General features: G+C 44.8%; 7 protein-coding genes and 1 long non-coding RNA gene across 11 annotated transcripts; 2 read left to right on the plus strand and 6 right to left on the minus strand.

Moving 5' to 3' along the window:
- Positions 1-13,126: 13,126 nt before the first annotated feature.
- emx2 (empty spiracles homeobox 2) lies at positions 13,127-17,825 on the minus strand. Its single transcript, XM_040177791.2, has 3 exons — positions 16,900-17,825; positions 15,631-15,815; positions 13,127-14,328 (listed from the first exon to the last, which is right to left on the minus strand). Exons 1-3 carry the CDS (start codon positions 17,288-17,290, stop codon positions 14,161-14,163), a joined length of 744 nt encoding a protein of 247 aa, XP_040033725.1. The 5' UTR covers positions 17,291-17,825; the 3' UTR covers positions 13,127-14,160.
- Positions 17,826-19,627: 1,802 nt separating this feature from the next.
- Positions 19,628-29,323, minus strand: eif3s10 (eukaryotic translation initiation factor 3, subunit 10 (theta)). The gene is made up of 22 exons (XM_040177760.2): positions 29,067-29,323; positions 28,336-28,526; positions 28,111-28,247; positions 27,501-27,664; positions 27,104-27,303; positions 26,661-26,869; positions 26,402-26,573; positions 26,188-26,292; positions 25,960-26,058; positions 25,741-25,857; positions 25,431-25,616; positions 24,896-25,243; positions 24,692-24,796; positions 24,501-24,614; positions 24,287-24,409; positions 23,835-23,988; positions 23,432-23,613; positions 22,964-23,058; positions 22,470-22,885; positions 22,227-22,362; positions 21,813-22,132; positions 19,628-20,388 (listed from the first exon to the last, which is right to left on the minus strand). Exons 1-22 carry the CDS (start codon positions 29,113-29,115, stop codon positions 20,219-20,221), a joined length of 3,792 nt encoding a protein of 1,263 aa, XP_040033694.2. The 5' UTR covers positions 29,116-29,323; the 3' UTR covers positions 19,628-20,218.
- A 954-nt stretch (positions 29,324-30,277) lies between these two features.
- On the plus strand, positions 30,278-33,573 carry dennd10 (DENN domain containing 10). 2 transcript variants are annotated; one of them, XM_040177784.2, is made up of 10 exons: positions 30,278-30,464; positions 30,549-30,608; positions 30,800-30,996; positions 31,111-31,190; positions 31,277-31,425; positions 31,711-31,822; positions 31,898-31,998; positions 32,124-32,231; positions 32,321-32,415; positions 32,513-33,573. In XM_040177784.2, exons 2-10 carry the CDS (start codon positions 30,563-30,565, stop codon positions 32,678-32,680), a joined length of 1,056 nt encoding a protein of 351 aa, XP_040033718.2. In that variant the 5' UTR covers positions 30,278-30,464; positions 30,549-30,562; the 3' UTR covers positions 32,681-33,573. The 2 variants fall into 2 exon arrangements, with proteins under 2 accessions (XP_040033718.2, XP_077960665.1); XM_078104539.1 differs by lacking the exons at positions 30,278-30,464; positions 30,549-30,608 and having other exon boundaries at positions 30,615-30,996.
- On the minus strand, positions 33,185-36,516 carry sfxn4 (sideroflexin 4). Of its 3 annotated transcripts, XM_040177787.2 has the most exons (14): positions 36,142-36,516; positions 35,912-35,977; positions 35,789-35,845; positions 35,676-35,702; positions 35,344-35,398; positions 35,212-35,237; positions 35,084-35,137; positions 34,944-35,006; positions 34,764-34,832; positions 34,558-34,648; positions 34,240-34,355; positions 34,079-34,164; positions 33,885-34,002; positions 33,185-33,808 (listed from the first exon to the last, which is right to left on the minus strand). In XM_040177787.2, the coding sequence occupies exons 1-14, from the start codon at positions 36,178-36,180 to the stop codon at positions 33,731-33,733; spliced, it is 945 nt and encodes a 314-aa protein (XP_040033721.2). In that variant the 5' UTR covers positions 36,181-36,516; the 3' UTR covers positions 33,185-33,730. The 3 variants fall into 3 exon arrangements, with proteins under 3 accessions (XP_040033721.2, XP_077960667.1, XP_077960668.1); XM_078104541.1 differs by lacking the exon at positions 35,212-35,237 and having other exon boundaries at positions 36,142-36,340; XM_078104542.1 differs by lacking the exon at positions 35,212-35,237 and having other exon boundaries at positions 36,147-36,331.
- A 29-nt stretch (positions 36,517-36,545) lies between these two features.
- Positions 36,546-39,878, plus strand: prdx3 (peroxiredoxin 3). Its single transcript, XM_040177788.2, has 7 exons — positions 36,546-36,753; positions 37,734-37,845; positions 38,330-38,471; positions 38,683-38,818; positions 39,012-39,115; positions 39,457-39,622; positions 39,734-39,878. The coding sequence occupies exons 1-7, from the start codon at positions 36,718-36,720 to the stop codon at positions 39,782-39,784; spliced, it is 747 nt and encodes a 248-aa protein (XP_040033722.2). The 5' UTR covers positions 36,546-36,717; the 3' UTR covers positions 39,785-39,878.
- Positions 39,879-40,985: 1,107 nt separating this feature from the next.
- tm9sf3 (transmembrane 9 superfamily member 3) lies at positions 40,986-51,189 on the minus strand. Its single transcript, XM_040177773.2, has 15 exons — positions 50,831-51,189; positions 49,661-49,856; positions 49,393-49,515; positions 47,650-47,810; positions 47,452-47,529; positions 47,128-47,259; positions 46,808-46,974; positions 46,368-46,462; positions 46,118-46,248; positions 44,964-45,103; positions 44,212-44,280; positions 43,985-44,131; positions 43,421-43,504; positions 43,225-43,301; positions 40,986-42,588 (listed from the first exon to the last, which is right to left on the minus strand). The coding sequence occupies exons 1-15, from the start codon at positions 50,921-50,923 to the stop codon at positions 42,521-42,523; spliced, it is 1,761 nt and encodes a 586-aa protein (XP_040033707.1). The 5' UTR covers positions 50,924-51,189; the 3' UTR covers positions 40,986-42,520.
- A 6,267-nt stretch (positions 51,190-57,456) lies between these two features.
- Positions 57,457-58,151, minus strand: LOC144409477 (uncharacterized). The gene is made up of 2 exons (XR_013467933.1): positions 57,883-58,151; positions 57,457-57,726 (listed from the first exon to the last, which is right to left on the minus strand). It is a non-coding gene; the product is annotated as an uncharacterized LOC144409477 (long non-coding RNA).
- Positions 58,152-58,235: 84 nt separating this feature from the next.
- LOC144409476 (uncharacterized) lies at positions 58,236-60,646 on the minus strand. The gene has a single exon (XM_078104543.1). It carries the CDS (start codon positions 60,389-60,391, stop codon positions 58,955-58,957), a length of 1,437 nt encoding a protein of 478 aa, XP_077960669.1. The 5' UTR covers positions 60,392-60,646; the 3' UTR covers positions 58,236-58,954.
- Between the last annotated feature and the right edge of the window lie 302 nt (positions 60,647-60,948).

Consider the following 60,948-nt stretch of genomic DNA (forward strand, 5'->3'; position numbering starts at 1 on the left):
TGTGTGTGTGTGTGTGTGTGTGTGTGTGTGTGTGTGTGTGTGTGTGTGTCGCTGTTGGCCACACGCTGCTAACCCGCGGGCCGATGAGCGCTCATACTTCTACGCTTTTCTCTGTAAAGGGTCGAGACGGATCCAGCTCTGAACTTTGGTCATGTTCTGAAGCTGTTGACGTACAGCGAGTTGACACCAGGCGGCCATTATTCGGTGGATAGTCGCTGACCTGTCAGTTGTGCTGAGAGTTCTGTCCGGGGTCGTCACTCCCATCTTTTCAACAAGAGCCCCCGGCCACGGCTATACCAGCGGTTTTAGCTTTGTTTATTTAAGGGACAATTCCCCCCGTCTATAGTAGAACGGTCTCATTAGAATAGTTGAGAGAAGGAACTTGAATTTCCGGTTTTGCTCGGAGTCCTCCAGGATCCACATGTGAGCGTGATGGTTTTGGAGCACTTTGCAGCATCGCAGATCCTAGATGCTAATGTGTTTAGCAGAAACACCTGAGTGAGTTTCACCTGCACAAAATCTCCGGCGGTTGGCGAGAAGTGCACGACTACTCCTCGTTTGAAATTCACGCGCCATGTGGGAGCTCGCCTCGCTGTCGGCCTCGTTCCCCAATGTCGGGATAATAATTTACAGATTTGCTGTCTCACAGAGTGCGCTTATTCTTTGACTTGATGATATTCTCGGTGGTACTCCGGCATGCACAGCAGAGACTAAATCTTTATGATTCTTCGCTCCACCATATGTTTTTGTTTATGAGCGGTTGCCTCTCCCCTGGGAAATCACCCTGTCATGTTGGGACACAGAGGGCATATTCTTCATAGTTGAAAGGATATGCCCATACATGTAGTACTGCCCTCCTGCCCAACACACACAAGCTCTCCGTCTATATACACACACACACACACACACTGTCCCTCCCTCAGCCTCCGATCCAGATGTGCTGTGCTCCCGGCGCAGTCTGAGCTGCCAGCTGAGGCGAGAGCTTCGCCTGGCAGAGAGCAAAAAAGGCCAGATGAAATAGACAGAGGGGGATTAATGCTCTCCTCCCGTCCTCATGGAGAACCGCTCGCCACATATAGCGTGACCAACGCATAATGCACTTCACAATATGCCTATTTGCTGAATTTAATAAAGAAACTAACACGACAAAGTGCCACATGAACAATCTCTTTTTACACAATTATTGATTTACAATTTTTTGCCTCATTTCAATATATGAAATCCTCCTCGCAGGAGGGAATTATATTTTGTGTATAAGTGTTTATTATATCGTGGTTTGCGGTGACAGAGCAGACGGCTCTGTACCTCTGTGAAACAAAGTGGCAGCTTTGATCATTCTGACTACATAAGTTCATTGAAAACTCTCCACGGCACAGATGAATCTGAAAGCGCAGGAATGAGTGCAAACCTGCTTTCTATTTCTCTACACGATTATTGTGGATTTTTTACACCGACACCTCTCGAAAACCAAAAGTGCTATTACAATATGGCCTGGTGGTGAAATAATGATGTTTGCTGGGCTTTGTTACATTCATTTTGTTGTGATGGTGTAATTAAAAGGGGAATTCACAGCTGCGTTACAGACAGATGTGATAAAACCGTGCGGTTCATTTGCATTTGGAAAAGATTTACGGATGAAGAAGACAAATCAATGTAATCTGCGAGTGCACAAGATGAGCCACCAGGACAGTGAGAGAAGCCCTCAACTCCATTGCCCCCATCATCCTTGACAAATGGAGCAGCATAGAAAGGCCCCTCTGAGTGAGTTGTAACTTTCGGCAGCCCCTCGCAGGTGTGGGTGATCTTTCATCCTCCCAACCCTCCTCCTCCTCCTCCTATCTCTGGCCTCCATCAGTAGTGAACGTGCTGCCCCAGGTTCAGATTAACTCCACTCTGACAGGCCAAAGGCCTCCCCTCCTCCTGCCCCTTTCCACCTCAACTCACACATCTCCTACAACAGGGGAAATTAGGGCTAGTTTAGCAGATCTTACACCGCCCCAGATCGCTCACTGATTGCCTGGCTCGATCCATTGTCCCCCCCCCCCACTCCACTCCTCTTAGCTTATCTTTGCCTTTGGCCAAAAGCAGCTCCTCTGCTCCCAACCACCTCCCCTAACACACACACACACACACACACACACAATCCTCCCTCCAGCGTGTCCAGAGGAAATATGTAACTAACTTATTTGTGAAGTCTCACAGCAGGGTCAATAGATAATATCAGTTGTGTTTGCTTTGTGATGTTGCAGAAACACGCACAAAGTTAATGTTTTTTTTAACTGCAGATTAAACAGATGGCTTGCTGCGTTTATGATAAACTGTATGAGCAGTTTTAAAGTCTCATTGCCCAGTTTTATTGGCCGGCGTAACAGATTTACCTGCACCAGAATTGCTCTGGACAGAGTAGTTAAACTGGGGAAAACGCTCTGTTTTCATATTAAATCTTAGAAGGCGTCTATCAGACATTTTCTTCTTTTTTAAGTAGTACCCTTAGAGCAATTACGGATGATCAACCTTTGTGGCAAAACGCTCGGGTGAGACCTATCATTTGTCTCTGTTGTCAGTTTCCTGTTTTCCTGAGCGACTCCCCTGACCTGGATGGCAGGCCCGCCTGCCCCGAAGAGCACTTTCCCTTTCCTCATTCTGCATTGGGCCATTGGGGAGGAAGGGAGAGAGGGAGAGTTGGAGGTGGGGGGGGGTTGCTCTAACTTAATCTGACCCATTGCTCAGGTCAGTGAGCTGCTTACCGGGTCTATCCAAACATAGGGGCTTGTTTTGCTAAAGCTGTGGAAAGAAGAAGTGCCCTCTTAAATCAATGCTTTACTCAGAGCTGTGCACATGCAAGGTTGTTATGCGTGAAACCGCAGGAGGCAGAGCTGGCACACAACCAGCAGCGTGCTCCTCCACTTCACACTCCCCTCGCCTTGGAGGAAAGAAAGAAAAGAAAACGCTCTTCTGTACACGTCCAAAATACTTTTTTCGGCATCACAAGCCGTATCCCTCCAATTCCCGACGTGCACTCGAACACAGCCGCATTTGGGCCTTACGTAGCGTTGGCTCTTCCTATGACAAAAGGGAATTGCACTCTAAAATGCATCCAGCTGTGTGTGCTGGACTTTTTTTTCTTTTTTTTTACAAAACGTCCGGCCCTGATCTAATCGTGACGCAGGCGGAGCAGCTCGCGCTCGTGTTTGTTGTGCAAGGACTGCAGCGGTTTCAGTTTGTATGAACCCCCGACATTCAGGTATCATATGATCTGAAGAGGAATGCCGAAATCCGCCCAATTTATTGCTCCTGTGTGAGTGTGCGTTCGCAAAGGCAAAGAGAGAAGTGTTTCCTCTGGCTGCAGGAGGCGTTTAAGGCATCTTTGAAGTAGCTGCAGGACTTCGCAGGGGCACTACGCCTTGTTACGTAGAGGACCAGATGCATTGCACATTACAGAGGTGAATTGTCATTTAGATTGATTTTTTTATGGCCACCCAAAGGCTCTTCTCTCAAGCAGGCCGGAGGTTCTTTGTTTCCAGCGAGGTAGGGTACTGAGACGCCGCCCCGTTGACGCTGGAAAGGAAGGAATTCACTTCATCTTGCGTCTCCTCTGCAACTAAAACACCTGTGCGAGTTATGCTGCCCGACTATAGTAACACATGTGTCTAAACGCAGTAAACCCAGGCTGTGGGACCCGCGACAAACATGGCCACTGGTAAAAGGCTGTTGTTGTGACTATAAACAAAGGCTGTAATTCACCATAATGGTACTGTGGGTCCAATGCTCTGGGAGATGCAATGGCCAGTCTCAGTGGCTTAATTATCTTTCTAATTTGTATTAGCACTGGCTATCCTCTCAGGGATAATTATGTATCTTGTATGTGAGCGCGCTTAATGAGGTTAACTTAAGTCTTTACATGGAAAAAGGGTTCAGTCACCTCGCAGAGAGGAAAAAAAGGAAAAACTCCACCGCTGCTGATTGCCGTGTTTTTCTCCTATATGGATGATGACCACGAGGCCTCGCAAATCCCATTGGACTGCAGAGCTGCAGAGGAACTTATTCTCAGCGGCACCAGCCAGGAGAGAGGGAGTTGTTTTGTAGTTCTGGTTGGAAGAGGTCGAGTGCAGCGCTCCACAATAGCTAAACCTTGTCCGTGGTGACATGTGGTAGATAAAAATCAAAGAATGCTGCAGATCAATAAAGCCATCGTTCACTGCTTGTACCCCACCTGCACCACAACCCGTCCAGTGACATTTTCGAGAAATCTGAGCACTCCCGCCAACCGACAGTCACCGTGCACCAAAGTGAGTCGTGTTTAGCAGGTATCGATACGGCGGATAAGAGCTCCACCTTGAATCTGAATTGCTGAAGTCCTATGATCATGGGCCGTTCCCCCTCTCAGTTTATAGACGATGTAGTGACACCGCCAGCACAAAAGACTACATATTTTCCCCTCATGACTGAGTGTAATCCACGGCTAAAGAGCCCTTATTTATTTGCTGCACCCCTCCCATTTTCGCTTGCTCAATACTCAGCTGCTCTGGGAAGGAAAACCATCTTATCTGTGACTGGGGGGATTTATTAGTGCAAAAAAGATAATTGCTATTCATAGGCCACTAGGGGCTGATTTACAACCACTAATATTTAGGATTCCTGGAGCCGTTATTCAGCCTGGTTTTTTTCTTATTTTTATCTCCAGCCCTGCCTGCAGTGCAGAGGGGAGAGAGGTCAGATTGGACTGTGAGGGATGGGCCGAGCAAAGCCTCCACGCGGGTGGAGACTAATATGTGAGGAAGTAGCCGACATGAAAAGGCCTCGTCCACGTAGGTCTGCCTGAAACTGACAAACACCTGTTCTACTTAACCTGTAATGAGCCGGCAGCTCAGATCTGTCTTGTGTCTGTGGGAGGAAATGTGAAATGGCAATAAAGGGAAAACACTGTTCAGAACAAACTCACTCACAAAATATATCAAAAGTCTAAAATGGGCACGTCAAATGCTATTGCGTTGCTAAAAGTGTTTATTTGCTTCCGGTAGTTTTCTTTGTAAGTTTGGACTTGTCATCACACAGGTCATACCTTGGTTATGTTGATATTACCTGAAACACAGGTAGAGTTTTTTTTGTATTTTGGGAAGGGTTGGTTGCAGGCGAAACAGGAAATGAAGACTTTTGGGCCTGTCTGTCCACGCTGATCCTCCAGCTGACCGGGAGGCAGCGGGGGGGCTTCAGCGGGACCGCTCAGATGTGAGGTCATGGGTTCAAAGCCCAGGTGTTGTGCCTCGCAGCGGGACACTTCCCAGTCTGAACAGTGTGAATGATTTGGAGAATGTCTAGGTCAACCGGGGATCACAGAGACCCCCCCCTCTGAAGAACAGGTTTGTTCTACTGTATCTTTCTAAGACATGGTTTGTAAACACATTATCTGCTGCGATCTGTGCTGCACGCTCTCATTTGGCGTTCTCATGCAAATCCAAAGGAAATGGCACCACTATTCCACTGTGTTTTGGTGAACAAATTCTCGTTATTATTACATGTAATGTTCAATTTGTGGTTGGAATAAAGAGCATATCAGTAGGTGTAAACTGTGCGCTGGTGGAGAATCCACACACGGCTTCATCCTGTTTGATTCCCATTTCATTGATTTAATTTCTCATCCTTAAGAGATGTTACTTTGTCTAAAAATGTATTCATCCTGCATATGCAACTCTTAATAACGCTAATCTTTCCGCCGGAGCGGAAATCTCGTGGACGGATAATCTGCGATAAATATAGTTAATTGAGGCCAGGTGAACTTCCTTTATCAGCAGCACAGTCAACCAATCTTAAGTAAATGTGATAATTAGAACGGAGATGTCTTCCCCGAGAACAGAGCGTGGTCCTGTCCCGCAGCCGCTTCCCACAAATGATATCTGATTTCACAACACGTCCAAAATTTATAGAAAATGAAGTGGGGTAGCAAACGCAGTCATGCTTCCCATAGACATGTAAACACTGTCGTCTGGAAGCAATGATCTCATGCAGTCCCGCTAGCATTTGTTTCTCATCTAAAATGATGTTGCGCATATTTAACATAAATGTTATTACATGGCAAGTACACCACCGGCGCGATGTGCCCTTTCCTGGAAAGAAAGATCAGAGAAATAAAAAGAAGAAAGAAAAAACAAGCCCTCCTCTCTCACTTTCGTTTCCCGGTTAAGTAATGAAAGGGTGCTCCATTTGGCCGTACATGCAGCCTGACCACCATTAACACCTCTGAGAAACCACGTCCTAATTACTCATTCAGCCTGGCAGAATCTCCTTAATTACAGACTTCATTAGCCTGCAGGACTTTGTTTTTCACCATAAAGGAGGGAGCGGGGGACTGCTCGGGCCAAGGTGCAGTGGAGGCGAGGGGTAGGGGCTTTAGCACCTTACTCCTCCCTGTGTTTCTTTTTTCCCTTTTTTTTTCCAAAGGAGATGTTAAGACCTCAGTCAGAGATCTAATTAGATTCATGGTGAGAATCAGACACCTTTTAACTAGCCTCTAGAGTCCCCCTAAAAGGACAGCGAGATCCAGGCTAAGAGAGGCACAGAGAATTAAATGGACCTGCTACTGCCTTCCATGTGTGAAGTGGTCTGATCTGTCACGTCCTCACCTCCAAATACAAAATAACCTGCAGCGCTTACACCCCCCCCACTGCCATCATACCTTGCTTATACAGGCTTATTACATGGGACTGGCGTCCTGGGGGGAGGGAATGACAAAACCACAGTGCGGCAGGACTTGAAAAAGACACGTTTTGCTACGACATTGTTTCTACGGTCCACGTTCAGCGTTGCACCTGTTTCTTTTTAATTGCGCTTTCCAGCATCTGAGAAGGGGATGCACACCGGTGCATCATCATGGCACATCATCAAAGTCCCCTGCCGCGTCCTACCCGTCACTTACGAGGGTTTGCATCATTTACAGTTCATATGTTCACGCTGCGTCCAATCGTGTGGCAGACGGCCCCTCGGCCAGTGAGCATTACCGGCAGTTAGAGCCGGGTGAGGCCCAGAGCACATCTTAGTTGCTGCTAATGCATAACGGAGGGCTTCCAGACCGCCGATGCCGGAGAGCCCCCCCCCCCCCCGACCGTCGCTGGTCCGACTTCGAGTCCCTCGGTGTGCGGCTGCCACTGCTGGAGAAATAATTATTTCACCTTAAGCTTACATTCACCCACCGCAAGACGTTAACGCCTGTTATTAATTAGAAGGCCGCTCTCGGAAACTCCACTTGAGATCGTTAGACAATGTTAGCATCCTTGTCCTTCAATGGCTAAGCTGTGCAGTGTGGGAGGAAGAACATTAGTGAATGGGAGTGAATGATTAGCAAGTATAATTTGGCTTAGTTTCTCTGTGGAGATGTTCACTGGTCCATAATAGATGTCAAAACCTGAATTACTGCCACCAATCATTGACAACCGCCGGCCCGAGCAACGCTGCGACTCTGTGGAGCGGCCATATTGAAACCCCGTGTTCATGCTCAGACAGGAAATTCGAGAAGATCTGTAGCCCAAAGGACAGACGTTACACACTTGTTGTTGTTTTCTGAGGTCGGGTTCTGCGTATTGCTTCCGTGGTTTTATCCCTCGTGGTGCTCCCTCCGTCTGCTGGGGTGGTGACCTTCAGGGCTCGGGGTCACAATGACAAACCACCAGTTAGATGTTTGTACTGAACACAGTGAAAATGTTTGTCATCACAACCCAGAGCCTCAAAGTTCTTGAAACAATCCCACTGACTGTTTGGTCCAACGGCGTATTTTACGACACAGACGGCAGAGGTGGCGACAAAAGCACGTGCGCACAAACACACACAAAATCTACTGTTTGTGAGTGTCAGTCGAGTTTGTGCAGGGAGGCTCGCTTGTGGGTATTATGGCAGCAATAACCAGAGAACTGGGGCGGCTTTGCATCAATGCCACAAATAACTTCTGTGTTGTATTAAAAGCCAGCCCGAGTTGGCGTAGGAGCAGCTTCAGTACTTATGGAGACGGCACATGAAGTTGTGGCAAAGAGGAAACTTCATGAATCATCATGTCATGTCACGAAGCCGCCGTTTCTTTGTTATGAAGGCTGTCTGTTGAATGCGAGGCTTCAGAGCGTTCAAGGGTTCTGTTTAATGTTACTTATCATTCTAAAGTTTATACAGGGAAGAACATCTTCGTTTTCTTTTTAAAATAGAAAATATATAAATAGTCAATATTTTAAATTATTGTAAGGAAATGAGTTGAAATACTGTCTGCGGTAAGATACTCTTTTTTTCACTCGGCCTTTGATTTTTTCTCTCAGTCATTAAGTAACATTAAGACCTCAGATTTGTATTACAGAAGAATCTATCTGCAATATCTGTGGATATTTATTACATAATTAGATCAGATGTGCTACATCTATCGTGCTGGGGTGTGGGTCATTGGTCCATAAGTGTCCCCAGAAATAAGATATACAAGTTTAATGATGCTTTAATGGGTCATACAAAAATATATAACTCAATAGGATCCTGGTAAATATAATTTAAAACATAAGAAAGACGTTTTCAGTTTAATTATGTGCACTTCAAGAGCAAAATGAGTACAAAACATTTGGCTGTAGATTGATTACCGCTTGGGTTTCTAATTGTCATGTTTCCCTTAGTTAACAACGATATATTAAAATCCCTTAATGAAAAATCCAAAGATTGAATTATGTGTCACAGGCTCAGATGACTCTAATGTTGAACTATCCACGCGTGCGCACACAAGCTCATTTTGCGAGAACTCCACCACTAGTATTTAGTCAGCCTCCCTTCCTAGACACTAAGCACTCAATCGCCATCAGACTTGGCCACGAGAAACTTGATATTTCATGTTTTTAGGGAGGAAGACTTCTCTCCCTTCCTGCTACCAAGAGGGGGAGACACAGCGAAGCTCAGTGGGGTGCAAAGCAGGGACAGAGGAACAGGTGCCCACTATTTCACCTGTCAGTTCAATGACCCACACACCAGCAGCTATATTACATTTCAGCTCTAATTCTAGCCACATTTACTGCACTTTCATGATGAAAGAGCAGAGGAGAAGTGGACTAAAGCTTCGGTTTTAGGTTTGAGCTAATTTGATGTGATCATTTCCTGGAAGGACAGAAAACATGGACGCCTTTGCGTGGGAGTCACAGAGCCAGACAGCAAGCCGTGCTCCTGCAGCCTGTTTAGCCTGCAGCAGGTCAGGACGGGAGCTTCTTCTCACATGTGCGGTATCAAAGGTACCTGCTGGCTGTGCCACGGCACTGGCCAGCAAGCAGATGCCCGTATCAGGGCCGATGATGTGGGAGGGGACTCGCGGGTCAAGAGACGCGGAAAAGCCCCGCAGACACATGTGATATATTTAGTGGGGCCATTGTTTGTTTTATTTAGGGAGCGAATTGAGGATTTTCCAAACTGCAGGGCCCCTGAGGTATTTTATCAGGTGTACAGTCCGCCATATGTTACACATTAGTGCACTGAGGGGAATGCTGGTCGCAGATACAACCTATAAAATGTTTGGAACTTCAGAGGAGGAGGAAGGGGGGCGGGACGGGGGAGGAAGGGGGGGTCAACAATTGCTCTCTTCAGAACTGGTGCATGTGTGGGAAGCACTTATATGCAAATGAAACTGCATCACATTACAGCCCAAATTCCCCCTGTCATTAAAGAAAATAAACCTTAGGAATCTTTGTGCTAGCAGCAAGTCATCAGAATAGGAGTGCATTAAAGATGCATGTTTACCGTTGCAGCCGGTTGGAGTAAATAAGAGGAAGAAAACAACTTAAGAAGGCCATTCAACTATCTGAGTCTTCCCTAACTAAGCTGAGACCATGCAGGCCGGGTTTAGGCAGATTCTGGGGGTTTGTGCAGGGCATTCTGAGAAGAAGCCTGACAGGAGAAAAAAAAAAAGCCTGTGCAGGTGGAGAAAGTTTAGTATTTCCTGTTCGAAGCTCTCGCTGCATATTTCATTGTGAAATGGCCATTTAGCACTTGTAGGTCTGTGACATCGCTTGGTCATGTGTTGTCTGCGTGGCGACCTCAGTGAATGTGGGCAGAGCAGCACGGAAGCCTTTGCATGACTCTGTCAGAGAAGCTTGTAATGGGGCTCTTGGGCTTCGTTCATCTATTAACAATTACATTTTGGTGCCAACCTGTGTGTGTGTGTGTGTGTGTGTGTGTGTGTGTGTGTGTGTGTGTGTGTGTGTGTGTGTGTGTGTGTGTGTGTGTGTGTGTGTGTGTTTTGTGTCTACGAGCTGAAAAATTCTGTGAGTTAATAAATTGTGATTTTTTTAAATGAGGCAAAAAATTGATAAAAAATTATGATATTCAAATGTTACTTTACATGAATTAATTACATATTACTGCTCTTAGTTTATTTTAGAGAAATTCACTACAATGTATTGTCAGTCCCCATTTAAGGTAGAGTTTGGCCTTTAACGAGGGTGATTTATGCCATTGAATGCAGCAGGCGGAGAAATGCTGCATTCAAGATCACGGTGCAAGTGTCTGTAATTGAGCATTTAAACTTTTCTTTATTATTAATAATAAAGAAAGAAACTCAATCCGAGTCTCCGATGTTTAATTTATTATTATGTAAGCCATTTGAAGGATGATTGTATAGTAATTGCTCATTAGTCTTGTATATTTATCGCTGCACCTTATGTCAAGGCCAAGGGGATTGTGTGGGCTTCTTTCTCTCGTTTCAAGGATCCATTTCAGGGGCAATTTGAGAAACGGGACGGATCGAGTTAGTCCTGACGTGGCCTTTTGACGGGCCCGGCCTACAGGTGGCCCCTCGCGAGCCCTTTCTCTTAATCTGATGAGACGCCCTTTGAAATAAACCTGGAAAAAGATGCAACATGTTGACAAACTGTCCGCAGCCACTTCTCCCAATTTAAGGGATTTCAGCTCGATCAATTATTGACTTGCGGCACCAACACGGAGGCTGACTTCCTCCGGTTCCCTCCCTCCGCCGCCACCCACATTAGTGGTGTCAGCGGAGGTAATTATTCCTACTAATTGCAGATTAGAGGTTTTGGGTCAGTGGGGTCACTTGATAGGACCGACCACTCTTTTCAATGACGGATAATCATTTCACGTTGCGGACTAAATGTTTCATGCAAGCGGGGCTTTAAGGTCCAAAACGGCCAAACTGGCTGGTCCGTGAATGTGTGCGGAATAATCCACCGCTTTGCGATCGGGGGTGATTTATGGAGAGTTTGGCCCCTGGACGGAGCGGAGCAGCTTAAGTTTAGATAAGCGGGTCAGCAAAGGTCCTTAACGCGCAGCGCGAGCGTGCGGGAGAGCGATCTGATGAGCGAGGGCCCACTTCACATCGTAACACACACACACACACGTTTGAATTCTGCCCCGAACGATAATATTCATGTGACCTTAGTCTCAAATTGCGTTTGATCGTCCTTTTAATAAGAGCCAAAATTGAGAAAGAACGACGCATCGATTTCTTAAAACGCACGAGAGGAGCGTATGAAAAATAAGCAACCTCTGTGGATCGCAAACATGAGTATATTTCTTTATTTTTATTTTTATTTTTTTATTTTTGTCAATTTGAATTATCCAGACCAAGACGTAGGACTTTCAAAAATGTCTATTATAATTTTTGTAACTATAATATTTTTTTAGGGTGCCGTCAGAATAAGGAACCATTCAGCGTTTTAGAATATTTGCATGCATTTTCATTTTGAATGTTGTGGTCTCAACATGCTAAATGTTCACTCTCACTTCCGCAACAAAATTGTCTCACCACAAATAGAGCTGCCGCTACATTAAAAAAACATAGATTTTTCCAGATTAAAAACAAACGCCTTTTAATTAATCAAATTGTGCCAGGCTCTAATGAGAAGCCTGCCCTGTCTCCTGTGTGTCCATACAAGCGCACAGAGGGGGGGAGAGTGCGCCAAATTTGTTTGCGGCGGATCAAGGCTCACCGCCTCCACTGCACTTTCTTTATCTTAATTCCAACTTGAAAAGATATAATTATCTAGTTTGAACAGGACTGCTATCAAATCCTTCTTTAGAGGCCGGGTAGGGAAAAGCTCGAGTGGATTGTGAAGCTCTGAGCCGCTCGGTGTTGCCCGAGATAGGAGTAATGAAGTTGTGGAGTCCGGAGATACAAAGGGCATTAACCTCATTAGCATGAAACCTTTTCTTCTAACTATTGTGGGACCCTTTCAGTCCTCTAATCCCCCCTATTTCAAAGCTGGGTTTGTAATAAAGCTTTTAGGGGTTTTTTTTTCCAAAGCTAATGGTATTCTCTAAAGATTTTTATTGCAGTTATAAGATTAAGAATTCCCTATGCCCCCCCCCCCCCCCCCCCAACCACAAGGACTCTTTTTAGTATGAGAAACAATTAAAACAAATACATGCACATGGCACTGGAAAAAAAATCCGAGACTGTGCTGTTATGTGTTCACAAGCAAAAAAAAAATCATAATCGAGTTTAAATTTGTCAGATTTTTTTGGGGGGGAGCTCCTTTGGTTTTGTTGTGTTAACAGTGAATAGCTTCCTGCTGTAAATAACATGGATGTAGTTTCACAGCCTCCCGCGGAGGTTCAAATATTCCCGTTCAGTCCAAAGCAGCAGCTTGCAGCACGGCGGAGCCCAAGACAAGATTTTAAACAAAGATCCTATTCTGCGGCACATTGGAACCTTCCCTTATCGCATCGTGAGGGGTAGTCAGATTGTACTAAGTTATGTCCAACCAAGGCCCCTTGGATCCGTGGATTAAGAGATTAAAGTGGACCACTGGGCAATGCATCCCCTTTCCCCCCCTCATATTACTCGCATGATAATTGCCCAAACTGATTTGCACTTTCACAAAAGCTCGTAGGGACTCTTTGTAGCCGGAGCGGAGCAGCGCTGCAGCCCCTCGGAGACACGACCAGTGCCGACTGCACGAGACCGAGAAACAACAAATTACAGGCTAATATATATAATATATATATGGTTGTGAAATAAAACGCCTAAAGCCACATCAGGCAAACCTCGCTTCATCCACATGATTCCGTTTCATGGCACAAAATAAGAATAAATAGCATCGCCATAAAAGACTCATTTCTATTGAACTGCTCTAGTTAATCAAAAGTCTTTACTTTTACTGCGCGCAACATATTGATAAAACTTTATTGACAAAATATTGACAATTACATACTTCTTGGAAGTATACTTTGTGTTAAAATTGTAGCAAACTTAACACAAACACAAAACGTATTTACATTATGTAAAAGAGGGTTTAACAGAAACATTTACTTTAAGCATTTCTGTACATGGAATAAGCTCAGTGCTTGAAGTTGTTTTTTTTACGCTCATTTGTTGCATTCACTGGAGGGTCAGTCCTGACAGAAGGCTGCGTGGGGCCACAGCGACACATCAGTAAAGCTTTGGGTTAAAGGAATGTCCTGATACTTTCCTTTTAAGTACTTGATCTGTAGTCTGATTCATTTTTTAGATTTTTTTTTCAATCGAAATTCCATTTTTGTAATTTAAAAAAAAAGAAAAAAAGAAAGAAAAGAAAAACACTTTACCGCAGCACCGCTACTTCATATGTTTTCACAATCACTTTTACACGAGAATCATTAATTAAAGACTGCACACTTTGTAAAAAAAGGAAGGAGCACGACATCTCTTTTGGAAAATAAGAGTTGAAAGCAAATTAGTTTTTTTCTTGGTTTGAGAAAAACTCGTGAAATTAAAAACAACTACCAGGGGGGCAAAAAAAATATATACCATGCAATTCAAGTTTTACAAAAGCAGTTCGGTGTTTTGGTATCTTGAGTGGAAACGTTTTTGTTCAAAAACAAAACAAAAAAAACTCTGAAGTGCAAACGTCCAATGGGAATTGGAGAGAAACAAAATGAGGTGGTGGCGGATGGGAGGAGGTGGTGGTGGTGGTGGTGGTGGTTGGTGCGTGGAAGGGTTCAGGTCGGTGGACTGAGACACTCGACCCGGGTCATTTGGATTGACAGACCCACGCGGTGACAGCAGGGCCACCTGTCGGGTTTCTCCCACCCTCAGCTGCCGATCTCCGGAGATCTGAAACGTGACATTGGCTTTTTACCCCCCCTCGCTGTCTCTACACCCTCCGTTATCCATGTCCTCCTCCACGCAGACGCTTATATAGTCTCTCTTTTAAAGTTGTTTTAATCGTCCGAGGTGACATCGATTTCCTCCGGGCTCCCCTGCTTAGTTGCCATCCTCCACCGGTTTATGTGATGCGATCCTTTCTTCTTCTGCTGAGACTCCGAGCCCTCCTCCTCTAACTTCTGCCGCTTGAACTTCGTCCTCCGGTTCTGAAACCACACTTTTACCTAAAGAGGCGGAAAAAAAAGAGAACATTTTTTTTTAGATAAAAAATAACGCGCAAAAAAACTGGATCAGTGTGACGAGATAAACCGCGATGGACCCTGTGCGTAAAACCACGCGTAAAAGCGACGCGGTGTTTTGGGAGCACCGCTGAGTACAAGCAGGCAGCGCTGTAGTGGAAATAAGAAGGTGAGCTGTGACCTGCAGTTTGTAATCAGCAAACAACCCCCAGAAGGAAGAAAGATCAATTATATTCACCTGAAAATGTGAATTCGTGCATTTAAATCCGCCAATCATAATTGTCAGGGTAAAGTGAATTCAACTCACAGACGCCCTCAATAATACAAATGAATATTCAATTCAATAAAGTTAAGGCCCTTTAAATGATCAGCCCTCTGATCCCTTGTGTGATTGTTTCTAGAAGCATGCAGACGTCAAAGGAAACGAAGGAGTTCCATCCACTTCTAAACACAGAAGTTCACGCTAGATGGACTCCGCTCTGTTAAACGGTGCCGCTGGGAATTAACAGCATCTCAATCGATAACCGGTCTGCTCCGGCTTTGTCACACTGCAGCCCCATTTTGCTCTTAAACGGCAACTGAGGTGCATTTAATTCGCCTTCAGTGGGCTAATTAAAGTAGGCGACGGTTCATTTCTCCCTTCAGTCCCCCGCAAAGGCCCCGCCGTCCAAAGGAGACACAGCGGACAAAAGGCAGCGGCCGATGGGCTCAAACAGCATCTTAAATATGGCAGGAGGAATTCACTGAACCCGCCTCGCGCTTTGTGTCGCCTATCCCATAAAATGGTTAACTGGTTAATTTGCCCTCCATTTTGAAAGGCAACATCTCCCCCCAACCCCACCCCCCCCCCTCTCGCACCCCCCTCAAAACAAAGTAATTCAACCCCTCCTGAAATGAGGTTAGGCCGATACAATGACAGCGGATTTCATCCAACAGAAAGCCCCTGTCTTCAATTGACAACGTGCATTTGTGCCCCCCCCCCCCCCCCCCCCCCGCTAGAAACAATTCGGCGGCTGATGATTGAACACGATTGCTTTGCTGTGCGTCTCTTCTTTGTTGTCACATATTTATTTGATAGTTGCCTCATTGTTGTTGTGTGTTTTTTTGCCGCACAGTGCCACGTTCCATAAAACCATTAGACAGGTTCCTCAGCCACGATGCGGGCGATGCCTTTTATTACGAGCGCCATGCAAAGCAGCAGGGTGCGCGTCTCAAAAACGAAACAAGCGCCTCGTCCCATCCGTGCGGCGTTTAATGTCGAAGCAGCGATAATGTGACGTTTCTTACCTGAGTTTCTGTGAGGCTAAGGCTGTGCGCGAGCTGCTTCCTCTCTGCTCCCACCACGTAATGGTTCTTCTCAAACGCGTGTTCGAGCCGCAGGAGTTGCGAAGGGGAAAAAGCTGTCCGGATTCTTTTGGGCTTTCTGGCCAGCGCGTTGTGCAAAAGGAAGCTCTCTGGACTCGTTTCATTGCCTGGGAACGAGCAGAAAAGAAGGGAGCCGTCAGCGGCCGTCGTCTCGTTCTATAAGGTGTGTTAACATTTCCACCAGGAGCAGCGGGCCTGCTGCTCAGCTACGAAACAACAGTCCGCTGTGAACACGGCACGATAATGATGTCTGAGCACAGGCCGGGCACACGTCTGTAAATCTGTAATTTACCCAACACGTATGCATTTTAAATAGCTGCTTATTGTTGACTTTCTCCGTCTAACATCTGTGGGATCACCGGCACAAAGGTATATAATCCGGGGCCTAATTAAATTAGCTCGAAAACAGCCTCTGTCAACAGAAGGTAAAATGAAATAGCATGAAGACCTTTAAATAGACAGCATCCAAAATAATATATATATATTTATTTTAAATTCTTCAAAAATATACTGCTTTTTACTCTACTTGGTAAAAAAGCAAAAATAAATACAACAAAATAAGCGACCAAAAGAATACATAAATCACTAAACGAATTTCAACATCCGTCAATGTCAGTTTATTAAATACAATTCGAATTACCCGAAATTGGACTCATGTCACCCTTACAAAATGATCAAGAGGCTCAAATAACCAGCCAATTTCTGTGTGTAATTTTCCCCCGGCTAAAAATCAATATCGTGTATTTTAGTTTAAATATGAAATGTGTCTGTGAAATAAGCAGCGCAATACATTGGTTTCATTTTCACGCATGGATCCAAGTCGTATATCCGTTAAGCTGCAGTGTACAAACATGTCAACATTTCGAGTGGTTTTGGTGTCCGATCAACATTAAAGGCAGCAGACTGACAGGCGGCCGAGTCAACAATTATCTTTTCCGCTCGAGGGATTTTTTTTCTTTCTTTTTTGAAAATGAGAAAAAATTCATTGATTCGTTTTTGAACGAAATAATCCAATACACAAGTGACTCCTGTGGCCTAAAGATTGGAGATGATTGTATTAAAAAAACGGATTTTATTTAATTTCGCAGCTTAAAAAAAAAAAAGACGAACTGATGGAGAGAAAAAAAAAAAAAACATTCCATGGAGCCGCTCGGCGCAAAAAGAGCCGAACGAAGCATTCTGATAACTCACCTTGAAATCTGTGACCCAAGTACCTATATCTGTGTAATAACCAGGGGTAGAACGTCGACGGGTCCCTTTGCTGGCTGGCGAAAAGAGGGTGCGGACTGTGCGAGGATGAAAGCGGGTGAGCGGCCAAAGCGTGCGGCGGGGCCACCGAGTGCACCGGGACGGCGGAGTTTTGCTGATGAGAGACCGCCTCGGCGAACACCAAGTCCGGGTTCGAGTAGACGCCCCTGCCGCCGGAGTGAAAGCCGTTGAGGAAGGGGTTCATCTGGCCGGAGTTTGCATAGCTGAGAGCCGCTGGCCTGATGGGCTCCTCGGTGCGGGACGCCGGTACGTGATTATCCTTCGCCACTAAAGACTCGATGGTGAAACACCTCTTGGGCGCAGGTTGAAACATGGTCTGATAGTCCAGGTTCCCCAGTTTAAGTGGAAAGCTGTCGTGCGGCGCTCGCGCTTAAAAAATACTCCACACCCAAAGAAAAGGGGGAAACTTTCTGCGCAGTAAATAAGTTCGGGGAGGAAAAGGCGGGCAGTGTCCGCAAAGCCCCAACAAAAAGCGCTCGGCTTCTCCCAGACTAATCCATGGATGTGATCGTTTTCCTCGCCCGGGTTCGTGCAGGCAGATTTGTTAGTTCATGAGCCTAATTAGCGCTGCAGTCCCATAAACAGCTTCCTCTGAAGGCTGTAATGGCATGGTGATTGGTCGCCGCCGCTGCTGCTCGCCCTGAGCCGGAGAAGGGAAGACGCTTAAAAAGTGCGTCAATGGGAAGCAGGGGCGCGGAGAGGCGGACTCGAACGCGCAACACGGAACGGATTCGTCCAGAGAGGAGCACCCCCCCCCCCCCCCCCCCCCCCTCCTCACACACACACACACACACACACACACACACACTACCTATCCCCCTCCTCACACAACACACATGCTCGTGCGCGCACACACATGCTCACGCGCACATATCTGCAGGATATTTAACACACTCTTCTGAACCAAGCGCACGGTGTCCCGCTTATTTTGCATTTAAGCGCTATGAATGCTTCAACGTGTGTTTTTTTTCCTTCCTAAGGGTGGGGGTGCATTTAGTGTTAGCAGGTGATTATACTCAATCATGCACAACAATGTTGTGCAAACATCAAATCAGTCCTATTAAAAGTCTATCGTCCTGTGCAGGCGGAAATAATCAGCGTCAGTCGTATCGTTTGGCCTTTTCTTTTCGTTTCTTCCCGTTTTTGTTCCTGTTTTTCTGACTGGGTTTATGCAGAGAAGCTGCTCTGGTTCCCTCCCCGCTTAGTTAATGTTTTTCAGATTATTTTAGGATACATTTCAAATATTAAAGACTGTGACTGCGAGACGAGACGAGACGCCCGTGAGACACAAACACGCGGTACACTACGGGACAGTGCATGAAGACGCGCAGTGTTCACGACCCCCCCTCCACACACACACACACACACACACACACACACACACACACACACACACACACACGAACACATTTGTAAAGTCGCTGCTATTCAGTGCAAACATGCTCAGGTGTTTATTGGTGGCTACCTGTGTCTGCGGGCTGCCACGAGGGCCTCCGTGAGGAAACACGCACTAATCGCGCGCGCAGGCACAGTAAGGCTGCTCGGAACTGGATGGATCCAACCCGGAAAAATGAACAATTAGTCCTGTTTTATATTTTATCTCAATGTAATTTGGTATTTATATTTTTTGTTCTTTTTCATACGGTGGAAAATGGAATTGGCCTAATGGGCCGACGTGTGTGAGGTTGTTATTATTTTTATTAAGTGTTCTTTTATTGGAGTTATTAATTGGCCGTTATTATATTGTTATAGTGTAGCTTACTTCGAAGATGCATAGCACGCCCATGCAAAGCACATCAACAGCGTGGGGCTTATTTGTGCGTGTAGGTCAACGGTCTGTAGAGAATAAAATACAAACGTCACCGACATGTGTTGGCAGAGCCGTACAACACACAAATACGTACGATTTAACATGAAAATGTGTCAATCCAGATTATTGTTATCACGAATTGTTGGCTGTTTCAGATGTTTTCTTTGAACCTGCCGAGTCAGTTCATTAAAGGTAAGGCATTTTTCTTTAATACAACCAAACACAGATAAATGTTCTTCCCACGACGCACATTATTATTATGATTATCCATATTACTATCGTTTCTATTATCACTATTACAGTAACCTTCATACACGTTTGCTTCAGTTCAGCCAAATTCAAAGCAATGCTTCTACCGAGCAACTAACATTTAAGAAAAGTTCATCTTTGTTGAAATTAGTTTTTTAGTGCCTTGAAAGACTAACATCGCGTTATTGTTTTTTAGAATTGGCTGCATAGTGAACACCGAGTTTTGGACGGAGCCAAGTGCTGATGGTGGGCATGAACCAACACCCCTCCTCTCACACGTGCAGCCTTCCTCTGCACGGAGCTTTACTGACCTCTAGTGGAAACCCTGTGGTAGTGTGATTAAACTGGGCCGCCTGGGGACAACTAGACAGCTTTTCAAAGGTAGTCTGGAAGGGTGAAAATCGTATGTGGCCTAATACAGATACTGGAACACATTTTCAGAAGCGTCACTCAAATCAAACTGTTTTTGTGCAGGTTTATCCTCTGACTCCCACAATGGGCCAAGTAGCTTTGTGTTGGGCACCAGGCTATAGATGAGAGTGCTGCGATCTTCAATGGCGCCATAGTATTCAAGACCAAATCAACAATGGGTGGTGAGCAAACATCTTTATTAATAAAGGCTTTATCTGTACACATGCAACCTGGTTTGATCCCATTAATTGCAGCAAGATAGAACCACACACACTGGATATGAGGCGAGACCAATTGAATACTCTAAGCATGCACATGGAGATGTAAATTCACCTAGTTCAGGTTGAAATAGATAGAGCGCAGAGATCACCGGAGCAGATGACACGTTCCTGGTCATTGCTATTACAAGAGTTGTAGATCTGTGGCATAATATAACATCATCCTTGTAAAGAGCATTTATTAAAAAGAGGCAGTTGGTGATGCACTGAAAGTTTGAGCAGGAACAATGTTTTTTTTATTCAATTTCACTTTTTCAATGCAAGGTAATGATACCACAGTCATGTGTACATTGACAGGTGAACTAAATGCATAAAGGTATATTGGTTGATGGTGTTAGGAGCCTCTGGTTCAAAACAGCTGGATGTCAAAATTAAAGATTAATTAGAAAATCATCTTCAGGAAAACTACTGTCTACAAAGATGTCATACAAAGGAATATCCCAAATGAGTATCAGAATTCACCACTGTGGCTAACCGGCTGAGAGGAAGTGACTCAGCGGCGTACAGTGGTCCAGCCGTCATCATCTGTCTCGTTCTTGATGCGGCGGGCGTCTTTGTCGGTACGCCAACCCTTGTCTCCTTCAGGCTCCGCCTCAGGCTCACGCTGCTCGTCTCTGGGGCGCTCCTCCCGCTTCTCCTCGCCTCCACGGCGCCAAGAACTTCCTATGGAAACAATTATGCTCATCACAACATGTTGATTCACAACTCTAGTTTAAGACCTAATTTTTTTCTTATAATAAATTATTAGAGCAGTCAAGATTTAAAAAATAATAATTAATCACACATTTTGAAAAATTAATTAATCGATTAATGAATTTTGTTGTTACTATTAAATGTTTTAAAAAAATGTTTATCGTGAGCTGCTGTCTTGCTTTCTCGGATGTAACTGACTGCAGCCAGCGGCCGCTTCGTTTCCACGGTCAGCTTCCGGAAGTAAAGAAGAGGTACATTAACTACGTTGAAATATTTTGTTGCATTAAACGTGGCCACATTAATCGCATAGATTAATGCGTTTATATTTATCCCCCATGGTATCTCTGACACTTTCCACATCAGCAAAAAAAGGGAACAGCGACCTCTGCTGGCTCAATATAACCCCTTCATGTAGCGTTGTTGTTTTGTCAAGACAAAATAGTGCTAGGTGGAACACCGAAATAAGCCGGATTTATGCTTCTGCGTTTTCAGAGCGACGCAGACGTAAGCCCCCCTTGTGTGTCCCTTGCGTCGCTTTTCACACCTCCTTGCGTCCTTGCGTGTGTCGAGCCATTTTTCTAGGCTTGCGTCGAAAGCAACGCAAACCTCCCGCAGCGCACCAGGCTGCGATTAGTCCGCTAACTACATCATTTACGGAGTCTCACATTTCTGCTTTCATAGCCCGATATCGCCATTATTAAAACAAAGAGATCGGAGCAGATTTAAGAACTTTTGTCAGAAGAAATGCGCAAATATGACGCTTATACAAGCCGTCATTGGCCGGTTGTAGAAGCAGGTTGGATTCACGGAGGGAGATCGCCGCAAACGCCGGTTTTCCGGTCAAGAGGTGCACAAAGTTGTGAAGGAAAATGTCCGCGATGAAAAGCAGCAGTGGCGATGCTCGGGGCAATAAAGTCTAGGATAAATAAATAAACAAATAAATAAATAGACGTGACTCTCTAGGTCGTCTTCAACACAACACGTCACTCCGCCTGTTGTTCTAGCGGTGAATTGCTCTGCAACACACGCAGAACCATGAATTGAAACGAGTGCATCGACGCAAGCGCAGAAGCATGCGCCGGCCTTTAGGAGTGATTTGTTCTATTTAGTTATTTGGGGACCATTTGCAAGCTCTGTATAATTGATACAGTTGTGCGAAGTGTGTCTGATGACTGCTACAATGTTAGGATCACAGTCATTGTGCTGAAGGTAAAATACACATTTGTACCTTACATGTCGCTAAAGGTTTTCTTGAATAAAAGCTACATTTCAATATGAACATGACGTTGACATGTTTTCCGTCCCGCAGCCTTTAACAATGTCACATATTCTAGGGGCCCGTTCAGGTGAAGCCCTGGTATGGATATTTTGGTTGTATCTTAAATCACACTTACCCTCCTCTTGTTCTTTGGGTGGGGCTCTGACTTCGCGGGGCTCCTCACGAGGCTCTATACGAGGCTCTACACGAGGCTCCTCACGGGGCTCCTCGCGGCGCTCTACACGAGGCTCCTCGCGGCGCTCTACACGGGGCTCCTCGCGGCGCTCTACACGGGGCTCCTCGCGGCGCTCTACACGGGGCTCCTCGCGGCGCTCTACACGGGGCTCCTCGCGGCGCTCTACACGGGGCTCCTCGCGGCGAACTACACGAGGCTCAGAGTCTCTCCAGCAGCTCCCTCCTTCCTCTGTGCCTGGCCTCCTCCAAGTATTCTCCTCTCTGTGAATAGATTGTGGTAAAAACGTCTCTGTGATAACTTCATTTTTTTACAAAAGCAAAAATAAATACACTATGTAGGTGTTTTTAGGCCCACCTGGGTGGGCGGCGGTCTCTGAGGTCTTCTCTGTGTTTCTCCTCGACTTTATCGTCCTTGTCCTCACTGGCGTTGTTACGTGGAGGACCCCAGCTGTCCTCTCTGGCCTTCTCCCGTTCACGCCAGCCACCTGTAGCTAAAGCATTAGCACATCCTCCCGTTAAACGAGCCATCTAATCTAAGCACACGGCTGCTCAGCAGTCTTCGTATTGAAAAAGACACCGCTGCTGGCTGCAGGCTTACCAGGTCGGCTCAGGGGCTTCCAGGCTTTGCCGTCGTCGACGTCCGCACCACGGCGCGGCCCATCGTCCATGCCTCTCCTTCCACCCCTCTCGTCATCCCCTCCTCTTCTGGGACCCCAGTCATCGTCGGCCCCACGCCTGGAACCTCTGGAGTCCTCCATGCCTCTACGGGGACCTCGGTCATCCTCAAAGCCACGCCTGAAAGGACGGTCGTCGTCAAAGGCACGCCTCGGGCGGTCCTCGTCGAAACCTCTGCGCGGGCCACGGTCATCATCAGCGCCCCGGCGTGGGACTCTATCATCATCAAAGCCTCGGCGAGGACCTCGGTCATCTCCGCCCCGGCGAAGACCTTCTCGTCTGAAGGTCCCTTCAGCGCCCTCTTTGTCATCTTCGCGGCCCTCTTGTCTCCACTCCGCTCTAGAGAGCACGGCTGCAGTTAGAGAAGTCTTGCGTAGTTAAAAGGAAATCAAGTTTGATTGCATTACCAAAACCTACCGGTCAGGCACAGGACGACGCCACTCTGAATCCCCTCCGTCCGTACGCTTCCTCCATCCTCCCTCCTCCTTCTCTCCTTCCTTGTCGGCCCAATCCTGTATAAACAAAACCAATTGATCAAGACTGGTTGTCAGTCATTTGTCCCTACAAGGCGTGTATATTTTAGCCTGTAGTCATTACTTCACACTCAGTACTTAAACTTTTGTGCGTGTGTGTGCGTGATATTACACATGTGATATTATGGGACAATATCACAAACTATTGTGATAAATTGTTGTTATACAGAAAGGAATCGTTAAGTTGCAATATGTAAACACAGGTGTAAGCGTTACTCATTTTACAAGATTCATATACATTTCAAAAGGCCGTAAAATAAAACATCTTGAATCAATTACTTGTAATTCCCCCCCCCTTCATACTTGTATAATAGTCAACTGTATGTCAACTGAAACAGAAGCAGATATTCACCTTGGCTTTCTCCTCAGTAGGGATCCTCTTCTCCTCCTCACGACGGCGTTCTCGCTCCTCGATCTCCAGTTGACGAGCGAGCTGTTTCTTTTCCTGCTCCTCGAGCTTGCGCAGACGCTCCTGGTACTCCCTCTCCTCCTCCTCACGCTGCTCGTTTTCCACGCGTTCACGGTCCTCCCGCTCTGTATAAAAAAAAGGGGAGGATGACATGTTCAGATTGCGGTAGAGTAAGAGCTTTGGCACTGGGCCGGAGCTGACATTCTGTGGAGTGGCTGCAAAACTTTGGAAGGAAGGTGAAGTCGGACATTACATCACGTCCAACTTCACCTTCCTTTTAAAAGTCAGAGCCAACTCTCAGTTGAACTAACCACTGACGCCTGTCCTTAGAGTGTTCTATAAATACCTTTCTTGAGTTGCTCCTCGTGGATCCGCTGTGCCTCTTCCTCCTTGTTACGGTAAAAAGTGTTGCGCCTGTCCTCTTTGCGCTGCCTCTTCCTTTCCTCCATGCGCTTCTTCCTCTCCTCCACCAAGCGTTCCTCGAAAGCACTCAATTTTTCCTTCAAAGACACAATGGAGAATTTGAAACCACAGTCAAGAGTGTTCCTGCCTCTGTGCTCTAGAAACCGCATCGCCTCTGTGCAGAAGCCATTACCGTGCTGTACCAGCAGGGGACACTCAAGTTCACCTGGATTTGAATTTTAAGGCCCAGGAGCTGTGCTCATAGAACCTCAAGGAAAGCAGTTTGGGTTTCCCCACTGACTTTATAAGGCGTGTTAAGACCGGCTTCCTCGGCCTGCTGAAGGAGATGCAACTAAACCAGCCTCCGGCCGGCTCACTCCATGCTGAGGATCTTACCTCATAAATGAAGCTGCGGGCAGCAGTTATTGTGGACAAGAAGCTTTCTTTGTCCTCCATCATCCTGGACATGCGCTTCTTGTGCTCCAGAGCCTTCTCCCGTTCGACCTGCATGTTACTGATCTAATAAAAAAAAAGAAGGAAGACTGTAATTGTAGATCCTCATCTGGGTGTATCACATTTCTTTTGATCAGTGTTCCATTTTTCTAAATACCCTTTCTTCCTCCTGGAGCTCCCACAGTTCCATGTCCTTGATGCGCTGCTCTTCGTAAGCCTTTTTGATAAGAGGAATCTCCTCCAGACGTTTTGCCCTCTCAAAGTAGTCAATCTAGAGAGAAAGCTGCATTAGTCGCCAATTCCCACATGGGTGACTGATGTTTTCACTGATCCTGATCGCTCAGTTACCTTCTTCTCCTGGTTCTTCAGACGCTCCTGAAGTTCCCTCTTCTCCTTCTCCAGCTGCTCCACCTGTTTGGCCATGATGAAGTCAGGATCCAGCTCCTCAAGGTCCTGCACAAGAAACATTTGTTAGTCTCTCCTTTTATTCAATCTTACACTTATACATTTTGGAAATATGGAATACAAACTAAAGAGCAATCTACATTTTACCTCGATATCAATATCCTTAAAGGCCTTGGCTCCAAGTTCAGTCTTCTTGATCTGTTCCAGCCGCTCACGGACAGTCTTCTTCTTGATCTGCTCGTGCTCCTGCATGATGCGCTCCTTCTCCCGCTCTTTGGCCTCCTGGCGCAGACGCTCCTCCTCTGCTTTGCGAACCTTCTGCAACTCCGCTTCCCGCTGCTCCAGCTCCTCCTTCTCACGCTGAATGTTCAGGCTCTCCAGGCGCTCCTTGCGCTCCTCGATGGTCTGCCTACGAGCCAGGATGCGCGTGTGATCCTTGCGGGCATTTTTCGCATAGGCAGCAATGGCGAGCTGGTTCTGCTCCTCACGCTCTCGCTGAGAAATGAAAAAAACTTTTTTTTTAAATGCAGCTTTGAGTTGGAGAATAAAAGAACGTGCCAAAAGACACTAATTGTGAAGCCAGTTACAACTTTTAATACCACATGGAAATACGTGCATGTGTCTGTTAGCATTGTTGATCTGTGCGTCTAGTTAGGAGAGCTCAGTAATGGGCTTAACTCACCAGGATGGAGGCAGGCTTGATGACCTGGATGGCTTTGGCCAAAGAAGCAGACATGGCAGTCAGCTGGTTCCTTATCTGCTCCGAGGGCATATTCTGCAGGAAAGGACCAACCGGGGCATCCTCTTTGGTCGAGTAGTTCAGGTCAGAGCCAAAGCTGAGAGTTCGAGAGGAGTGGTCGATACGGACCTTCAGGGGAAAAAAGAAATGTTGGATATGTGAACACTGTAATAAGACTATTGTTGGTTGATAAGTAGTTATTTTATCAATTAGTCAAAGCATCCAGAATCCACTCTCTTGGTCTTGGCCTTACCTGCAGATCACAGTGGCGGGCCGCATCCACAATGGAGCGCTCTAGCTGGAAAGGGTCCACGAATGGAACTAGAGAGGCCAGACGAGTGAACTCGATGCTTTGATAGATCTGTGCAACCTAAGAATGGATGGATGAAGAATAATGAGATTTCTAGCGTTACATTGTTTCTGTGCTTTAGGACAGCATATCGGGGGAATCAAAAAGGCTGAAGATAATTACCTGTTGCAGGAGCCTCAGGATGGTATTACTCTGCAGGTGAGGGACGTATTGCTGCAGATCAGATTCCTTATCAGCTTGGTCTTTCACCCAGTTCAGCACCTGAAAGAAGAGAAGTTATTTAGCATATCCTGAGTGGACCATTTTCAATCTAGTAAATATTATACACAGACTACCAAAATGGATTGTATGTATTACATATTAACAAGCTGGTGGTCAAAGATTGTTTACCTTTGTAACTCTTCCACTCAGCTTCAGAGGATGAAAGTCGACTTCAAGCCAGTTGTACAGTTCTTTGATATCAGGTACAACATACTGCAGCAAGTTAAATCTCACCTAGAATGCAAACATAAATATACATTTGTGCAAATATGTCAATGCAAATATGAATCAACAGTATTTGTACCAGAGGGGCTTTGGTCAAACCGAAAACCTGATGATGTACCATATCATTGATGAGACTCTGCCGGGTTGGAGGAGACTGCAGGCCCAGCAGGGTGGCCAGCCGGCGGTGTTTCTCTACAATGATGCCGTCCATGTCCAGCAGCCGAGCAATGTCAGTGCGCTCCGGGGTGATGGGAATAGACAGTGTGGCCAGGAGAACTCTGGTGGACATCCTGAAGATCGAACGAAAGTATCCTTAACCAATTTGTCACTACTAGAGAGAAATGTGTGCACTGCTGTACCGATAATGAATACTATACCTCTGCATCTCATCTTGGGTCAAATTCTTGCGCATCTCCCTTGACAAGTGATAGAGACGGTGGAGGGTGCAAGCGTGGAAGAGAGCATTTCCAGATTTCCAGAACACAGTAGACACCTTGTTGTAATAGTTGGCCATCAACTGGGGTTTGGGGGGCTTCTTGGAAAGAGCAAACAGGCCATGGATGTCTTCCACAGCCTTGAATGCTTCCTGGAAAAAGACAAAACAGTGCTAGATTAGTAACCACATCTACGCTTTGACCATGTGACAGATCGATATTACACCGGAGGACAATACAGTATTTCTGTTGCCACATGTAATACACTATATTAAACAATACGGTTGACTACTTTCTTTTAAACAATTACATTTTCAGTAAGTGCATTTAAATGTGCATGGATGAAGATATTGAGCTTTGAGTGATTTTGTGTTAGGTGGACAGACCTGCCAGAGCTCCATGCTAATGGCGCTGTCCAGCTGCACCAGGCGTGTCTCCAGGTGCATAGACTGACTTTCAGGGTTGTTCAGGTTGATGGCGGTGCTCTGGTTGTGGTGACGCTGGATCTGACCCAGATGCATACGCAGGTTGTCGCACAGCTTGCGGAATTCTGCTTTACGGGTGTACTGAAGGCAGAACTTGAATGCTGCGGAAAAAAACAACACCAGATATAATTTACAGGACGTAGTAACATTCAACATTCAATGTACAGTTTAATTTTTATCATTAATTTCTGTAGGACTAGATCCACGTAGTATAATGCTTACATTGAAATAAAAATAAAAAAATGTATTGAAATGCAGTTATTACTAGTGGAAACAGGTATTCAGCGTGAGTGACTACCTTGCTGGGCGATGTCATGGTACAGGCGCTCCACCTTGGAGTTGTTCCTCAACAGGTCCAGGCACTGGCGGTACGACTCCCACAGAAACTTTACCCAGGGGGTGAGAAGCAGGCGATCGGTACGATCCTGAGTGTCCTCTCCACTCACAGCACTCAGTAGGACACTTAAGTCACAACAAGCTCAAGGTTAATAATCCACGTAGAAATCATCAATAACATGCCAATTACCTTGTGTTCTCGTGCCGGGCAACATGGAGCAAAACAAATGACTAATGTGGACCAAAAAGCCTGATGATCAGTAAATATTTACATTATGCAAGTTGTGATAAATAACAGGTGGATATTCAGAATTAGAGGGTTACGGTATATGATAGAACAACTCAAGTCTACAGGTTTATTAAATCACATCACTTTTCTGTTACGTGGCACTTATGAGTATGCAAATGTTGTACCACAGTAAAATATTATTACATTCACTAATCTTATAATCACGATGAGCCCTCTTTCAAATTGAACTGTCAGTGTACTGTGTGACACACAATCATCTGACTGCAATCAGACAACAATTTAGTTCCTCTATAATGTTAAAGACCCTTTAGCGTATGCTCACCTTTCAGGAGTCTGGATGTTATCCAGATCCTCGATGTCCAGGACCATCTGCTGGGACTCCCCCTTGGCTGTCTCAGTCTTCTCCTCCGCCAGCTTCAGGTAAGCCCTAACCACATCCTCCAGAGATTTGATATTCACCTGAAAGCAAAGAAAGACATTAAACCATCTCTGTAAAACAACAAAAACCTCCCGATCTGTGCAACATCCCCCATTTCTCCTCACACACCTGCTGGCAGATGTTCTTGTACTGGTAGAGGCCCTCCTTAGCCAGGTGGCTCTTGCGAAGATCCACGCACAGCTCCAGGTACTTGAGCATGATGGGCTCGTGGATCTTCTGCCATGTTCGATGCTTCTTGCTCTTGATGACATCGTACAAAACATCCAAAGCTGGCTGCTTTTTGCCAACCTCAAGAAACTCTGTGTAAACACATCGAGAAACGGACCAATATAAGCTGCACGACAGGTCAACGATCCGATTAACCGCATTAAGTTAGTGATACACCCGAACATCTCGCACCGTTCCCACAGCCGTGGTTAGCTAAATTAGCCTGACTTTGTTAGGCCCAGGCTGCTCGGTGATCGCGAGATTATTGCCGCAAGTACAGAACAGTCAGCGCTAACAAATTGCCACAGATGTCACTGACAATGACACTTAAACGCTATTACTGGTGAACACGGTCATCCAACAGCATCATGTGTTACATTTCTAAAAGGGTGGCTGACCGTTGGTCTTAATCAACGGCCAGTGGACAAATAACGGCCGTGCCGGCTAGCGTCACACTGCCGTAATACTACGAGAGCAATAGGGCTTCCCCGCCATTCAGGCTAACAGTTAGCTTGGCTCGCTACGCTGCTGCATAGTGACGACGCGTTCGATCTCCCGGGCAGCTAACGAGCTAACGTTAGTTAGCATTAACGTCTGACATTTGTGAAACATGAAGGTGTACTTATACTCACCGTTCGCTCGTTTCAGAGCATTCTCTGGTCTTTGAAAATACGCCGGCATGTTGGTGGCGTTTTAGTGAAACTCAAATTTACTGACTTGAGTGAATTTTGGTCAATTTCACCAGTCCATCCACGCCACGCACTCACCCGCTGCAAAGGTGCTGGCTGAGAAAGGATGAACCTCGTGAGCGGCCTAGCTAGGGTTGCCTCAAGCGCTATCCCCCTTTCACAGTGTTCATTTCACGAATGGCGAAAACTAGAAATTCCGTTCAGTCTGAAAGCAAAAGCTACAATGGATATTAAAGCTTAATGTATGCGTATTTAGGGTGTCAATGGCTCTATTTCTTAATTGTGATCCAACCTTACTATGTGAAATGTGTAAACTAACAATCACAAATTATTATGAATGATTATATATTCGCTGGTTTGTTTAGAAAACCCCAAATTCAGCCAGTACCCCAAACACTGGCTGAATAACACAACTATGAACACAACACAACGGTTAAATAAGTGGTACTTTAAACTATGTGATAAAGGTTTAATTACAAAGATTATACTTATTTTGTCATTTCTTTTCTAGCAATACAATGCTATGTTGGTTTATCTTGTCTTTGTTCTCTCAATGTATGTTTAATGTGTTTGAGTTAGTATTATTGGTGAAAATGTTGTTTTCACCATGTTGTTTAAACGTATCAAATAAATAGAGTTTTCTAAATAAGAGTTTGAGACCGCTAAACCTATAAATGGGGGTTTCTACAAACCTGGCAGCTCAGCTTGTGCAAAGTTCCCGTATACTGGCCACCAATGGTGCGTTCTGGTAACCCTCGTTAAACGTATCAAACCATGTCGGGCATACCATTTACTCAACTGCATATTCAAATGTTCATGTTGTTTCACACGAGAGTGAATAACAACAGATCTTTAATATTAGGATCAGGCTGAAAGTATTGTGATGTGTGTGAGACATTGCATATTTTGTTTTAGCCTGTCAAATTCAATTAAGAAATCAGTACAACATTAGAAACCTATAGACGTATTGCTTTCTGTATTTTAAATAGCACCGGTGTATCAGCTGATGTACAATATTTGACTGACCCATCCAAATGTGTAAGCAGCAGCATTGGCTGTCATTTCGCGAGTTTTCATTTTAATCCGGTGTGCATGGTCGTATACTTTCGGTGACCGAGAACGCCCCATTACGTCAGAGGTACCGCGAGCTATATGATTGGTTGTCAACGGCTTTTCTCCTCTAGCACAACCCGTCAGTCCCGGAAGAAGGAAGAGGTTTTAACAGAAGGGAGGACAGTTTGTTGACAAGCGTAAATCTCACCCAGACCCACTGGAAAGTTTTTACCCACATTAGTGTCACCGCCCGTAGCGTCACATTTGGACTGAGTCGGAGCTCTCAAGGTACCTTACGGTTAACTTCGCGTGCGCAGATGGAGACGGCTGGTGTGTCATGTGCAGTTAATGTGTGACTCTGAACTCTTTCAGGTAACGTATGGAATATGGCCGCAACTGAAACGCAGTTTATGTTAAGCGTCGGATTGATCGGTAAGTTTCGGCTCGCATGTCGCTTCTTGCCGCTCGGTTGACGCCCCTGTACGTTTCGGAGAATCACATGACATCAGTGTTTCATCAGCAGGGCTCACGGCCCCCTGTCAGAGGACATCTTTTGTATGTGTCCATCTCCGTCACTTTGACTACACATGATGTGCAGCTTTGGTTTGTCTTCCCGTGCCCAGAGAAAGATGTGAATGGAGACACTCTGTGGGTGTGGTGCTTCCCCTCTGTGGCTTCAGACCTGAGGAAAGTCCTGCTCAGCAAGTGCTGCCTGACCCAGGACGCCCGGGACTTCCACACCTTTGTGTTCGGCCAGTTCTGTCGCACCTGGTACTACATCACAACCGTGGAGGTGCAGGAACCCACAGCGCTAAACAAGGTACAGCGTCCGGAGGCTCTGCCGCAGTTAAAGCAAGGAAAGGCCAGCGTGCAGCTTTTGTATCTAATATTTAGAGTTCTGTTCTGTTCATGTCTTCCATTTTCTCCGTTCAAGGTCACCCATTTTTCAATAGTAGTTACAGCGAAAGACTTCAACCCTGAGAAGTATGCTGCACTTAGTCGGATACTCTGCAGGTAAAGTGTTCAGCTCAAATATAACGGCTTGTGCACTTTTAAGATCGTCTGTTCTTCATCTGAGCGGTATGCTTTTGTCTATCAAGGATGTACATCAAACACGGCAGCCCGGTGAAGATGATGGAGGCGTATGTCACCGTCCTCACTAAAGGAATGTGCCAGAGTGATGAAAATGGCTCATTTCTTATTAAAGATTATGATGTTCGTAAAGCGTACTTGGCTGGTTCCGTTAAAGGTAAGAAATCAAAGATGATGAAGCAGGAACTCGGTGACATTTCTGGTGTTGATGCAGAAATCCAAGACAGTTTTGTTGTTTCAGGAGACAATGAAAGCAACCGTCACATAAGTCCTACAAGGGTGTCATTACAAAAATATATTGATGTTTAAGCACTTGCTTGCAGTGATTAACCACAATCTAATGCTGACAAACTGAACTGAAATGGATCAAGGTTCAACCACATTCTAGAGCTCTTTCTGGGTGAAAGTGGGTCAGTTTACTCTCATGCATTCCGATCTTTAGATGTGGTGTCTCAGTTTGGTATGGAGACCATAATCCTGTATACCGCCCTCATGCTGAAGAAGAGAATCATCGTCCATCACCCTCGGATCGAAGCACTGTTGGAGTTTACAAGGTGCATTGAGGACCTAAAATTCCAAAAATAATTGTCTGGAAGGACAAACTCAAATCAATCTGTGCTTCCCCTCAGAGTGCTGCCGACTCTGACGTGGCACAGGAAGGACTGGTCCATCCTGCACCCGTATGTGCACCTAAGTGATCCTGAACTAGAGGATCTCAAGAAATGCCCCGGTGAGGCTGCCTCCGCCTTTATTCACTCTCACTCCGCCTGCTCGCAGTCGGGGCTCAGCCGCCATCTGCACTGGTGGGGAAGTTAATTGTTTATGCACCTTATAACACTTTGGCTCTCTCTGCAGGATATGTAGCAGGTTTTGTGGATCCGGAGGTGAGCAACAGATTGGATTTGTTCGATGTGTACGTGAACCTGCCAGACGGCGTCATCACGGTATCCCAGAGTGCCAAAGGTACGGTGTGATCAAAGCGAGCGCGCAGTATGTTCCTTGGCGTGTTGGGCAGCGTTTCCCTCGGACTCATGTTAAGTATCCCACCACAGAGTCTATGGCGATGGGGAAGTTGCACAAGGACATCGGCCACCTTATTGTCCAGTCTGCAGAGGACGTCGAGAGGTCAGATAGTCAGGTCATTAAGGTGAGTGTTTCCACGAAGCACAAATGGCCATAATTCAATCCCCAAATGTTCTTAAGTGGTCCTGAATCTAACCTGATGATCACACATCCATTCACAGGATATTTCTGTCAAGACAAAAGAGATCCTTGCCAACTTAATGGCCCTTGCTGACAAATGTGAAGACTCTAAAATCACACTGGAAGGTTTAAAGCAGCATCATTTCCCTCCGGCCACAGAGAACTTCCTCTTTCATTTGGCGGCTGCTGAGCAGCTCTTACGGATATAAAACGGTTGTCAAATGTGAAATGGCCACAGTGGTCAGTTTAGAGTCATCAACAAATGTGTATTAATCAAACGCTGAAAATAGCTCTCAGCAAATGCACTGTTTGAGATTACATTTACTAAAAATGATAAGTGACCAGCCGTTTTTAGAAATGGCCGGTCTTTTTGTTTAAAATGAGAGCACATATTACTGTCTTGTTTGCCTTCAGCGTGAACCCGTGAGCTCGGAGTCACAGGCGGATGAGCTGCTGCTCATTTGACTGTTTTGGACTGTCAGCAAATCAAATTAAAGTCCTAGATAATGCTTGCTTTGTCCTCTAATAACGAGCCAGTGTTTGTCGCTCTCATTGGGAACATCTGGTGCGTTCCAGATGTAAGCTCACTCCACAGTGCTCACACGCATCATCCATGCGTACCTGCGCCCCTCATAGTACACAGTGACCAGCTGAAACGTCTGCGGTGTAACAAACTGCATTATGTGGGTATCAGATCACAACTGCAATAGCCATTTTTTTAAACTGTCATTTTGTATTTTACTATTGACACAATTACAAAAAAGGTGTTTGTTCTTGAACTTTTATACGGTGAATAACTTTCTCATCAATCTGCAGCTGATCAAATAACAACTGGTGCTTCCGTGTCCACGTTGATTTATATCTCATATCTTTACTGCGTCGTACCGTCAGGTTTACTAATCAATGTGTAATTAGTACACGTTCAACCACATTGCCAAGATGATGATTTTGGGCCACAGTATTCCAGATAAGACCGAGTGCAATACATAGATATAATGTAAAATCTAACTTTGAAAACTAAATGTATTTTCATGGATTGATGTAATATTTCATATGTATGAAAACATGGAATATTCCAGCAAAATAAATTTACTATCAAAAAGTTTTTTGTTTTTTTAACAGTTTAGAACCATAATGCACTCTGTCACATATGGTTCACGTTCAGCGACATGATGTCAAAGAAGACGTTTACTGTCCCCGTCCCCCCGTCCAGTGACGGCATCATGGATTTTGATTTAGTTTCCACGTGAAACTGCTGCTCAGAGTCCTCTGTGGTAGTAAAACGGCCCCCCGTCCGCTGCGGCCTGCAGCTCCTCCTCCACGTTGTCCTTCTCGATCTGTAAAACGAGGTCAACGTCAGCGGAGTTCTTCGCGTGGAAAAACGCCACCGTGCCGCAGGATCGCGAGTCTTACCGTTCCCAGTTGCGGGAAGAGACTGAACGAGACGGGGATCATCATCCCCAGAACCAAGGCGGCGCTGATGTGCCGGACTGGAGCGGCCAGCAGAGCGCTCCTCTGGAAAAGTCTGGTCCTGTGAAGGGAAATCTACGTGGTGAAGTCTGACCATTTGACCAGGTGAGCTAAATGTAAAAAACAAAGGGCCTGACCTCTGTAGGAGCAAAAGCAGGAGATTAGGAACAGCAGCGGTTGTACCAAACAGTGCCGCTCTTGACAATGCGGTTTCCCTCACAGCCTGAACAAAAAGATAAATGCGTAACGCTGCTTGTTTTCAACGAGTAGAGCTATTTTGGTGCATTTGCCGTTTTACCTTGTCTCCCGCTGCCTTAGAGAGGCCGACAGGAGTTCCATTGGGGTCGAACACTTGGATCCCACTTTCTGACTCCCCGCTTCTGACAATGTACACATTGAAGAAGGCCAGCACAGCTGGAGAGAGTCACACAACATGGAGTTAGTACGGGACGCACGCTGGCTCATTCACTATTAAATCACAAGAACATCAGCAAACAATGGAGCATTTGGTGTCTGGCTTTGTGCGATATCTGGCATGTAAAAGGATTCAGATGTATGACACACTGTCGCCGAGCTCTTGATAAAGTATTTTTACGTTTCCGAGATAAATACTTGCCGCAGAGTGGGATCGGTAGTATCGACCTAAACAAAGTTTGGATTGGTGCGCTCCTTACACCAAGTCGGTTGATGAAAATTTGAGGAAGGGCCTGAAATAAATGAAGGAAAAGAAGAAGCATTTTTTTTTTTTTTTATTCAAACATTGTAGTGTTTCAAGTGAACTTTAATCGACAAGGCACAATAGTTCAATCAGGTCTTACACACCCCTGCACATGTTGCATAGGAAACGGTCCCAGCGATCAGCAGCAGCTGTTTCAAAGACGTGTTGTTGCTCTGCAGGGGAGAGATAAAGACAATCAAGAGAGGCAGAAACCCATGTTTGAAAATGCATACATTGTTTCTGTGTGTATGTATGTATATATAAATATATATTTAATGTATTACCTCCTCCGATGAAGAGTTTCTGTTTGCATAGTTGAACCCAGCACTATAACTATGCAGCAAAAACTGAAATAATCCAGATTATGTCAGTATTAATGTAAACTTTTTTTAATCTTTTCAATATGATGAACATAACTCCATACCTGCCAAAACAAAGCGGGTTTGATGCTGCTGTGTGGTAAAAGGCTGGCAACCACCTGAAAAAGATGTTTGTTTCACATAGTCATAACGAACCAAGTGTCAGTTTAGATTCATGGGATAACAAACGTACCAGAGGAGCAGATATTGGCATCAGTGCTGGAAAGAAAATGACAGAAGTGATGGGATTGGTATTTTTGTACATTTTACTGCCCTTTTAGAGTCTATACCTGTTGCGGACATAAATTAACTACCTCCTAGTTACCTGGAGGGCGGAAAATGAGTGGAAGAACAGCGCCAGAGTCGGCGTGGACGGACGACTGTAAACACAGAGCAGCGCGTTAAAGTCCCAACTCATGGACACATATAACACATTCAACTGTCAGATATAAACACATGAAAAATGCATTCTCAATTAAGGAAATGTTCTCTTTTTATAAATATTCAAAGATAAATGTGTCTGAAGGCAAAAACCAGACTCTGATCCACACAACAGTATTAAGATGAACCAACCTAAGAGGGGCTGTCATTAATTACAGCTGAATTCAGATCTATTCAGAGACTGCATCTTAGTTACTTATTTCCTGCAAGACTTACAAGTGAGAGGGTCTGTGCGTGTCCATCCTGGAGCAAGAAACAGAACAAACGGCTTTCAATACAATTATCGCAGGTTCATAAAGATGATTAAGATCCTTAAAAACAAAACCAACCTTTTCATTTAACTTCTGTCCACTTCCAAGAAGAACGTGGGCGTTTTTTATTTCAGCCTGAGGAGAAACCCACATTAAGCACATGATCTTGCCCTCCTCTCAGCATGAGACCACGCTACTCACGTCAGAGGAAAGCAGGACAGTAGGATCAAGGAGGTTAAACCAGATCTGTAGCCGGCTGAGGAGCGACTGTAAGGGAGCAAAGGAGCAGCCGCATTGAAAAAGATAGTAGACAATATCATTGATTGAATGAAATATCATCACTGATGATGAAACACGTGATGTACATGATATATTTCATTCAATCATTGATTCAATATATGATGGTTATCATATTAGCTGTAGACGGGTACCTGACCCTCGCTCCTCCAGAACAGCAGATTAGGATCCATTAGAACCACGAGTACATTAACGTCGCGTATAGTAAGTAACGTACAATAACGCCACGACAGAACACGTTTAACCAGCGTGTATTTCGCGCTTTTGAGGTCAAGTTCTATTTACAACCCGCTTCCGCATTCAACCACGTGGTCCGCTGTGGGCGTGCGTGTGCTGCCTTTGGGGGATATCAGAATGTAGAGAATGCTCTTTTTTTCTTTTATTAAGTGTTTTATAATTAAAAAAATAAAGAAATATATAAGACAACATTTAAGCTATTATGATGCAGCATATCGTTTTCGGTTATTTTCCCATTGCTTGCAAGAATATGTGTATTTTACTTCAATCTCGATTAAAAAAGAATTCTGAAGACCTCACGTGCACCTGAAGGCAGCATTATAGCCTCGTTTTCTAGTTAAAGCAGCATTTGAACCGGTCGACTACTGTCATTGGTGCATAATATCACACAAGTGATGAGTACAGAGTACATTGTATAAATGTGCGTCAATGACGTAACAACCTGCTAAATCCGCCCTCTCACATAATCCAAAATGGCGGCCACCATGGGGCGACTGCTCAGGACCTCTGTGAGTTAACTTCATGCTGCGTGACATAGCGTCAATTTAACGAGGTGTTGCGTTTGCAGTAATTAGCTAGAGTTGGTAGCGGGCAACGATGAATAATCTCCGGCTACGCCGACGCGAACCATATGTCGCACCTTCAACCACGGGGGCAAACCTCTGGTCCGCGGCCGCTGTTTTGCACCAACTGTCATTTACAAGTCATTGCGGGTGTTGAGCGGTCAGCGCGGTTTCTGTCACAACTGCTAAGGGAACAACCAAAAGCAGCGTTTCCTTGTAGGTTACTAACTACAATGCTTCTTTTGAAGGAACGAAATGCTTATTTACTTGTAGAAGGTTAGCCTTACGGGGACAGAGACAACAGGGAGTCCACGTGAGACCAGCAGGGCTCATCGTGTCCTTCCTGCTGTTGAAGACCTGTTACTAATTACTCACAGCAGGTCTTCTGCCCGGCGGATGCAAAACCACCTGCTGTGATTTCACCGTTGATTTACTTTAGACGTAGTCCTTCACTTTTATCAAAATTTTAAAATATTTTCTGGAACATATTTACAATGAAGTATTACTTTAGTTTGTTGGCTTGGCAGTCAGACCTGCAGAAGTAAAATAAATAGTTAGTAGGATCATACTGAGGAAAGTCTCCCCTCACCGAGTAGCTAAAAATGACTTGCAAACAAGACATGAAGTGAATGCAAATGAATTATGCGGAAGTTATGCGATGAGAACGTTTTGGATGTCCTGTTTTCCTTTTTTATATTAAAAATTAAATTTATATTTACAAATATCCAATATATAATACAGAATGTAAACACTGTATCCATAACTATCAAAACTGTATCTCTGATGAGGTTTTAGTTAACATTAGGTTCATTAGAATAAAACGATGTCACAAGAATGAAACTTCATTACTTTGTCCGTGTGCACAATTTCTTCTTGTATTTGTGGATCATTCATGTTGGATTGATGTCTGTATGTTTTTTTTAAAGGCGAAGGTTGCAGCAGGAGCATTGAAGGTCTCAGCAGCCGGTCCACACGGAGCATCCGGAGCTGCAAGAATCCTCAGCGCTCCGTCCCCCCAGAGAGCCTGTTTCTCTACCAGTACGTACGAAGCTAAAGTTGGACCGTGTGCCGTGGACTTCTGATCAGATAGATCTCAGAAATTAAATATATCAATTAACTATTTTGATAATAGCTTTGTGATTGTGATTCAACTGATGCAGCAGCTATATTTTTTATATATATATATATATTCATTTGTTACCAATGTGCAGCTATATGTATCATCACATAGGAAATATTCTAATAGATGTTTATGGCAATAAACTGACAATCGACTTATAAAGCCACATCAGAATGTATTTGTAGTTGATATTATTTAATTCTTGTCATATTTGCTTCTGAAGGTATTGTGCAGTTTACGTTGATTTTAATTACCTCCACAGTGGTTTGCATTTGCCGTTAGACGCCGTTTTCAACTCCACTGTGAAGAGTTCCTGTAGTCCGTTCAAGTTCTCTTCACGTGTGAAGTGAGGCGGTGGATTGGTTTTGCACGGATGAGTTATGTTTGTGTTTACTATATCAGGCTCTTCCTGGTGGAGTCCTGCTGTCACTCAGCCTGCGCCGGACTTTAAGGGCACAGCTGTCCACAATGGGGAGTTCAAGGAAATGAGCCTCGCTGATTTCAAGGGCAAATACCTGGTCCTCTTCTTCTACCCACTGGATTTGTGAGTATTTGTGACGTGCACAAAGAGAACAACATGATGCCTCCCTTTCATTGAAATGCAGATTGAGTGACGTACATCTACTGAAGACCAGCAGTGCTTTGGTCACTGTTGAATGATTCATTTGCTCCCCTGTCCTCTCCAGGTGTACAGATTGTGCTTGTGTCGGTAAATATTTCACTAACACTTGATTTTCGTCTTTGTCATATTGCAGCACCTTTGTGTGTCCAACGGAGATCATCTCATTCAGCGACAAAGCCAATGAGTTCCACGACATAAACTGTGAGGTGGTGGGCGTGTCCGTGGACTCGCACTTCACCCACCTGGCATGGACCAACACACCACGCAAGGTTCTCTACCTCATTCAATAATATTTATTCAGTAACAACCCAATGGTGCACAGTTCAAGACTGTCCCTTTTTTGTGCTTTTGAGTGGGCAATAAATGACCGAGCTGCAGATTACTGCACGTCTGAAAAGCGTTACGATCAACAGCGGTTGTGTCGTCGTTATTCTAACAAGTATTTCACTGCGTTTTTCTCAGACTGGAGGCTTGGGAAACATCCACATCCCCCTCCTGTCGGACCTCAACAAACAGATCTCCAGGGACTACGGGGTGCTGCTGGAGGGGGCGGGCATCGCGCTCCGGTACGTTCATCGCGGGCTTGAGGTGTTCTATTCACTATTGGTGTTACAGGAAATGGAAATGACGGTAAATTAAGGGTTCTTTAGGGTCAAATGGACCATAAAGCACGGATGTTTCAGGGCAGCCTTAATGGGATTTCATTACCGTACATTCCAAATATGGTACCTTCTGTTGATTGGTTGCAGAAAGCCAAACCTTCAATAATCAAAGCACATAGAAAAACTTGAGTTACCGCTATTTAGTACTGCTGCTTCTCAACATACCGCTCGTACTGTTTCACCTTGATTTAATTTGACTTTTGTGAAGATGGGCGTTGCTGAAGAAGATGCTTGATGTCTTTCAGGGGCCTGTTTGTCATTGATCCAAACGGCGTGGTGAGACACATGAGCGTCAATGACCTTCCGGTGGGCCGTAGTGTAGAGGAGACGCTTCGGTTGGTCAGGGCGTTCCAGTTCGTGGAGACGCACGGGGAGGTGTGTCCAGCCAGCTGGACCCCCGAGTCCCCGACGGTGAGTTCTTTTGTGACCCGGTGTCCTCGTCAACCAATCCAGCATAGGGACCGTTTGTCTTCAGTGGTGTGTGCGGTAAAGCCGTTCCAACTTATTTGTCTGTTTTTTCAGATCAAACCAACACCACAAGGATCCAAGGAGTACTTTGAAAAAGTCAACTGAAGAAAGTATATGAACATTATTAGTGTATAGTTTCTACATTGTATTTACTCCCATACAGCTGAATGCACTAATAAAGCATTCTTTGTAAATGGCAGCGCTTTGTTTTGATTTATGTGCCAGATATTGTTGTATTATTTAAGCTGTCCGGGGTGAACCAATGTCAGCTGGGATTGGATCCAACCCAAAGCTCAGCACCAGAAGTAAGACCCGGGTGTCAGTCCAGGAACAGCTGATGATAAATACAACACACAGATGCCTTTGAACTAGTGAAGTGCCCATTGAAACATGCCTGTCCAGCAGGTTGACTGCTTGGCCGCTGGTGTGATCGCTTGCATCTTTCTCAACAGGCTCTCGCACAAACTGCTTCACACTGTAGTTTCACCACACAGCCAAGTCGAAGGTACTGTTCAGGAGCCGATGCAAACGTTAGGACCGCTGGGCCCGAGACATAAAAGGGCCACAAAGAGCTGCTGTCATGTGCGTTCTTTGATTTCCCATCTGCTGAAATAAAGGGCGTGAGATTTGAGCTTTAAAGCAGACAGCCACAGAGGGACAATCGCTATATCCCTTCACTCAGAGGCTCAATTTGACCATATTTCTGTAGTCTGGTACCCGCACTGTTCCAGCTGCATGAAAAGTTGGGATATTACGAAAGTTTGAGTTTCTGCCATCTAATAAAATTCTACACCTCAATGAGGTTGTGACCAATAATTTATAAATTAATGGCAGATTAAATTAATAACAGCCTGTCATTATGGGGTGTTGTGTGTAGAATTGAGGAAAAACATTTTAGCATAAGGCGTCACTGTAGGTACCATGACAAAGTTTTTCTAAAGACTATCCTTTGACCCGTTGATCTTCTACACATGCTCTACCATATTTACTTGACAGTTTTCATGCTATCCAGAACTATTTTAGGATTATTACTCTCAAAATAAATTATTGTGCAAGTATTTCATTGAAGACTAGACGAGAAAAGCCAGAAAAACGCTGACATCAGGAATGACATCCACAAGTACATATTTTTACCGCGGCCAAGAAACTCACTTTGAATTGCCGTGTTCTTCAGTAACTTAGGTGAGATGTATGCCTGCATCAACTGGTTCTGCCCCACAACACTTTTGGCGTCGTCTTCAGAACAACAAATCTAATAATTCAGTTCTAATTATTGATCTTCAAGGTCAAAACGACAATGAATAACCCCTGTACATAAACATGTTTATTTTCTCTTTTTACAGCAAGTTATTATGCGGTTCAAAATGCCCAATCAGACATCAGTACACAACATGAGGTGCCAAAATCAACTTCAGTGGGGGGAAACTAGAAATTGGAAGGGGGAAAAAAAGGCATCGCCATTTCTCATACAAGTAGAGTACATACTGTATTTACACAAAATGGAGAAAAGCGTTTGAAACACTCCGCAGCACTGGGTGGTTATGAAAACATCTAGTTTCTAAGTGTACATAAACTTCACTTTGTACAGTATGTTTGCGGAATCGCCTCATTCCTTCTGACATTCACAAATTATGTTTCAGGTTAGGCAACATAAAGAACATGAGGAAAATGGCTTACCAGAAGACATAGAGCCTTTTAAAGCTTTTAAATAATATATCAAATCAAAATAAGTGTCCATAACCAGGCCTACTAGTCATCAAAATGTACATTTACATTTTGAAAGCTGGGGGAAAAAAACCTAACTGAAACCTGACAGCACTGACTGAAGTGAGGAGCAGATGGTTTGGTGAAAACTTCATGCAATTTCAGGCAAGATGTAACAGCGCCACCAGCCCGTCCCAAGCACCAAAAGGAAGAAAAAAAAAAGCTTTTTGTTTAGAACTAAATGATTCATTAAAAAAAAGAAAAGAAACACCCTGTAGTAAATCTGTACAACGAAAATACATTTGGGATCTACATCTAAAGGTACATTAAGGTTATATACACTCCCACCCATCCATATATTATCTTTACAAGTAGACTTCATTCAAACCCAAACATTAAGAAAATCCCAACTAAACGGGGAAATTGGATCGCATCCAACATCCATTTAAAAATCGGTCCTTACTGTACCTCAACCACGGATCAGTCCCTCTGTTCTCGTCTGTACAGTAAACTACAGCAAGACTAAAACCTCCCTCAACAACTGGATGGATTGCTACTGTAATAGAGAATCAAGAATCGGCAAAATGGGGGAATAATTCTTGAGTGACAATTTTTCATATCATATTTTGCAGTGGAAGTAAATCAGAAAACTATCGGCTCTACTGTGGATTAACGATATTTCGAATGACTCACAAGAATACAAAATAGAGATCGGGTCAGAACACGGGCCATAACCCAACCCCCCAACATTATGACCCAGTAGAACAAAGGCTTTCAGTACACTCAGGCCTCTTCACTGAAGAGAGCTACACTATTCCATCAATAAACACGCGTGTTCTCTGCTCTCAGGTGGGACTGGGTGGGAAAAGAGAAGCCATGTCAGCCTTAAACATTGCCCTAATGTTTGTTTGAAAGCAACTGATAAAAACAGAACCTTATGTTGGATTTCTCTTCAGCAGGTTTGCTCATGTTCTTAGACGCTGCGTTGAAATTCATTCAGAAAATGGAAAAACCTACATCGTACAAAGTGAGATTCTCACAATGTCTTCGCAAGAAAGAAAAGTAATAAAGAATGACTTGTGCCTGCCGTCCTCCAGGATACATGTAGGCCAATCCATTAAGTTGCTACTTTGCCTTCTAGTCAATTTTCACATTCGTGTAGATCTTCCTCACAAAGGCACTTGTTCCCACGTATCCCACGGCACCTGGAAAAGAAACGTGCTCGGTGAGTTTCTTGGGAGTGTTATCGCTCCTCTCTCAATTTGATCGTGCATCCATCGCCTGATGAATTGAATGATTAACGTTTTAGGTATCCAACCAAAGGTTTAAGCGAGATAAAGCTCACCTTTCGTCCACCCGTCATGAAGTCTGCCTCGCTCAATAGGGAAAAACTAAAATACCACCACCGGCTGTGTAATATTCTTGCATCAATCTCCATGAGTGTCCCCTTTGATGACCTACCGTCTAAATCACGGGCTGCTTTGTTCTAACACGGCCTTTGTAGAAGCATTTACCCAATTGGGCAAACAGTACAGTATAAATACACATTAAGGTAACCGTAGGTTCTTTCATACCACACTTAAAGCCTGCGAACCAAACCCGACAGGATAATATCTGATTACTATTAAGAGCTCCACAGCCGGTATGTTATAAATAAAGCTGCTGTCCCTAATCAGTCCACTGGGGGCGCACTGTGTGAGGAAGTGCGTGCCACGTAAAAAAAGACATTGCGCATCCCCTGTTCTATGACTGGAGTTTATAAAAGCTGAATTCTGTGAACATTATTTGTCGAGGGTTCACGAGTCTCCTACAGCAGTCTAACTACTAGAAGTGGGACTCACCACACATGATTCCTAGAGAAGTGCTGAACACAGCCATGTAGCCAAAGTAGAAGGACGTTTGGAACAGGCCGTACATCCTGAAATACAGCAGAAATAAAACCACATGTGAGCAAAGCCAGAGATTACGTTTGTGTCATCAGTGCAAAGTGTTTTGCCCAATATGAGACTTGTATGTGCATAGAAGTCTAAAACGTACTTAGTTTTGAAGAAGTAGTAGTAAAAGGAGTACATGTAAACATAAACCGCCGTGGACGCTGCAGAGAGGAAGCTTGTCCATTGCCTAGGAAAGAAGGGAAGGTGAAAGTTAGTAAACAGTTAGCGACCGATCATGTGACAAGTGGCCCTTTTTGAACATTATAAATTCTGACTGTTTAGGGACTGAGGTCAGGTCAACGAGTATTACCAGGTGACCATGTGACTCAAAAAATGACACGCCCACGCTTTAATGCGCCACATTTTAAGGGGATTAACAAGGTTGGACTTTACTAGACTGACCTGACATCCGCCCAAGGATGTGATACAGGCTCTGTGTAACATGTATTTATATTAAAATGACTATATTGTATGAGAATAGTTATGTTTGTATAATACTCCCAAGAACCTTACTTCAGTGACTGTGCGAACGTAGTGTCCTTTAAGGCTGTACTGAACAGCCGAGTCAAAGGATCGAGGCTTCGGTCGTAACCAGACATTGAAATAATAGTGGTACTGTGCTGGAAGGGTTAGTGGCAAGAAGTTGGAGAAACAGGAGGCCGCTCACCATCTGTAGTCCTCAGCGTTGAGCAGGAAGTACGTGCACACGATGGTCACACACACCGTCACGATGCACAGGATAACCAGGACCAGCATCATGAAGCCGTACACGTAGTAGATTTTGTACGCCCAAAAGGACGTGAAGATGAAGTACCTGAAGAAGAATCGAGGCGTCAGCGGCCGCAGAGATCCTCTCACAACATACAAGCTCCTCGGCGTCACAGCTGGACTTACATCTCAATGAAGATGGAGCCGAAGGGCAGGATTCCTCCGAGGCAGACGATGACGGCCGGCTCCATGAACCTGACACACAAGGTTCAACGTGTGATTCGGTGCTCATTGAACTCTGTTTACAACTGGTCCCACCCACCCCCCCACCCCCCCACCCCCCCCCCGCAGGTGGTGCGAGAGACATCTTCCATTTCTGTTGGCAGCCTCTCACAGCGCTTGGCAGAGCGCTGCAAACGTTAATACACCCAGACTACTGCTTTGATGCTTTTCATTCCCTGGAGAGTGCGTTTGGACAGCAATGCCGTTCACTACTTGTGGAGCACATGAACACGTAGTATTCATTTTAGGCAGCGAGACCAACGTCCTCGCTGCCCACTGATCAGTCATTGCACTTTCCACTACGATGGACACCCTGGATGCGTGCCAGATGACCAACCACTGATCATGTATTGCATTCATTTATCTAGTAAAAAGAAAATTGCCTTTTTTCTTCGCTGTTCAATATCATTTAAGATTTATATAATTTGGGTGTTGATAAAAAAACAATTAAGCATAAAGACGTCATTTTGACTTTTGTTTATTTTGGATGGATTCTTTTGGGCAGTTCAATGAAATGAATGAGCATATGTCAATTATTCAAATAATAGTTTGTCCCAGTACTACGATACAGTATGAAGAATGCGCATGTAGTATGTTATAATTGTTGTGCGCTTTGAGCACATCCAGAGACTGAACCTGTGTGGGGCCTCGCTTACCATTTCTTCTCGGGAATGGGTCTCGGCACAGCGTTCACTCGGCAGGGGAAGTTTGGCTGTCCGGACAGATTCCTCCCCAGAATTGTTCCCACGAGGTTTAGCGGCAGAATGACGAAGAAGCAGATACAGCAGACAGCAACCTGCACAGACAAACATTGTTAATATACTATTCTAACTTCCAGGGCGATTTCATATTTCAGTCGTCCCGGGAATGTTTAGTTCAGCTCAAAGAGATTAAATTGACTGTTAGGAGTTGTTTGAAGAGGCGCTGGGTCTCTAACCTGACGGATGCTTTGTTACACAGATGATATCATTGGAAATCTTTCAAAAAAATTGTTAGCAGGTTATGGGATGAACCATCTGTCAATTTGAACTCCTGCTGAAGCCAGTTGGGAGAAGATGTTTTCCATGTACAAAAGCCGTTCTTTGTTCTTCTTCCAATGACAAAATACCCTTGTGATATAAACGATGCTATGGCAGCATCTTCACCAACCTCTTCGGGAGCCACTATTGTTGTTTACAACAAAGTCGCCTCCCTTTTACAGCTCACACACACACACACTAGAAATAGAAGCAGCCTCTCACATTGGTCCCGGCTGCGGCACGTTTCTGGACACCTGATATGGGGGATTTTTGAGCCGTATGTGATCCTTTGATTTCCGAGCGACATCTTGACATCCCGGGAATCCAGCTGTCACACATGGTAACGGGATCTCCAGATTCACAGAGATGCCCAAACACTGGCTCTCATTGATTCAGAGGAATAGTGACTATATTCAGGCTTGTGGTTGTTAAAACAAGACGTACAGGCTGGATGAATAAATGCAACTGCTCTTGATGTTTTACGGTTTACTCTTGTGATTTCATTTCAATGGAGTTACTTGACCCTTAAGATCAATCTTATGTTGCTATGTTTTCTGCCCTTGACCACAGAAACTATATTTTTAAGAATCAGCACCACTTGAGATGCAGTTTAAAGCTGTGTAACGGAGCACTTTGTACACTGTTCCCATCACTTCAGCTCCACTGATCCTTTGTATCAGATCACTTTCCCAACCAGGCAGCACAGCCGCACAGAAACTGAAGCCGCTGACTCTGAGAATGTTCTTCACAACAATGTTGTTTTTAGGGAGGTGTAACAATGTCAAACCCACCATGGTGCCAAATGGAATGGCTCTGGAGGCGTGGTAGTACATGGCGATGAAGTTGATGAAAAAGGCAGTGCCGCACACCATGGCTGGGATCAAGAAGGCCCCAATGAACATCTGCTTAATCCATCTTCTCCCTGAAGTTTTCAGACAAACAAACAAAATTGTGTGAGAGTTACAATTTTGAAAGGAAATGAGGCCAATAGCCCATCTAGAGAGAAGAGAATGTGATCCGTGGACTGTAAATATTTGTCACCTCCTTGTTTTGCATACAAGCTCCCCCCGAAGTAGCCGTTGACTGGGGAGGTGGCAGCGTACACGAAAATGGCTGTGCTCAGCATGGATCCCCTCCTGCAGAGGAAAATCATGTGAGTTGAGCCCTGTGAAGTCTGTTTCCCCCCCATTTGCACACAAATAAGAATATTTAATATGTCCTATGATTCTTTCCCTTAGGAAACACAAGTTTCAGATTGTTGTTTGTTTAAAATCCAATTTGATTCAAGCACTTAAAATAGAGGCATTCCTAATGAATCACACATTTCAAAAGGCAACATGTTTTAATTGATAAGACTCATTAGACTCAGGGCTTGATGGATCAGCTTATTCTACTATTTAGATTCAAAATGGAAAGTGGCACCTGACCAACAAACCCACAACAACTAGTGACAACCAGGCAGTTAAATGCAGACCACTCACTCTGTGTACAGATCCTCGACCATGGCAACAACAATGACGATGAACGACACGGAGAAGATCTGGCAGCCGGAGCCAATGAGCGAAGAAAAGATCAGCGGGTGGCTTGACGGCCGAAACACGTCCCCATGCACCTGCTTCCACCCGTATTCATCTCCCAGGTCTCTGTCCTGATGGTACAGTGAGGGAATGACAAGACATTTAAAAATGGGGTTTTTAAGAAAACAATGATTTTAATCCAGCTCACAATTTTACATTCAGCAAATAACAAACGTGCTCATTGCAGCAAAAACGGCTGAGTGGATAAAAAAACAAAACCTTACCATGTCATCTATTTCTTCCTCTTTGCTGTATCTGGCGTAATCCTTTCTTAGTGTTCTCATCAGAATCATGGACACCAGACCCACCAAGAAAATGACCATCATGAAGGAGTTGAAGATGGAGAACCAATGAATCTAAAATTAAAATGAATCCAGATATTGTCATGAAGTTATTACATCAAAATAAACCAAATGGACAATTGAGGTGTGTAAAAACATGGAGTAACAACTTAGTAAGAACCAAGTTACAGCACATTTAGCAAGGTACGAGGCCTTTTTGGCTTCCACGATGAACCACAAACATAAATTGTGTAAGATTCAACTCACCCTGTGCTGAAAGAAGGACGGATCAAGGTACTTGTCGAATCGGTCTTCAAACTTCACATCTGACTTCTTCCACTTCACCTGTGGTAGGAAAGGTTGGCATGGTTACATAATCAGAACCCCATTACAGTACAAGGCTGTAAACCAAGGGGGAACATTGGTACACACACACGAGCAATGCGTAGATCATGCAGTACTCACAGAGTAAGACATTGCAATTCTTGTGTTTGGCACAAGACGGACTTTGCCTTCACTGGTCAGATTAACGTCCACAATTCGGTTTCCATTGAAGCCAATCTCCAGTTTCTTGTAAGTCCACAGGTAATGATCTTCTCCGTTTTCATCCGCATCACCAACAATACCTTTAAATAAAGTTGACAAACCATTTGAGAATTGCTCTTTAAAGCAGCGGTGAAACAGGCAGGTGTGAACAATGAGTCTTCTGTTCAATCAGGGTGTGTGAATGTAAAATAAACTGCTTTGCTAGTTGCAACACTGCTCATTAGCTTCGTAAGGATTGCATCTGTAGGATTCAGTCTTGCAGATAATGCTGGCCAACGTGGACAATGTCAGTTTGATATTAAACACTCTAAATATACCGACTGGCTCCCTGTTATTCCAAGTCTGCATGCAGTACATTTATACTCCGGGTCTCCACTGCATGGAAAATCATTTAAATATTCATCAAGAAATTCAATTCCCGTGTGGCAGCAGATGTTACACTAATGAGAAAGTTTTCCCATAAATCTCTCAATATACCGGTGCCTCTTTAAGGAGATCGACACGGTTTGTGAATAAAGCATTGCTAGCAGCTACGGCATTATTTGTATTCTAGCTTACCAAACTTGGGTGGGTGAGCTGAATCAAACTGAAGACACTTTGTTAGTGCCGCTGTTATGTGCCGTGTTCATAAAGTGATTTGCTAGAGATCTGCTGCTCCAGGCTCTCTGCAAATAACCCCGACCAAACGCCGGTGATTCAAACATGGAAAGCGCACAGGTTCCGTAACCACGCTGGCAAACCGGACATGAGGTCAAAGTCTATATTTATTCATTGTGATTGAGTGTTCACTTTCAGAATGGCCCCACCCACTACTGACAAACATTGTATTTGAGCAACTGTTGGAGTGACACAACTGTACCACACAAGGGATCACACACACGGACCACTTGTTGGCTCAGGATTAAGTCAATGAAAGAGGCTAATGAACACGTTTCTTGGCAAACAACAATGGAGGACCTTCACAGTCAAAGTTCATGTGCAAAGCTTTTTTTCTGTAAATGCACCGCCACAGGTTGAAAGACTGTAATTAGTGATAACAGTTTTGATTTGTTACACCAAGCTGGATTCATAAAACAAAACATTAGTTTAAATAAAGGCATGCCCTTCTTTTCGCATCACAAATCACCTTTTTAAGTCATCCTGGCATTTAAATTCAATAAAAACAAATGTATGATGCAGTACTTTCATGTATTCCATCTAATGTGTGCAGCTCTCTACAGTATAACAACACCCAGACAAGGTGACAGTAACTGAAGACAGCAGCTAATGAACAGGAGTTTGACAGTGTTCAACAGATTCTGAGCAGAAAAATAAAAATGCTGAAGTCCTAAATAGTCAGTGAGCCATTTCGTACATGACATTAGTAACTAGTTACACGTCGAGCAAATGGCCAGGGACGAACTGACAATCACAACCTGGAATAAGACCTGGCGTACCAGTCCAATATCAAAATAAAACACACTGGATATCCAAAGTACAGCGTCACTGCAAACATTACTACGGCTCCGTTGAGCTGAGGAGCAGATAAGTAACTCATAACAGACAGAAAGGTAGACAAAGATGGACTGAATCAGAAAACACTGCAGTAATACCTCGGAACACACGTATTCAGCAGTCCGAAATCTCTCAAGTTGCTTTAAATAAATAAAAAGTATCACCTACCCCAGATGGGAAGGTCATCTATGTACATTTGGTACCAGTAGTGATTCTTGATGGCATAGACAAAGGCATCCCGTTTGGGTTTGTCCAAGTCAATTTCACAGTATGTTGTCTGCATGACCTCATCTGCAGGGGGTCAGAGATCACACGTTAGTTAGAAAGTCAGCTGTGGAATAGGAATAGACGGATGAATAGACGAGTGGGAAAGTATAATCCGAATGCTCCCATTGGCCCAGAAGCGACAACAAGTTAATGTGTAACTGAAGATCACCTTTGAACTTGATGTCGAGGCCGCTGAATTCCAGCTCCACTCCCTGCAGAGCCTCTCCAAGTGTTTCATGGTAATGACTGATGGTCTTCTTGGAGCCCGCGCAGAAGGGCAAAGAGAAGTACTTGTATGTCTCCTGTCTATTGTGGTAAGGCCCCACTGTGTTCATCCACAAAACGACCTCCTCCTTATCTATGTACTGCGAGGGGAAGAGAGGAAAGATGTCTGAAACACAGGAGAGCAAATCCCGATCTTCTGATCCTACTTTCACATTTCAGCCAGCTCACTTTTTAGCAAGAGAGTTTCTTGCAATAAGGGTTTACCGAAACAGGAAACGTGAAGGATTATGTTGGATTCAGACACGCCGGTTACGCGAAGACGACGTGTGTAACGCAACGTTATCAAACTTACACCGACGCGTATCAGTCACTGCATTCAAATTCATGCAAACACAAACGTTTCCGGTATCATACCTGTGCTCGCGTGAGCGTGGCACTATAAGAGAAGTTAAATGCAATGAAACACTCTTCTAGCTATCGGGCCACAGCCAGCTGCGTTGTTATGCGAAACAACACAACACGATACACAGTTTTAACTTGTTAATTATCTGTAATTAACGTCTGGGCATCGGTGTGTAATAAATCGGGGAGAGGAGAAACAGCGAGTAGCCGGTGTGTCGCTGGCTGCTGTAACGTGAACTACCGTCGCAGTCATCAGGGAAATCCGGTTTGTCTGGATTGACCAGAAAATTCATTGAAAATGGTCGTTTCCCCCCCCAATTTGCTCAATATCAAAATGACTAACTAAATTAACTTAAGCGACGTACCTACCAAACTAACGATGGCTAGCTAGCCTAACTTGAGCGCAGTTTCCGCTGGTGCTCCTGGAAGACGTGCTAACAAGCTAACAGGCAGACGTTAGCCGTAAGCACTTAGGCCGATAAGTGCCGACAAGTTAGCGAGCGCGTGAATTCCTTCGTCGGTTTGATAGCTCATCAAGTGTCGATGAATAAGCTAACGGGCCGGGCCGTGCTCGCTTTCGTGTCTGCAATGCTGTTTTCTTGTGTGCAGTTAGCCGTGGCAGCTACAGTTAGCATGCTACACACACACACAAACGTCCATTACTTTCAAGGCTCCCCCTTTTCAATCGGCCTCTCTCCAAACGCCGTCTTACCGTGTGTTCGTGTTCATCTGCGTCGACAGATAATAAAGAGCCCACTATAGCGAGAAAAGCCGCAGCTGCTACCTTCCACCTGGAAGACCCCATTCTTTTTCGGAGTAGGAATACAGCGAGATTGGGGATGTTAGCTTTGTAGGGCTATCCCACCTTCTTCCTGGTTGTATGACAGAGGCAATTTTAGGGATGCTCTCGTACGCATTTGGCGTAAGCGCTTCACCACCGCACATCGCACGCAAATTTGATTGGCTGACTTGAGTCACATGACCCGCATCCTCCAGTCACGGGGGAAAGCGATGGATCAAACGGTGGATAAAAAAACTCCCGCCTGCGTATCGTCCGCAACCTTCAGCCACGTCATCCGACTGCCAAGACTGGAGCTTCAGCGCACCTTTGGCAGATCTGGTGCATGCAACACAATCACGAGCTCAACAAACACGTTTATTCACCCAAGAGGCCTCGTAATGGGCCTAAAGTTGTCGTAACACTATCTCACTTTTTATGCATTGACGTGTACATGGACGCATTCACATCTGTTTGGAATGATTGTGTCCCCCCCCCGTCGACTGGACCTTCCACGCAGTTAATATTTCAAGATATGGATGACAATGATAAAAGTAACAATTTAACAATCTTTTTAAGGTTCCCATGTAATCGTCAACATTTAGTACCATTAGATAGTTTGGATTGGCATTTTGATCGACATCTCACAAAACATAGTCTTGCATAATAATACAAATCAATGGAATTCGGATGCTTCAGTTTTATGTTCCCAATGGACTTAACAGCATCACAGAAATACACATGACAGACTCAAGGGGCTCCAGTATAATCCCAGATGAGTTATCTGCATTGTGTGTGTTAGTGAATATATTGATCAAATTAGCAAAACGATTGACAAAATACATTATTCACATTATTTACATTTTTGCTTGACAAAGAATCTGATACAACAAACACATTTATTGTTTAGCTCACGAAAACCAACAGTTGAATGATTTACAGATCATACACAACAATTAGGGCCCCAACTGACTAAGACACAAGAAAGTTACAAAAGTATTTAACTTATTAAACACATGTGTTTATATTTCGTAATTTCTAAACTTCTGCAGCAGACTAGATGGGGAGTCAGCAGCCCAACGGAAACGTTGATGGCAGTAATCACCTAATGAGGACAAAAGACATTTAGTTGGGTTTAATACTGTGAGAAGAATACATACACTACTGAATGGATGAGATGATAATAGTTTTATTTCTTTAATAATAAATTAACAATGGCAATATACTGGTGAAAAACATGATCCTGCTTGTCACTGAGGTTATGAAAGGGATTTTCCAACGTTGCACATTTGATGCATGCAAATTATCATTTTGTTGTTGTTGTTGATCTTATTCGACCCTTGCAGCTCATCCAGAATGCAGCAGCTCGACTGGTCTTTAACCTTCCGAAATCCTCCGATATACTCCACTCCTCCGCTCTCTTCACTGGCTACCGGTGGCTGCCCGCATCCAGTTAAAAACATTGGTGCTCACGTACCGTGCTGTGAAAGGATTGGGTCCAGTTTACATCCAGGACATGGACTCGACTATTTCACGACTCTTTGCTGTAGAAAACGATCATTTCTAAAAACTCCGGCCAAGGTGGAGATTTTTGAAAACTCTGTTTTTGTGTTTGCGTGTGAACTAGGTCTAACGGAGTTTTAGGTGGTCAGACGTCACAGTATGCGACTTGTTGTCGGTTTTGAGAATTCTGATTGGTTTGCATGTCTTAAACATGCAAACCAATCAGAATTCGTAGTGGGAAAGACGGGGAGTCAATGTCGGATGGGGATGACCAGAGGGGTGCGGAGAGAATGAGAAGGGATAAGAGGCGAGAGCAGGTGGAGGAATGGAAAGTTATGGCTGTGTTCGCTGAGCCTACGAGGAAAGTGTTGACTCCGATAGAATTATCTAAAGCTATTGAAGCAGAGGTGGGGCATGTTAGAGATGCGAGGTGTGTTGGGAATGGGAGAGTGTTGATTTTTGCTGTTAATTGTGCGCAGCAAGGCAAGAGGCAAGTTAATGGCGTTGACGTCGCTGAATGGAGCGAAGGTGAAGCGTCACGTACCGGGTGGAAGGGCTAAGAGCAGGGGGGTGATTACGGGGGTACCGGGGGATATAACAATGGAGGAATTCAAGAAAGAAGTAAAGGGAGGACGGGTAGTGGAGGCAAAACGAATGACAAATAAACACAAAGGCAACGGAGAGGAGAGCCCAACTGTGATGGTGGAGTTTGATGGGCATATACCCAGTAGAGCAGGGGTATTCAACTAAAATGTTAAGAGGTCCAGTTGGAGAAATTTTCTTGAAGCAAAGGTCCAGAAGATCATAATGTCTAACTATTTAGTGTGATATATATTTAAGTAGCCTGGTAGTTGTATAAACATCTGCATATAATCAATACCTTTCAAATCAAAGGAATTCGGTACGATATAAAACACTTTTTTTAACAATATATATTATCATGTAACATAGAACTGGACTTATGTATGACTGCAGATATGTATAATGCTCTCTCATGAACTAAATAAAAGTAGGGCTGCATTTTTTTAATAAATACAAAATGAAAATGGTGCATGTAATAATAAATAATAATAATCAAAAAGTGCTTAACTTCAGAAAAATTAAATAAAGGGAGGAAAAGCTTAAATGTCCCCGTTTCTGTTTCAGTCTCAAACGATTTTACAGATAATAAATCTTAACACATCTTAACAATTTAAGTTTTAGAGCATTAGTCTTGCATCCCACTCCCCCACTTTGTTGGTCAGTGGGATAATTGAGCTCTAGCTTGTCCTGCCAGGACTTTAAACCTGGGCTTTAATGGAGTCAGGGCCATCCGCATGCACATGTGGAGGTGCTCATTGGTGAGCCTCGAATGAGCCAGAAAGTGGAAGGGTCAGTTCTTAGAAACTGCTCTCTCAGGGACGCATCTGCTTGGAGATCAACCAGTTGCATCTGGAGAGGCCCAGGATTTACCCATTTAAAGTCCTCTGAGAACCCCCTGACATCCGTGATGATAAATGGGTTCTGAATGAACATGGTGAGCTGCTGTCCAAAGCTGAAGCTGTCAAAACGGTTGCTGAAGTTTACGATCAGCTTATCAATGAACTCAACAAAAGAAGACACGTCTCTCTGTCCCTGTATCTGTTCCTGCACTGCTGGGAAAAAGGCCACATTATCCATCTGTTTCTCATTTCCTAAAAAGAGAGAAAACTGCGTTGCCTTCTGATGTTTTAGCTCTGCCAAAAAAGATGCTACTTCCCTGCTGATGGACCAAAAGCGCGCTAAGACCTTCCCTTTGCTGAGCCAATGTTAGGGTTTCGGAAGGCTCTCGAGGGAGGCCTCAATCCTTTGTTCTCGTCCCGGCCGGAAACGAGGACACGAATGAGTCAATTCGTTTAAATTCAAAAATCAAAAGTTATTTAATAACTGAACAACGTAATAGGGATTACAATTACAAAGTGAAATACTAAGCGAACAGTGGAATATTTCGCGAAATAGAGAATCCTCTGAGCAAGTCTAAAGTGACTTATCAACGCGGCTGCAGGAGAAATTCTCCAGTCCTTTTCCCCGCTTTGGTCCTTTGAAACCTCTTGAGGTGTGTCTTCCTTGGTGCATTTGAATGTCATTGGCTTCTTCTTCAGAGTGTCCCCGACTGTCCCCTTCACGTCGAGGTGTGAAGCTGCAGCTGTAACCTGAAACCTCTGTCCTATCTGTCCCTCACACTCCAATGCACTCAATGTAGATACATTTGGCTTTATGCCTCAATGAGTGAATTTAACAAAGCATGCATCGTTTAAGTCTTCATCTTATAACTAGTACACTTTCATTACAACAACCCATCATTAATGATCACCGTTCATCACACTTCATCATAAGATCTAAGACAGTTCATGTGGTTCAATTCTCAAGACATTTGCCTCAGTCGGCTGCCTTACATTAAGTTGTTCATTTATTACCTGACAGGGGATAAAATTGGAAGAAATCCATAAAGAACGGCAATTGGCATCCGTCCCCAGGTTTTAACATCACATTGTGACAGAATGTTAATGTGTACAGTGTTTATATGATTAACATGACTATGAATTGTGTTTGTTTGAAATTGCATTCACTTCATCTAACATGTTAATGTAATAACTAATATCTAATAACACACAAACTATAATTCTAACACTAAACATTATTACACGTACTATAATTCCCTGACTAGACATTCACTTCTACTTAAAACCCTAACACCATCTCACATTATTGTGCGGCAAAAGATCATCAGCATTGGCATCAACTTCTCTGAGGAATTCCCTCAGCATGCGATGCTGGGTGGAAGAGGATGCCCTGAGAAAATTGATCATTTTCATCATTGTATTCATCACTTCAGCATGCTCATCTGACAGGGAGGCACAGAGGACAGATTGGTGAATGATGCAATGTAAGCTATGAGCTCTGGATTGTCCTCTTTCAGTCTTGCTACAGCTCCTTTCTCTCTCCCTATCATAGCAGGGGCTCCATCTGTGGCTATTGAAACCACTTGTGTTGGCTCTAATCTCCTTAATGGCCAGGTAGATATCTTCTCCTCTTGTACTGGTTTGAAGGGGAGTAACACCTAACAGATCTTCACAGAATGCTTTCTGGTCTGTGTTGAAAAACCTGACCTACACTAACAGCTGAGCATTGTCACAGATGTCAGTGGACTCATCCACAGCTAAGCCTACACATGGTGCCTTATGTATGGCTTCCTTTAGCTGGGTTAGCACATCCTGAGTTAATATTTCACCTATTTTGTGGCAGATGATGCTGACATGGGTAATTGCTTTATCTTATCACAAAGCTCTTGTTTTGGTTTTCCGTCAAGTAATGTTTCAGCGACGACACTCATGCATTCTTTGACAAGCCCTCCATCAGTAAATGACTTTTTGTGTTGCCCCAAAATCCAAGCAACTCTGAGGGAACCCTCATGAGCACGTTGTTGGGCAGTGAACGTGTGGCTCAGGATCCTGGTTGACTCTTCATATTGGGCTGTGAGGCCACTTGTTTTCTGTGATCTCACTTCGGATTTGAGTGGGTATGTTTATTTAAAACCTTTATGTTTTGTCTCATAATGGCGTTTCACATTGCCACTTTTAATAAGTGCCACGGTTTCTGAACATATAAGACACACTGGTTTTGTGCTCCCTGTGGGAAGTATGAACAGAAATGAGTCTGTCCATAACTGATTAAATGCGCTATTTTGGCTGTCAACTTTTCTTTTTTTGGAGAGCGACATTTGTTCTTTGTTTCTCTCCCTTTCTCTGTCTCACTCGACTTGTCCTCAACTTTCTCCGGCACGGTCGTCCTTTTCTCTCCCTTTGTTTTCTAAATGTGTCGCTATCTTTCTTTTTCTTTCTCTAACTTTCTCATCTCTCAGCGCGGGCGCAGCGCTGTCTTGAGACGTAATGTTTACCGCCGAGAATGCATAGATTTGATTGGCTGAGTGGTATCACGTGGGATGGCTTAACTCGCATGCAAGTGGTCTGTGCGTTTCCTCATCCGCTAAACCACTACCGTAAATACTGCAAAAGCCACGCCGCGCCGCCGGGTAAAAAAATAAAAACGCAGTCAGGTTTTAAATCACAACCTTCTGTTTTGGCTGGCGGTCCGGGTCCGGATGTGACGGCCTCTGGGTCCGGACCCGGACCGCGGTCCGCCAGTTAGTGACCTATGCAGTAGAGTGTGTCTGGGGTATGTGAGCTACTTTGTGAGGGAGTATGTGCCGGCGCCGCTAAGGTGCTTCAAGTGTCAATGCATGGGGCATGTGGCCAGTGTGTGTGTAAGGGGCAGCGTCTGTGTGCTAAATGTGGGGGCCCACATCAGTATGGGAAATGTGAAGCACAGGCTAAAATAAGGTGTTGTAACTGCGGTGGGGTCAGGGAACATAGTGCGGCATATGGGGGGTTTATTGTGCAGAGAAAGGAGGCAGAGGTACAGAGATACAAGATAGTAAATAAGGTAACATATGCAGAGGCAGCATGGAAAAGCCAAGGCAGCAGGAGGAAGCAAGAAATAAGGGCCCAGGAACAGCCAGGGGTGATCACAGGGAGAGGGGAGGGGCAGGTGGTGGAGGAGGGGGGGGGGGGGGGGGGGGGGGATAAGAAGTGTAGTCATGGGGGATGTTCAGTTACAGAAGAGACACTGGTGGTGAAACGGGTGGATTTTTTGCATTTATGTGTCACATTCTTAATATGAGTGAACAGGTTAAGAAAAAGTCGGCACGGATTGAGATGGTTGTTAGGGCTGCTAAGGAGTTTATGGGGATTATGGAAGTAACGGGAGATGTTACATGGGATGTTGGCACTGCCCAATCAGGATTCAGGAAACATTTATTAGCCAAAATATGTCAAACATACAGGAATTTGTCTTGGCGGTTAGGGCGCGACAGTAGACAGACAAGACAACAGTGCACAGGTAAAAGAGTGGGGATGTGGATAGCAGTAGTATGTGATGCCACTGTCACTGAGGGGAGTGGGATTCACGCCACTGCCGAGGACGTCCTGTGACCAGTAAACGGGTATGGCGTCGTAGGTGCAAGAAAACAATACCTGAAGTTGGGGTAAGCAGGCTTTTTTTTAAGCGCTGTTAACAGGGGAAATGAGGAGGGCTGGCGGTACCAAAGCAAAGAAAAGAACAAAATGCCTCCCACCCCCTTACCTGTCCTATCTCCCAACGAAAACCACTAACTGGCACACTAACAAGGCGCCCTAACCAAACTTACAGTAGGTGGCCCAGCCAGGTGTAGCTAGTGTTGTTAGACAGGAGAGTAACCCTACGTGCAGGTATGTAAACTCCGGAGCAGGGCTAAACTACTCCTCATCCCCCTGTAAGACAAATAACAAAGAAAAAACACAATTAATTGAATACACAGTACACCAAATCACCAGAACTAAATAACTACCATACACCAGCACTCCATACACACAACCGGAGTGACACCCTTCTTCGGGTGAACCAAACACAGGGGTACATATACTGACAGAAGGGCATGATGGGATTGGAGATGAGTGGAAACAGCTGAACCGGGTAACGAGAGTGGGTGGAGCCAAGATGAACGGAGATCATGGATGATCAGTACCACCTGTATGAACACACACACACACACACAAAACAGAACACATACCTATACACAGAACAGGGGTTGTAACACTGGTGCTGTGACAATGGAATGCAAGAAGCTTAGTAGCTAACGGGCAGGAGTTTAAGAAATATGTATATGGGTTAGATGTAGTGCCCAATGTAATTTGTGTGCAGGAAACGTGGCTAAAACCAATGCTAGAGTTTGCAATTCCAGGGTTTCTTGCTGTAAGGAAGGATAGGATAGAGGGTGTAGGTGGGGGATGTGCTAAGTTTGTTGAGGACGGACTGGCATACAGTAGTAGTGGAGGTAAACGATGCAGAGTGTGTCGGGATAGAGGTGTGCAGGAATGAAGGCGGCATAGTGGTGTTACATTTTTATAACCCTTGTATGCCTCTGTGCAGAGCAGCTAGATGTAATGGGTAGGTGTGGTGGGGGTGGAAAGGTGATTTGGTGTGGGGACTTTAATGCACATAGTGAGATATGGGGAGGTGGACACACGGATAGTAATGGGGCAGTGGTGGAGGAATGTATGGAGGGTTGTGGGATGGTATGTGTTAATGGGGGGGGGGGGGGGTGGTACTAGGGTAAATATAGGGAAAGGGACTGAATCCTGTTTAGATCCAATGTGGGTGTCTGCGTCTATGGCAGGGAGGTGTGAGTTGCGAGTGATGAGACTCCACCGTAGGGAGTGATTATTACCCTATTGTTGGTAGGTTTGAGGCTGGTGTGTGTATGCAGAGCCGAGGTCATGGCAAGAGGTGGTGTTTTGAGAAGGCTGATTGGATCAAGTTCAAGTACTTGCGTGAGCGGGAAGGACGGAAGTTGACGATGGAGGGATCAGTGAATGAATGTGCTCAGGAAGGTGCTGAATCTGATGAGGGCTGTGCCAGGTGTAGACTGGAGGGCAGATGGGAGGACACTGTTGTGTATGTATCAGGGACTGGTTAGATCCATGATAGATTATGGGTGTTTTACATGTCTAACTCTCTCTTTAATCTTATTAAGCTTTGGTGAGAGAGGGGGGACGTAGAGGGCTGGACCAGTGGATTGTAGGCTGAAGGAGAGCGGTCAGGGCTCCTCCTTAATAGCTGCCTGAAGAAACCTGGTCGCGTTTCTCTCGTCTTCCCCTCTCGCAGTTTCCTTCGGAGCTTCTCAAGCTCAGTGTCTCTGTCCTCCATCTGTCTTCCAAAGACCCCAAGGCTCTTCTTTTTGAGGTACAAGCAGATGTCCTCGAGGATCACGTTCTCCTCCCTCAACGGTTTGTTCTTGGAAATCTCCGCCCTAAACTTCTCACCAAGGGACCTGTGGGCTATCTTCCAGGATGCTACAGTGTTCTCCAAGTCCAATGCTCTCTTCTCCAGGGCGTTGTACTTTTCCACCTTCTTATTCTGCAGGTGTAGACTCTCCTCAAGATGGCTTTTTTCGGCCTCCTGTCCTCTGACGGTCTCCTTCAGATCCTTCACCTTCTGTATCAGCTCGCCAACCTTGGCCACGGCGCGACAGAAATCGGTCTCAGGACCACCGATCTCTTCGCTCTGGTCGTTGCTGGTATTCAGGAGTTTTAGTTTCTCTGCCTCATTGTTGGCAATTATGTCCTTCGTGTGGTCTTCCATCTTTTTTACTGCGTTGTACTCTTCCACCTTCTCATTCTGCAGGTGTAGACTCTCCTTGAGATGGCTTATTTCGGTCTCCTGTCTTCTGACGGTCAGCTCCAGATCCTCCACCTTCTGTGTCAGCTCGCTGACCTCGGCCACGGAGCAACATAAATCTTTTTTCACCAGACATTCGATTGGACATTTGGGTGGGCTCTCAGGACCACCAATCGCTTTGGTCTGGTCGTTGCTGGTCTTCAGGAGTTTTAGTTTCTCTGCCTCATTGTTGGCAATTATGTCCTTCATGTGGTCTTCCATCTTTTGTACTGCGTTGTACTCTTCCACCTTCTCATTCTGCAGGTGTAGACTCTCCTCCAGATGGCTTATTTCGGCTTCCTGTCTTCTGACGGTCTCCACCTTCTGTGTCAGCTCCCCGTAATTGGCCACGGTGCGAAAGAAATTTGTTTTCACCCGACATCTGATTGGACGTTTGGGTGGGCTGTGAGGACCACCGATCTCTTTGCTCTGGTCGTTTCTGGTCTTCAGGAGTTTCAGTTTCTCTGCCTCATTGTCGGCAATTATCTCCATGCGGTCTTCCATCTTTTTCTCCCGTTCAAGGAGAATTTTCCTTTTAAACTCCCACAGCTCACTTACCTGCTCTGTCAGCCTGATGATCTTGTACTTGGCACAACATAGTTCAGTTTTAATCGGAACTCTGGGTGGAGGTCCTGGATGGCTTGGAGAGAGAGTGGACGTTTCTGTGATAATCTCTGAAAGACTGTGTCCCTCTCTGATTTGTCCTGGAAGAGGGTTCATGGCTGTGTCTTTATGTGAAAAACTGTGGGCCAGTGTATCTGAAATGGTTCTTAATGAAAGACTGAATCTGTCTCGACGAGAACTAAATGTTCGTCTTACTTGTGCAGTGACTTGAACTTGACTGACTCTCTCCCCCTCTGAGATTCTAATGGAATGTCTGTGGATGTTCCAGTGTGATAAGCTTCTGTGAATGCGTGCTGCATCATTGGCTGTCACAGCTTGATGTCATAGCTTCTGTGAATGCGTGCTGCAATATCATTGGCTGTCACAGCTTGATGTCATCGCTTCTGTGAATGCGTGCTGCAATATCATTGGCTGTCACAGCTTGATGTCATCGCTTCTGTGAATGCGTGCTGCATCATTGGCTGTCACAGCTTGATGTCATCGCTTCTGTGAATGTGTGCTGCAATATCATTGGCTGTCACAGCTTGATGTCATCGCTTCTGTGAATGCGTGCTGCATCATTAGCTGTCACAGCTTGATGTCATCGCTTCTGTGAATGCGTGCTGCATCATTGGCTGTCACAGCTTGATGTCATCGCTTCTGTGAATATGTGC

The sequence above is a fragment of the Gasterosteus aculeatus genome, chromosome 6, assembly GCF_964276395.1.
Source record: "Gasterosteus aculeatus chromosome 6, fGasAcu3.hap1.1, whole genome shotgun sequence".
Classification (NCBI taxonomy): domain Eukaryota; kingdom Metazoa; phylum Chordata; class Actinopteri; order Perciformes; family Gasterosteidae; genus Gasterosteus; species Gasterosteus aculeatus.

What these genes read in the sequence shown, in the direction of transcription:
- tm9sf3 (XM_040177773.2), bottom strand. Translation starts at nt 50,923, where the DNA reads ATGGGGTCTTCCAGGTGGAAGGTAGCAGCTGCGGCTTTTCTCGCTATA. An exon ending in AGATGACCTTCCCATCTGGG is followed by an intron (nt 47,811 to 49,392) that starts GTAGGTGATACT and finishes CTTTATTTAAAG; the next exon opens with GTATTGTTGGTGATGCGGAT. An exon ending in GAATTGCAATGTCTTACTCT is followed by an intron (nt 47,530 to 47,649) that starts GTGAGTACTGCA and finishes TTCCTACCACAG; the next exon opens with GTGAAGTGGAAGAAGTCAGA.
- emx2 (XM_040177791.2), bottom strand. Translation starts at nt 17,290, where the DNA reads ATGTTTCAACCTGCGCCCAAGAGGTGTTTCACCATCGAGTCTTTAGTG. An exon ending in CTTGGGTCACAGATTTCAAG is followed by an intron (nt 15,816 to 16,899) that starts GTGAGTTATCAG and finishes GCTCGTTCCCAG; the next exon opens with GCAATGAAACGAGTCCAGAG. An exon ending in TTAGCCTCACAGAAACTCAG is followed by an intron (nt 14,329 to 15,630) that starts GTAAGAAACGTC and finishes CCGCCTCTTTAG; the next exon opens with GTAAAAGTGTGGTTTCAGAA.
- LOC144409476 (XM_078104543.1), bottom strand. Translation starts at nt 60,391, where the DNA reads ATGAACCCTCTTCCAGGACAAATCAGAGAGGGACACAGTCTTTCAGAG.
- eif3s10 (XM_040177760.2), bottom strand. Translation starts at nt 29,115, where the DNA reads ATGCCGGCGTATTTTCAAAGACCAGAGAATGCTCTGAAACGAGCGAAC. An exon ending in TGAAGAACCAGGAGAAGAAG is followed by an intron (nt 24,615 to 24,691) that starts GTAACTGAGCGA and finishes CTTTCTCTCTAG; the next exon opens with ATTGACTACTTTGAGAGGGC. An exon ending in ACCCAAAGAACAAGAGGAGG is followed by an intron (nt 20,389 to 21,812) that starts GTAAGTGTGATT and finishes TTGTTTCCATAG; the next exon opens with GAAGTTCTTGGCGCCGTGGA.
- dennd10 (XM_078104539.1), top strand. Translation starts at nt 30,625, where the DNA reads ATGTCGCTTCTTGCCGCTCGGTTGACGCCCCTGTACGTTTCGGAGAAT. An exon ending in CTTGGCTGGTTCCGTTAAAG is followed by an intron (nt 31,426 to 31,710) that starts GTAAGAAATCAA and finishes TCCGATCTTTAG; the next exon opens with ATGTGGTGTCTCAGTTTGGT. An exon ending in GCACTGTTGGAGTTTACAAG is followed by an intron (nt 31,823 to 31,897) that starts GTGCATTGAGGA and finishes GCTTCCCCTCAG; the next exon opens with AGTGCTGCCGACTCTGACGT.
- prdx3 (XM_040177788.2), top strand. Translation starts at nt 36,718, where the DNA reads ATGGCGGCCACCATGGGGCGACTGCTCAGGACCTCT. An exon ending in TTCTTCTACCCACTGGATTT is followed by an intron (nt 38,472 to 38,682) that starts GTGAGTATTTGT and finishes GTCATATTGCAG; the next exon opens with CACCTTTGTGTGTCCAACGG. An exon ending in GGACCCCCGAGTCCCCGACG is followed by an intron (nt 39,623 to 39,733) that starts GTGAGTTCTTTT and finishes CTGTTTTTTCAG; the next exon opens with ATCAAACCAACACCACAAGG.
- sfxn4 (XM_040177787.2), bottom strand. Translation starts at nt 36,180, where the DNA reads ATGGATCCTAATCTGCTGTTCTGGAGGAGCGAGGGTCAG. An exon ending in AACCCGCTTTGTTTTGGCAG is followed by an intron (nt 35,007 to 35,083) that starts GTATGGAGTTAT and finishes GGATTATTTCAG; the next exon opens with TTTTTGCTGCATAGTTATAG. An exon ending in CCTATGCAACATGTGCAGGG is followed by an intron (nt 34,649 to 34,763) that starts GTGTGTAAGACC and finishes CATTTATTTCAG; the next exon opens with GCCCTTCCTCAAATTTTCAT.